Source organism: Lipophrys pholis (assembly GCF_963383615.2).
Source record: "Lipophrys pholis genome assembly, chromosome: 17".
NCBI classification, from domain to species: domain Eukaryota; kingdom Metazoa; phylum Chordata; class Actinopteri; order Blenniiformes; family Blenniidae; genus Lipophrys; species Lipophrys pholis.
The window spans coordinates 19,047,158-19,119,246 of NC_137643.1; the positions used below are offsets into that span (position 1 = coordinate 19,047,158).

General features: G+C 41.8%; 1 protein-coding gene across 1 annotated transcript; it reads right to left on the reverse strand.

Annotated features, from left to right (window-relative positions):
* Positions 1-34,662: 34,662 nt before the first annotated feature.
* On the reverse strand, positions 34,663-42,236 carry LOC308123199 (cbp/p300-interacting transactivator 3-like). Its single transcript, XM_080485547.1, has 2 exons — positions 42,020-42,236; positions 34,663-38,388 (listed from the first exon to the last, which is right to left on the reverse strand). Exon 2 carries the CDS (start codon positions 38,371-38,373, stop codon positions 37,606-37,608), a length of 768 nt encoding a protein of 255 aa, XP_080341673.1. The 5' UTR covers positions 38,374-38,388; positions 42,020-42,236; the 3' UTR covers positions 34,663-37,605.
* Between the last annotated feature and the right edge of the window lie 29,853 nt (positions 42,237-72,089).

The window sequence follows — 72,089 nt, forward strand, 5'->3', positions numbered from 1 at the left end:
CAGCATTTTTACTGTATTTTAAAAGAAAATCATTAATATTTGAGCAGTTTCAGCTGTTTTGTTTGTGCAACCCCAGCTATACTGTCTGTTTTAGCTGTTCTACTTTATTTAGCTGTTTTTAGCGGCGACTGAACCATTTTTTGAAAACCACAGCGGTCTGCAACTACAATAAAAAACGTGAGCAAACTGTTTATTCACAAATAATCTTCTGAAAAGGTCAGGGAGCCGCCACAGGGGGCGATAGAGAGCCGCAGGTTGAAGACCTCCGTATTAAAATATACAATTTCACCGTCAAAATGTGTAAATCTGTAATGGTCATTAACATAAAGGTCACTGTTGAAGAAAATAAAGGTAAGAGACGAGACGATTTCGGTCCAGTTTCATCTGGGCAACATTGTCACGGTAACAAAAAAAGGGCGCAATGCATCAAAAAAAAAAAAGATATGTGTTAAAGTTCATCTGCTGCTTCGACAGACACCTTCACAAATCACAAACACACACACACACACACACACACACACACACACACACACACACACACACACACACACACACACACACACACACACACACACACACACACACACACACAGTGGCGGGCTCCGTCTCCATCAGTGCGGCTCCCTCGCCATGCTCCCTGGCTTTGATTGATCACTGTTTTGATCGGCCCCGACTCAGCGATTTATCAAGCCTCCCCGCGTTCATTTATCTATTTAGCGCGCCGACGCCCCCTTATTATCGTTTCACACTGTGTATCTGGTGCTGAATCACACGCAATCAGCTTTCCAGACAGCCGGCCCGAGTGTGTGTGCAAACACTCGCGCCGACCTGTAAAAACACCACACACACACTCGCGTGAGCTTCTGTTCTGCTGCGGCGGAAAATGTGCATGAAACTTTATCCACTTTACTATTTACAATATTTCTACTATTTAATAAATTTAACTTTTCTGAATCGCCGTTACTGCACATGCGCACCATGAGTGTAGTTCTGCACGTGCTCAGTAGAGATAATCAGAAGATTCCTCCGAGGTGTCAGGACTCCCAGTCTATATTCTAATGGGGCTTTTATTTTGACAGTCACTGTAATAACGATCAAACTTTGTGGTCTGTTCACTAGAATGTCCGTGTTCTCCCGTTGTTAATGTTTAGAGCGTATTGTTCTCTGCTGCATGTGTGTGTGTGTGCTTTCACTACTAAAACTAACAACAGCACCAACTAGTGGACCAACAGGAGAACTACCTCTTAGAACAGGGGAATCAAACAAAAGGCCCCGCCCACATTTGGCTCCAATCCGGCCAAACCACTGAGAAAATAGAAAGAATTTCTAAGAATATATAGAGAAATTAGTGACGCTGACGTGAAAGCTCGTTGCTATCATACTCGCCTCACAGTGACGCTGTCAGGGTGTAAAATCACCCACAATGCAACAGCAGCAGGAGACATTTTGGGGACATTTAACTGGATTTTGCACCAGAAGGTCTCATTAGAATTGACTTTATGTTGAGATTGTCGTCATTTTCTATTTGGTTTTTGAAACCATTTTTATCATGTATACTCAAAAAACTTATTATAGATATATATTTAAGTTATACATTTATATTTAGCCGCTGATAGCCGCTTTTACTTGCTGTTCGCCGCTGTTAACCCCTGTTAGGTGTTGTTAGCCACTGTTAGCCGCTGCTACTTGCTGTTAGCCGCTGTTAGCAAATGTTAGCCGCTGTTACTTGCTGTTAGCCACTGTTAGCTGCTGCTACTTGCTGTTAGCCGCTGTTAGCAAATGTTAGCCGCTGTTACTTGCTGTTAACCGCTGTTAACCGCTGTTAGCTGCGCTTCTTGTTGGTGTCGATGTTACCATAACTATCAGACAGCAAGTCAAAGCCTAAACATGAAGATAAAACTGTTATATATTTCCCCTGAACCCAGAATACTACAGTTCATACATATGAACACTTACGCAGACGATGTTCATGTCTCTGTTGAAATAGCAGTGCTCCTTCTTCAGCAGTGCTGCAGCGCTGCATCTGATTGGTTTGAAGAGGTTGACACTTCTTTTATAAAAGGACAGAACACAGAAATATTGTGTTGCAGTACAGAAAGTGTTTTGATTACCTGGAAATCTCAAATGTACTGTTTGGCCCTGGTCAAAGACTTTCAAGTGATACTTATAGAAATGTGAGAATGGCCAACCTCTGAGTCTGGTTCTGCAGGATTTTATTTTTAAATTTTCTCAATATAATTCAATTTATTTAATAAGCTGCTACATAATTGAAAGAGGAGTAAAAAAAAAAGAAATGTTTTAATTCAAACGTGACAATACTTTTAGAAAACAACCTGAATTTCTTGGAAAAGTAAAGATTTTTGCAGTGTGTGCTTTTCAATAACAAGTATAGTAGATGGCATTATTAGGAATACAAACTGCAGTGCTCTCTCAATAATAGTCATAAGAATCTTTACATAATTACCTTTCTTTTTGCAGATGATACATTATCGGTCATTTAAATATGTCATTGATTGCTTCAGTGTCTCTCTAAAGTGTATTCATTAAAAAAAAAAGAAAAGCCTTTGTTCCAGGTCATGTGGCTCTGCTTGTAATAGCGGGTAGAAGCCAGCAGGGGGCAACAGCGCACCGGCCAGCGCTCTGCTTCGTCTCGTCTGGTGGAAGGTGGAGGCAGTGCCCACTCTCTGGTGAATAAGGTTCTGGTGATGAGTCACGAGGAGCGGGTGGGAGGGGGGCCCGCGTTGGGGGGGGGGGTTTAAAGAGTGAGAGAGAGAGAGAGAGAGAGAGAGAGAGAGAGAGAGAGAGAGAGAGAGAGAGAGAGTGATACAGGGAGGGGAGGGGTAGGAGGTGTGGGTTGGGGTGGGAGGCGGGGCTGCTTACATTACCTCCAGGTGTCCTCTCACGTTGCCAGGAGGCTGACAGATCTCTGCTGTCTGGCCATGAATCTGCCTGCTGTCCTGGCGGAGGTGTGTGTGTGTGTGTGTGTGTGGGGGGGGGGTCACGTCAACACACTCCGGCCACTGAATACCAATCTGCGTCTTTCAACAGTGCCTACTGGACGATCTCCATTCAAACTTTGTGCAAAACCCCGCCGCCGCCATCACGTCCTCTCTTTCATGCAAAGACTGGAGAGTTTCAACACCTGCACCCGACGTGTCGCGCTTCCTCATTTTGGTTTCATGTCACATATCCGGTTCTGTTTCTGCTACAAAAAAATTTTTTAAATTAAAAGAAAAAAAACATCTCAGGGAGGTTGTTGTCTTTTTTCTTTATGTTTTTTTTATTTTATATTTTTTAAATTTCATCTCACATGTTGGATCGGTGCGACTGAACTGGAGCGTAACATACAGCAGCTGTGAGTTTAGTGTCCATCAACTGAACCAAGTCTTCTTCCCCTCGCAGAAACTTTCCCCGCCTACACACACACACACACACACACACACACACACACACACACACACACACACACACACACACACACACACACACACACGCACACACACAGAGCGTCACGTTGCCTTGTTGTCGTCTTCTCGCAGCAGCGGTGGTAAACAGCACGCCTGCGGCCCGTGGACACTACGTCACACATGGAGGCTGATGTGCATCAGACACGGAAGCGGCTCATTTCCACCCCTTGAAACCCTCAGCTGTTGCCAGCAGCAGTCTTGGTGGAGCAAAGTCCTGTTGTTATTGTCAAATCAGCGGATTTCAGGCCGTTTCGCTGCGTGACCTTTGTGGATCTGCTTCATTTTTTACACAAATACTGTCACTATTATGCAAACATCTATTTTAGACACTGAGCATTTAGTTGAGACTTCAGTTCACCTCAGTTATGCTCAATAAAAGCATTATCTCTTGATTAAAATAATTTTTTTTATCAAGTTTCACTACCTACTGTTGTTCTGCTTTAGTTTTTCTCAGCGTCTTTCCCAGTCTTGGTCTTGTAATAGTGATTTTTTCTAAATTCTGAGTTCATTAAAGATGTAAATCAAGTGAATAGAGTAAATATTTCCACCGAATTTGCGAGGCAACAGTTGTTTGCTCTGCTGGTGAGGGACGGGAATCAAAAACCGCCATTTTCAGTGTTTCCATTTAAAATGGTAGAGCGGTTGCCTCCCAATCGGAAGGTTGCAGATTCGATTTCCATCTCTGCCTGTCTACGTGCCGAAGTGTCCTTGGGCAAAAAACTGAAGCCCAAACTGCTCCCATTGGAGAGACAGCGCCTTGCATGGCTGCAGCCTCCAATGGTGTGTGAATGTGTATGTCAATGGGTGAATGTGATGAGCTAGGTATAGCGCTTTGGGGCTATATGAGTGAAGTCCATTTCAGTTTAAGAGAGCAAAAAACCTTTTTACACACCATAGACCTCTGAACAGCAAGTTTTATAGAAATAATAATAAAAAAAATAAATTATAAAAAAAAGTTAATGAAAAGTAAATACTAAGATGATCAATGATGTACTTTTGATTATCTTAATTTTATTTTAATTTTTTTATTTGAATTTGGCAGTCTTCAGAAAACATAAGAGAAGAAACAACAGAAGAAAACTAAACAAGGCCCTCTCGATGAAGTCACACAATTTTTTTTTAACTAATATTACTATTTTTACAATACACATTCAATATTACTATACACAAGTTATATATGCACAGTTTATGCATGCACATCAAACATAGATACATGCGTACACACATATACACATATGCATGAATGTACATGACGTACATGAAATAAATAATGATATTATTAATGTACAATTTAAATTCCATCAATTACATTGTAAATACAAAATACAGCAATATTTAAATGTATAATATTCTCTATTACAATATATACCTTTGATTATGTTGATCAAGTATTAATATATTTTATACCATTATATATATATATATATATATATATATATATATATATATATATATATATATATATATATATATATATATATATATATATATATATATATATATATATATATATATATATATATATATATATATATATATATATATATAATATATTATTGCTGTCCTAAGTAAAATTGTTGCTCTTCTTTCTTATACTAACTGATGATATATGATTAAAAAACCTTTTTAAACTGTATCATGTTGGTTCTTTGTTTTATTTCATCCTTTCGGCAGTTCCATAATTTAAATATATGATAGACATATGGCTCTTTGCCTTAATTATACAATGATCCAAAGCAGTTTAATTTCAGGAATATAAAAGATGCTGTACTTCTCAACAATTGCTGCCATTTTGACACAACGAGCATAAGTAGTTAAAAAGATATGACTGAATATGTTTTGTTTCTTTGCAGACGACACCAAGGTTTACATGTCTGTATAAAGTGTCTCTAAATCGACAAAAACAGACGTGAGCATGTGTTTTGTGCAATCTGTATGAGCACTGGAGCTTCAGGAAGCCCGCAGGGCTTCGCTCACAGCAGCGTCGTGAATTTACACGCCTGAGTCAACGTGTGCATCATGCGTGTGTGAAACGAGAAACCCCTGTGTTCTGTGACTCACTGAGGCTCAAACCGCCACGTTCCTGTTCGAGCCCGATATGTAACGACGACCCAAAATGTTAAAACGACCTGAATCGTCATAAAATATAATGGAATTAAACCTGAAACGTAGTAACTGGTCAATAATGTAAAAACATTTAATAAGAATTTAAATGTGAGTTTAATATGTTTAATGTTTGTACATTATTTTGTACCGATGATTGGAGGAACAGATTATAGAGAACATATGGCAACAGCAATAATACATGATTACCATTAACTGTATACAGATATACGTAGAAACAAGTAGTCCAAACTGTTAGAACACATATATATATATATGAACACACACACACACACACACACACACACACACACACACACACACACACACACACATATATATCCATAGTAATAAATCGTAAAGTGAGTCAATGATTTATGGTTGGGATTTGAACTTGAACTGCTTCAATTTGAATAGTACTGAAAGAATGTGATATATATATCTATAGATATAGATATATATATGAGTAAGAAGTTTGAAGAGAAACAAATTGAGGGAAATATTCCACCTCCTTTGCTCATTTCTTATATTTTCTGTGGCCCAAAAGAAAGACATTGGACATAATAAATGAACAATATGTATATTCTTTTTCTTTAATTTTAGACTCAGAACTTTTGTTACATTATCAACCAGTTATTACATTTCAAGTTTGATTAAATTATATCTAAGTCGTTGTTATATATAACAGGCCCTACCGACGTCCTGCAGCCTTCAACAGGAGCAGAAAGGCTTTGGTTTGTCTTGCTGTTAGATAGGTCTTCTTGTGGCAACAGTGACTCAGCCAGGAACAAACTGGTTGTGTGTTTACGAGGTGCAGTGCTCAATAAAACTCAAGGCAGACTATGACCTCCGGCGGAGGAGCATCAGAAGGGAAAGTGTCAATAAACACCATGGATTTCTACAGGAAGGAGCTCAAAAGTCAAATTGAATTAACGTCCGGGCAGCACCATTCAGTCTGGGATTTTTCTCTCAAACCTTCCAATCAAGTGAATCCATTGACGGTCATCACATGTAACTGTAATCAACCGTAATCTTCTTCAAAAAGAACATATAGGCAGGAAGTGGAAAGTATGTAAAGTTAAACAGTATGTGTGCGTGTGTGTGTAAATGAGAAATGGTAACTTGTATAGCGTCTTACAGCCCCAAAGCGCTTTACACCGTTCATCACATTCACCCAGTCACACACACACTCACACACCAGTGGAGGCTGCAGGCATGCAAGGCGCTGTCACTCCAAATGGGGGGGGGGGGGGTTCAGTGTCTTGCCCCAAGGACACTTCAGCATGCAGGCAGGTGGAGATGGGATTTGAACCTGCAACCTTCCGATTGGGAGAAAGTCACCTGGCCGCATTTTAAATAGAAGAAAAGGTATAGCAAAGGCGTTTCTTCTTAAAACGACATATAGGAAGATTATCCACAATAAGGTTCTCCACAGAAGTGTGCTTTACAAGTATTCATTTTATTGTAATTCTATTATGTAAATAATGCTTTTCAAAAAAGAATTAAGCCTAAAATGCTCAGGCGATGCGAGAATTTATGACTTTAAAAAGCATGAAAATAGATCATGAATCCACGATGTTAAATATGTGAAATATGATGGGGGAAAAGCTAGCTCTACCTAATCTAGACGTGAGAGTCTCCCCAGTGCTTTTATTTTGAAGGTTTTAGTTCTTGTATGACTTTAGGTGAGGGTCACAATCAGATATAATTCCAAATGAGACACTTTCCTAACTTACCAAAATCTCCTGCTAATACTAATCAAAAACATTCTGTCTGCTTTGAGTACTTTTACCCAAGTTTTTTTTTTATTATTTTGCCCCCCAGATCAATTTTTCTGAGCTTTCACATGAGGAAGATCCCATGAGCTCATCATGTCACAGAGGCATTGCGCGTTATCATTTTAGTCTGAGCCTCCTGAGGCGCGCCGCTAGCTCAAACGCTGAAATCTGTGTGACTGGTGGGGTGAATGCCTTGCTACAGAGCTGAGAGACAATGACAGACAGCCTTTATTTCTGTTCTTTGTCATATGTAAGTATGAACCTAAATATGTCATTTGTTCTTCTTTCAGGAGGACGACATTGAACATAAACACTTATTTATTACCATTTAAAAAATCTCAATATATTTATTTCTACTCTAAGTTGGTCTGATTCAATATACTTGTTATTGTTACCTTCAACAACTTGGAGTTGGCCAAGAAAGTTATATTTTCTTCTGTGTGTGTTTATTTATTTATTTATTTATTGGTTTGTTTGTATTACCGAATTTTCCCATAAACTACTCACTCAAATTGCATGAAATTTTCAGAGATGATTTGTCATCATCCAAAGTCCAACTGATTAGATTTTGGACACAGGCGTCTGTTGCCATGGAGACGCTCCTTGCTCAGTGTTTCACACAGTGATGGATCTACCTGACCTTCCTAGTTAGCATTGATCAGAGCTAATGGCTAACATGCTAGCAGTGCCAACTCGGTTCCGAAAACAAATGTAGCGTTCGCGAAGGTGCGCTCTACCGAGGGTAGCTCTAGTTTATGAATTTAACAATTAATATAGCTATTTTTGATTTGTGTTATTTTACGATTGAACTCACTATTTTAGATTTGTCTTCCTGCTAATTTGGTTAGCTTTAGGCTATTTTATTATTTGATTTATGTTTTTTTTTTTAATTATTTGTATTTTCTCACTAATCACTTTCAAAATCGGCCTATTTTATTTTACATATGCGTCTTAATTTCTTTCATGACTTTATTATGAGTCTTACATTTCCTATGTAAATTAGTCATATATATATATATATATATATATATATATACATACAATACCAACTATTAACGTCTCTTATATACATAGCTAAGCCAATATCACCTGTTTTCTCTTCTCTGTCCTGGCATTTGTAGAATGGACAGTGGCGGATTTGGCTGGTTTTCAATTTATAATCTATCTGTTATTGGCCAATCTGAGAGTCTTAAGTTTGTCCTAAACAGTAGAGCTAGGTATAAATCAAAAGAAGTGCCTGAACCTTTGACTCAAAATGTCCCTGAGGTTGAAAAGCAGAGCAGAACCTATAGCGCTCTGCAAATAAAGAAACGTCTGGGCTTCTCTGGCTGTTACCTGGTCGACAAACGGCGCCCATTATTGCTCGGGCCAGGAGGTAAGCGTTATCGAAGAGGATAATAAGTGCTTCGGAGTCGTTGGCAGACGCCGCCATGCTTGTTAGCGAGAACTCGGGAAGGAAGACGGCCGAGACGGCTGCGTTCCAATCAAATCAAAATGACATGGATATATTTTTAGCCATTTCTGAAAAGAACGCTCTTTCCCCCCTGGTTCCCCAATTGTATTTATATTTTTATTTGTCTTGATGTTTTTTCTCCAGGTCTGGTGTCAAAGAAGAAGTTTTCCCTTCACATCGGGGGAAGAAGGAGAGTTTGAATGATTTATTAAGATGCTTTAAGGAATCTCATGTACTGAGATCTTGTATACATTCTGCTAACTTGCAACATGACCTGATCGGACTTTCAGTTTTCCCTCATTTTGTAGGATAAACAAACAATAATAGTTTATCATGATAATAGAGTTTATTACAATTATGGTAATGCATGCCACGAACGTTTCCACCTTCATTTACTTGTCAGCACAAAATGGAATGTAATTATATCGAGATTTAAAAAGTTATAGCTGTGGTAAACACAGAAGAGATTCCGAAAAGTTGGCAAGACCAAAAAAGTGGATCCACCCAAAAATCTGCAAGTAAAAATCCGAGATCATCAGATAATTTGTCTTGTTTTAAAAGTTATTTACTTATATATAGCCCTTGATTTTACAGTGTAATCTTAAATCTACATTTAAAAATCTTTCCTATATTTCATATCAAGTAAAATTGACTTGCTGCATTTAGTACGTAATTAAGTCTTTTCTTCTTCTCGATTTTCGTGTTTATACCTTATATTTGGGATACACTCTTTTTTGCAGTCCAACAAATTCGACCTTATGAATCATATCACACATTTTAACTTAGCATTTTTTTCCAGCGTGAGCCAAGCAGGCCGAGACTTTATGTCAAGGGCCAACTGGCTCGGTCACAAACGTTCTCTTTTGTTCCTAAAACAGTTCAGCGAAAAGTATCTCTGGAAACATTGGAGACGAGAAATAAGCTGCGCGGCTGCTGAATCTCTCCTCGTTTTGGTTCCAAAAGGTTCACGATGCGTCTGACCTCCGCATCCCGGCGCCTGCTTTGCATAAAGTTGGCTGGAAACAACTTTATTCCAGTGAGCCGAGGACAGATCAGGCGCGACGCAGAGTGAAACTCACCCGGGATGTTTTAGCAGTGCATCTCACATAGACAATGAATGGGAAGCAGGAAACTGAAGGATCCTGTGGACACATGACTTTGACGTGCAGATTGACTCTGGATTACATCGGTAATATTTTGTTTAAAATACATTGCTATAACTGGTGTTAGCACATATATAATATTGTGCATATAAAATAATGACTGTAGATAATAATAGAACAATTTCGTATCATCAAATTTGCCCCTCAATGAAAACAGTTTGACCACACCCCCTTCGCATAAACAGCGTCACATTAACGCCTCACTGTATTTTCCATTCGGTACACAAGTCTGATCTTCTAGATTCATGAGGGAAAAACTGCTAAATTGAATGTTTGTGTCATTTTGTGTCTGTCAGAAACAATCGGTGCGTCCAGTCAGTAGATCATATTAGAATCTTGTTTGCATCCTTATTTATACACAAACCGTACAGATCAGACCCCAAGACTCTAGATTGTTAAATAAAACTTTGTCGTGTAGTTGTCAGCGAAATGTTTAAAGTTTCATTGTAGAAATCTTTGCATTTGTAGAGAAAAAGTGTTGATTTGTCTGAAATTGCTGCTCCATTTTAACATACCTGTGTCTCCTTCAAGTATTGTTCTTGCTGTCGGTCAAATTTATATTCTGGTATTTAATGTCAATACTGCTGAACAACTTGGACTCCAGCACTCTTGATATTCATGTCTGCTTTAAATGCTAATTTGACATCAATTATATTGTAATTAAGCAGTAAACGTGTTTTTCTTTTGGTTTTTTTTATGCTCAGTAAGCAACTTGGGGTTCAGCGTTGCTTCAGCGTGGGGCCAGGTGGTGGGGGTTGGACAGATGAGCCACTCTACCTCCTCTTTAGCCAGCCGGCAGCACAAAGTCGCCCACTTGTACCCAGAATCCTATTCTTCCAGTGATATTCCAAAAGCTGGCGGGACCACAGGTGACGGTTTGGAGAGTCGGTCGACTGAGTGAGAACTTCTGCCTTCAGGCAGCCTCCCACATTGCTGCTGATGCTCCACCAACCGGCTCCATTCCTTCACACTCAGGAAAAAAAAACAACCATCCAGTTTCCCTCAAGGACCAAGAAGAGAATCAAGCTCCAGCAGTTCAGTTCAAAACCACGTTAAATATCCTGAACATTTGCATTGACTGCTGGAGGACATATGTTCTGCTTCATTTTCCTCAATGATAGACCTTAGTTACTCTTTTTAGCTGACGGAGTACACGACATTACTGTACTCTTAAGTATTGCCTCACTTTTGGCAGTGGTGAAATCAGTTACGTGGTTCCAGTTACTGACGTTTTCGTCCAGCTATCGAGCTGGTGTGTCTCTCTCCTGGTCCATTTAGCAATAAAACTAGCTGGTGTAGTTAAAGTGGTACTCTTTGATTAAATCCCTCCTTACTTGTATTGGAGTACCTCGTTGATACCGAACTGACGCCGTCCCTCCTTGCAGCCGCAGGAAAGTTGGGATTCGCCTTTATTCATGGCAGCTTTACTGCATTAGCAGCGTTAGATAAACATGAGCTTCCTTTCTCAAAAGCTCCTTTATAGCTGCTTCCTCTCATTGTTTCATTTCACTACATCAATTCCTTCAGAAGGTCCAAGTGTCTTCGGGGAAAAATGTAATTCAGAGAGTCTCCAGTTCGTCCGCCTGATGTGTCCTCGGCAGAAATGAACATCACTTTGAGAATTCGCCCAATCTGTGATGCTCCTTGAATTCCTCTCCTGACAACATAACCTTCCTCCGTTCAATTTAAGATGTTAGACTGCTAGTTTTCCCTCTCTGTATTGATGTCGAGTTGTCTGGAACGATGAGCTCTTGAGACAACAATAGCGTCCAAAAGAGCACTTGATGAGAACGCAACGCATCGGAAACTCGTCTCAGTGAAAGTCAAGTGTTATTTTGAATTATATATTAAGTTTTAATGATGGATTTTAAAGTGTTCAACACAAAACATATGGCGGATCACGTATTTTTTGCTCTTATTTATCACCAACGTGTCTCATTGTCATACGTTTGGTAAAGAGGCTGAAAACTAGAAACATAATAGAACCATAAGGCTGGACTACTAACAGAGTAACGGACTAGCAGAGGTCGGAAGATGTTGGCAGTGGAAAGGCTGAAGCTTTTAAAATAGCAGCACTGAATCTTCATTATGAGCATCAGTGAGTTTTGAAAGAGAAGCAATGAGGTGCTTGTTCTTATATCAGACTGTTGCAATCGAACATGGCTTTGAATTAAATCCACGCTGGTCTTTGTTGGATTATGGAACAAAATATAATAATTTGATATGTCTCAGGTGCTATGGGGACGTGTACAATAAAGTATTGGGTAAATGAAGTATGGTGAATAAATGGACACAGTTAATACTAAATTGGAATCACGAGTAACGTCTGGATATTGAGCGCGAGTCTTTTCAGGGTTTTCCTCAGGAGGCATTGTCACGGTTGTTAGGAGCAGAACTAAGATCTGATTGGCTGCTTTGTACTATGCAGTAAAGTGATGACAGAAACCCACTTCTTCTCATTGTTCCCTATTGCAGTTCTGCAAAGATTTGCACGTGTACGTGATGGTGTCGTCTGCATATAGGCGTTTCTGGCAGTCAGAAGAGGTCCTGAGAGAGAAAGTTAATCTCTGGTAATAAAGATCTAACTGGTAAGAACTAACTGGTGAGCTGTTTGCTGAGGGAGGTTTGAGTTCCTGTTCCCACAGAAGATGGCGCCAATATCTTTGGAGAGTGAGGTCTGTGTAAAAGGGCAGAGGGGACTGGAGCCCCGCCTCTCTGTAAATGGAGAGAGGGGACTCCAGCCTCAAAACTCTCTACGCCCAATCAGTGTGGTACTTCCTGGCTCATTGGCGCCTTGGAAATTGACCGAAGGATCCCAAAGTGACTGTTTGATCAGTGGTCGTGTGAAACACTCAGTAAAATACTTAAAGATCTACAGTTTAAGATCCTCCCTTTCTTTAATGTATTACTTTCATTTCTTTTAAAGCTTCCTTGTATTTCTTTCATTAATATACTTCTTTTATTTCTTTGTAAAGCTTTTCTGTATCTCTTCAATAAAACTACCAAGTCCCAGGAGAACATGGACTGGGATTCAGGGCACCACGGAGCAAAACGTTATTATTGTCCATTTATTGGCGCATGTGCATTTCCACGGAGACATAGTTGGAGGATTTTCAAAAAGATCCACCTTGAAAGCAAAAATGTTTCAAAATGTTTTCATTTTCAGTTACTTACCCAAAAGCAACGAAAATGTTCAGTTTTCACTTGAAAACTCTGTGTAACACCATCTGAACTATTCAGCTACAAACAGCACCGACTTCAAAGGTTCCTCTTTGATTCGGTGTGAAGTGAAACAAAGACAATCTGACCACTCACCACTTTAATAACATCTCTTTGTCAAACAGGAACTACCTCACCGTTTCGAAAGAATTGGTGCAAATGTGACATCAAGCCATTTTAAATGAAACCTCTCGAAGCACAACACACTGAAATGTCCAAAAAACCTCGTGCTCCGTTTCCGATTTGTATCTTCTCTTTGAATTTTGTTGCATCTGAAAAAATGCGACAAACGAGTCGACTTTCAGCTCAATTTGGCAAATCTGCCAAAATAAAACCTCTTGTCTGCCACAGTGTTTTTCTTCAAGCTACAAACTCTTTCTCAGGGCATGTGCAGTCGGGGGAGGAGTTAGAAAGTACAAAAACAAACCATAAAATTAATATATACCTGACAAAAGTGTTTCATGCTTGTCAACATATTCCGCCATGTCGATCTGACTTTAAACTACAACGAAAAAGTAGGACGTGGGCATCAGTACCTCTGCCTCACTGCAGGGGGCCGTGCTGAGCGACACAGATTTACAATAATTCCACTTAAAGACAAAAGATAACTGAAAATATTTTGCTGAAAATGTTATTATTTGTGCTTCTTTTAGTCACTGAAAACAGAACTTTTTGAAAACGCTTGGTCTCTCTGTCAACGTGGAACAGGCAACTTTTCTGACAACCGTCGCTGTAAAATAGTTCAGCGTGAGAAGGATTCATTCATAATAATGAAAGCAGAGAAGTGTGCTTTCCACTGTTTTAGATTTAACAGCAGTTCTTTCATAAAGGGAACATGTGGAGACGCTTTTTATTTCCTACAAAGACACTGAGCGGATCAAAACAATCGTTTAAAGAGATTCAATATTTATGGTGTACCGCTTTCTGCATGCATACATAGTTGGTTTTATTACATAAAAACAGCACCCACTAGTGGTCCTACAGGAAAACGACATCATTTTCATTGTTCCCATGTAAACGGGCATCGTTTTGAAAGACCTCTAAACGCAAATATTTTCTGAAATTCCTTTTCAAGGCTCAATTAAAAACAGCAGTTCCTTCTGTTTATTATCGTTAACAGTACTTTACGAAGGATTTTCTGTGACACACATACTTTTATATTGTGAGAGAAAGCAAAGAGCTTTATAAAAGTTCACATGTGGAAGATATTTCCAAATATTCAACGTTTTAGTTTAAAAGAGTATTCGTGTTGATGATCGTGTTGATAATTAATGCAACTGCTCCTCAAGTGAGTATTAGTGTCTCGTGCTTCAGCCACGATATGAAGTAGGATGCAACTACAATACAATGGAGCGTCTTATACTTCCTTAATTCACCCGGTTCATTGAACTTGTTGTAATGATGCTGTCGACCAGGACCCGGAACCAGGTTACATAATAAACTGTGGATCTGTCGCTCTACAGTCACTCTTATCTGCTTTGACGCTTCACTTTCGCAGCCGCCCGAGCTGATAATGAACACACGGGGACACATTGTTTAATCCAACGGGCGCGAGGCTGAACGGGCTGCTGACGTGAAGAAATGTCTCATAGCACACGCTGGTGGCGTGAGGAGCACCGCGGTTCCGCCGTGCTGGTACCAATCAAAAAAGGGGCCAGATGATGACAGAATAAAAATAAATGATTGTGTAACACTGGTATACGAGCGGAAACTGGAAGGTGAACCTGAGCTGGAGACGTTGTGATGTCAGCGTTATTTGGAGGGAGATAACTGGCGGCGATGTTAGCGGCGTGGACGTAAACACGGTGAATAAGAATGAAACGGCGAGCGCGGGTGGGGGGTGGGGGGGTGGGGGGCTGTAGTTAGCGAGTCCTCAAGGACACCGTGTGCCGTGGGAGCAGGGCTGAGGTGTTGCAGGGAGGCAGAGAGCGTGGATAAGAGCAGCAGAGGGAGGGAGCGACGGAGGGAGGGAGGGCTGCTGACGCATTTCGGAGCCGGCGGAGGGGTGAGGCGAGGGGAGGCGAGGGGAGGCTGCTGACGTCTGGACGGCCATGCAAATCTCGGAAACCAAGGAGATGGCCCCGGTCCAGAGTCTGCCCGGTGAACCGTGGCCATTCCTGACAATAGGTGAAACGAAGCACGGCTGAAGCTCGGACGACAAGTTTACGTTTCTCTCTCTCTCTCTCTCTCTCTCTCGCCCTCGTCGTCAGAGAGCGGTCCACTCAACGTGAAGAGCTCCGTCTTGACTTCGGAGTTCTGGGACTCTGGATAAGATTGTGTAATGAAAACATCGGCGGGTACAATGTGTGCAGCTTGTTTCCCAAAAACAAAAGAGATGTAACAGTACCTGATACCGGACTTCACAGTAACTCCAGACGTCGGAGGACAGACAGCTGATTAGCCACCGGCTGGACGCCGCCACACCGACGACACACGGCAACTTTGAAATATTCAACTTGAATCAGTTTGTTGTGTCAGATCCCCACGAGGAAGATCCTCAACTGTGTGACTGACGTCACTTGTACCAATTTTGTTTCAATATTTTCTTGTTTTGGCGAAATAAACCTGAAAACTCAGATTCAGCATCATTGTTTATCTACAGCAAACCTCTCAAGCCTTAAGGCCTCAGTACCAGACTGCAGCTCGCTCCGGGCAGAATGTAGCCTCTTCGTATGAACCGTGAAGTAGTTCACCGCCATGACACGAGGGGGCATAGGAGGACCGGTCAAAACTGCATGGAACTCCTTGGTAATCTATATTTTCTGATCATAAGGATCAATTTAGCACAAATATTGGGAGTGACGCTGGGAATTTTAGCTCCAATCCGGCCAAACCACTAAAACAAATGTTAACATTTGATCGAAAACATTGATTTAAAAAAACAAAACAAATTTCTTAAGAGTAGCCGAACACAACACAACAAGATATCGGTGACGCGGCCATGAACCGCAGCTATATTTTATGTACACCCATCATGCAACAGCTACAGGAAAAGTTTATTTTGGGGGATTTCATTGTATTTCGCGACCGAATGTTTCATTAAAATTGGCTTTACGTTGAGATTTTACTAAATACAGTTAGTAATTGTTTGGCTTTGTGGGGAAAAACATAGACATCTTCATCGCATACTTTAAAATTCATATATAAACTTTATCACGTTTCACCAGTGCGGTCCAATCAAGATGAAACTGGCCTGTATGTGCAAACGTCATTGTTTTCAGTGTTTCTGTCGTTGCTACGTAAACGGACATCATTTGCCATGTAAATGCAAAACATTTCTGAAACCAAAATGCAAAAACAATGTTCACCTGAAACGTCTTGTAAATGACGGCGTACGTTACATATTGTATACTCTTACAAGAAAATGAAGAAATGTAGTATACTCTTCAAATAACAGGAGTGAGGTCACTGATAGAAGAAAATCAAGTAGACGGATGGATTATATAAAAGAATTCACATGAATCCAGTATGAATCCGATAAGGAAATGAACAATTTCATTAAGTGACATTCCACATGTAGACATTTTCAGACAAACAAGAAGCAATTTACAGAATTACAACTGGCCATCAACGTTTAAAGAGTGTAGTTAACATTTGTATTCTTGAGAATTATTTTGTCCTCCAGCAGTCAATGCATGTGTTCAGGATATTTAACGTGGTTTTGAACTGAACTGCTGGAGCTTGATTCTCTGCTTGGTCCTTGAGGGAAACTGGATGGTTGTTTTTTTTTCCTGAGTGTGAAGGAATGGAGCCGGTTGGTGGAGCATCAGCAGCAATGTGGGAGGCTGCCTGAAGGCAGAAGTTCTCATTCAGTCGACCGAATCTCCAAACCGTCACCTGTGGTCCCGCCAGCTTTTGGATTATGACTGGAAGAATAGGATTCTGGGTAAAAGTGGGCGACTTTGTGCTGCCGGCTGGTTAAAGAGGAGGTAGAGTGGCTCTTCTGTCCAACCCCCCACCGCCTGGCCCCACGCTGAAGCAACGCTGAACCCCAAGTTGCTTACTGATCATTAGAAAGAATTAATTATAAGGTGTTATCTTTAGAATTTAGCTTGTCGATTCATAGCTTGTTGTCGTCATGTGCCTTGTGTCTTGCGTTTTCTTGGTGAGCAGGTCGTCTCTCAATAGGAAGGTTGATCGGTTTGAATCCCCCAAGAGTCCTTGAGCAAGAACTTGAACCCGACCGGGCTCCCAACTTCTCCCAATAGATGGGCTGAGCGTTGTGTATGGCAGCTGCCTCCATTGATGAACTGCTGGTTATGACAAACATTATAGAGTGATTTTAGGACTGTTTCTCATTATATTAGTGAAGCGTGGAGACATTTTCCATGTTAGATCTGCCAGGATGTCCTATACCTGACTTTAAATACATCACATTGTCATTTAGCACAACTTTCTTTTATGTTTTAAATTGAGCTTAGAAAATGATCTCTTGGAGCTTCCTATGAACATTAACGTCCTGCGTGATGCTTCATCTACGCATTATTGAAAAGCTTCTGCTACAAAAGAATCTAAACACAAGTCCAGAACATCCTGGAAAAGGTTCATTCATACTACCAAGGTAACCTTGATCTTAAGCTCATCTTCCCACCGCAGGTTCCCCTAATGAAGAGACACTCATTGGGCAGAATACGGACGATAGGCAGCGGCTGCGGCTTCACACAGTTCCCGTCTCAGCGCCGGGCTGCCGGAGCCACGCCACGTCAAATATTGACTCGCTTAACTATGCATGCAAGTGCTTCCTTAAGGTCAAGGCTCATGGAGCAAACAGAGCGTCTTGGCTGCTCCACGCCACGGCTGCAGGATGGGAAATGGGCCATAAATTACCATCTAATATTAAAATCGACCCCTGTTCTCCTTTAACCCAATTTAGTTTACTCTGCCGTCTGCATTTTCTGCCCTACATACGTCGTGTTATGTGCATGGATACCGATGATTCATCGCTGTTATGCGGCTTGTTGGGTAAAATGCAGATCCAAGCGACCCTGTTCTTGAACCTGCGGGGTCTGCCTGTGTGGAGAGAAATGATTTATACATTGAAGTTTGCCGCTTATGACCCTGGCTGGTGGCTGAAATCAAAGTGAAAGGAACTTCAAGCGCTAACAAATGATCAAAGTCATTATCGGGACAATTGCTATGTTTCAGCAGGTTGGTGACGACGTCGGCAGGTTTTTTCTCCCTGAACATCGTTAGATCTGGTCTTTTGGTTTCAGAGATTTCTCCTACAAAGTGTATTTGGTTTGGCATATTGATAATCTGAATACCAGCCGTACAAAGACAGCGTAAAAACGTGTCCAAACTAATTCTGAAACATTTAAAAATTTGTCAAATGTCCTGAAAATGTACGTTCAAACAAAAAAGGTGATAGATAAATAAATAAATAAATAAATAAATAAATAAATAAATAAATAAAATTGAAATCCTTATTTTAAAATTGAGGACTAAAATTATTATTTCAACTGATTTGTGCAAAACAAAAAAAAGAATTTTGTATTCTGCAAAAAAATAATGACGAAGTTGTGATGCAACCTCTTCATTCAGTGGATATCGAGGGTTTCAGATATCAGGGTGAAAACTCCAACGCGATAACGTCCATTCTGGCAAGAGAATGTCAGAATCACTTCCAAAGTGTAAAATATACACAGTAAACAAGTTTTTCCATAAATACTGTAAGTCACATGGTTCCAGGCACCATTGACACGACAACGCTTCAAGTGAAAACACATCGATGTTGCATTTTTTTGGGACAGAAAGGTTTTGTGTTTTCTGTCAGAAAACGAAGTCCGTTTACACGGAACTGGCAAAATGATGTTATTGATTGAGTCGCTGTCGCTGTTTTTGTAATGAAACCACACACTGGTTCGCAGAGAACAATATCATCTCATTGAGTTTGAAAACCGCAAAGTTGTTGCTTCTCAGGCGCGTCGCTTCTCCACATTTCATTGTGTTTTTGCACCAGGCATTAGAAACATGCCTAGAAATGCCTTTATTACCTTCGCCAACCAAAATTGGGCCGAGAAGGTTGTTTTTGGCTGCTTGTATGTATGTATGTATGTATGTATGTATGTATGTATGTATGTATTTATTTTGGGACGTTAAAGACGGCCAAACCGTTTCCGAATAAATCCCAAGAAACTGCGAAAAAAATGTTGCATACTAAGCGGATGGGAGAGGTACCTTATGGATCAGTGTCTGTTGCCATGGAGACGCTCCAGAGCTCGCGGCGAACATCTCGGTTCAGCGGGTATCCTGAAACAGCAGTGCGAGCGCAGTGACTCGGGTAGTGGCTTATCTGTGTGTGCGCTTTGCTGGAACAGAAGAAAGTCTCCTGCCCTCAGTGTTCAGGGCCACTGAACTGAAGTGAATTAAAGATATTTACTTTACTTAAGAAATCGTATTTCCTCACAACCACATCTTTTTTTTTTCATGGATCCCAGATATTTAATTTTTCAGTGCGGCAAGAATTGCGTCGCTCATCGACATGACGAGTACCTGTAGCATTTTAAGGTGGATCCTCCCTGAGGCCGAGGTTCACTCGCTCATCTGGATCCGCGGTGACGTTACCGTCTTCTGTTTGAGTTCCAGTAAATAAAATGACGAGTAACCACAACATATTTGATCTTTCACTCACTTCATATCCTGCAGCTTGATGCGTCTGGCTGACGCACGTTAACACTGCTGTTATCATTTGTCAGTTCATCTGCACCCTCAAACATGAATCTTCTGAATCTTTTGGAATTCAGTTTGGTCATTTTTGGTCACCAGTGGTGACATTTTTCTTTAGTGAGTCCAGGAGTGTTCAACCTGCGGTTCTTAACGTTCGATTCAAAAAAAAAAAAAAAAAAACAACAACTATGAATTTAAAATAATAATAATTAATTAATTAATTTGCTAAAACCAAGCGAGATGAGAAAAAACTGCTGAACCAGCAAAAAAAAAATTGAATGATTAGAATTCCTTAGTGGAAAAATAAGCAAAAAAATGTCTCAAAAAAGGCCTAAAAAAAATTAAAAAAAATTGGATGCACCCACTTAAATGAATTAAAAACAGTTCAAAATGTAAAGCTCCAGTTAAATCCAATTTGGTGGAAAGTCATTAAAATGTCTCTTTTGAGTCATAAAGGCTGCAAACCGCTGGACTATACCAGATGTGAGTGGGGAAAAAAGGCTTTATCAAAATGACAAGTCAAAATACAAATATCCTAACAAAAATCAAGTTTTTAATGTAAATTGCTTAACGATTTATCCACCAGGACAGTTTCTGTATTTACAACCCTGAAAGACTAAACGACGCTGAGTGTTGTTAAAGACTCGCCTCTGCGGTAGAACATCAGTCAGAGTTAACGGACACTATGGAAGATAATTGCAGGTTTCTTTGCCCACTAAACGACTTTCTCTTATCGATGGCGCTTAAATATGCAGAAGTTCTTTTAGTGACTCAGCGGATGCAGAGGTGAAGTCGTAATAAATCAGGCTAATGCGATGATCTTCCTTCCCCATTAACCTGGGAAGTGAACACGGTGAGAGCGCCGGAGCAGTTTGAACACAATCATACGGGGAATTCACTTCGACGGCTCTGAGGTTTTGGCAGCGAGTCCAGGCTCTCAGCCCGCTGCAGATAAATGAATAAACTGGATAATTCACAACAGTTATTCACTGGGACGCGTTTTCTCACAAAGAGGGAGCCCCGATACGAACGGCAAACAGAATTAACAATACGACTGGCTGCATTTCAAGGCACATTTACAGAGATAAACAAACCGATTCCACATGATGAGGAAGAAGACGAGACAGTGGAAAGGAAACACTCCCTTGTAGGGAGGCGAGGTTGGCCCGTGAGCATTTTCCACCTGTTTACACAGAGTTTGACGCGTTTTCAAAAAGCTTCCTCTTGGGAGTCCTTTTCAAAAAGTTGCGTTTTCATATGAACGGCACGCAACGGGCGCTCAGCGTCTTGCTCAACGGCAAACTTCTAACTTTCTGCCAACTGAGCGCCAGACGTGTGTTTCACCTCGGAAACACAGAGTGACAAGATGCATTATGGGAAGAGGTCCTGTTGCAGACTTTGATCATTGTTCTGCGAGGAAACATCCTGCCGGCCATGTTAGTCTCCATTTTCAAGTGAAAACAGAAAACCTGAGTTGCTTTTGGGGGTCTGTTTCCATGACAACGCTGCCACCGCGCATGTGCAACACCACTGTAATAAACAGTTATTCTGCACATGCTCAGTAGAGCCAATCAGAACAAGGTTTCCTCTGGGGTGTAATGGCTCCCAGTCCATATTCTCCTGGGACCTGGTACTTTTATTTTGACAGTCACCATAATAACAATCCAACTTTGTGGTCTCTCCATATAGATGTCTTTGTTGATGTTTACAGCGTACCACCTACCTGAGCGTTGTTGCGCTCCGTGTTCACCTTTTCTCCAAAACCTCCTCCTGACAGCAGTGATGTCTTTCGCCCGGATGATGCACCTCTCCCGACAACAGCTTCAGGAAGTGGTTTGAAGACCAATATTGCTTTGAGATCCTGATTAAGCTCAGATTTCACTCCAGTCCTGCATCGACATTTCACCTCGCAACTTCCAGAACTCTCAAAGCCAAAGGGAGGCCGGCACAGATCGGTGTTTAAATCTAAGAAATATAAAAAACTTAGACGTCTGACAACAGAAGTCTTGGTAAGTCAGTGTTTCTACGTGTGTCTCCGTAATATAAAACTACCTCTGTGTTATCTGGAACTATGTCAGATTGTAAAAGCCTGTGTGTCGGGATCCTCTTTATCTTTCCACAGGATTCTTTCCCTCTTTAGACAACGTGAGATTCATCCTGTCAGCCTGTACTTTGGCACATCTTCAGGCATTCACAGTGCCGTCTATAAATGCCATTTTTCCAACACCCTTTTGCGTCATACCACCTGATATCATCGCTGTCAGAACTACACATTCGCCGCGATCGTCCCGGTCGGATCAACGCCAGGTTTAGTGAAACACCTTTGAGCCAAGAAATTTATTTTGGTCCTTTTTTTGTGTAAAGAAAGTGGAGTTTGTTTCACTTTGTCAGGCAAAGTTGATTAACCTTCCAGTTTTGAGCTGTAAACAAGCAAGTGAAGCAGTAAAATCTGAACAGTGAGGTCGAGAATCCTTCTGTCTTCAGACGTTGGGAGTATTGGAAGGATGAGCCTCTTAAGGGAGCAGCGAGCATCATGGTCTTAGGCAGCGAGACGTCCAGCCGTCATTTGGATGGTCAATTTTTGGAAAAGACGGACAAAAGAAGAGCGGACGTGTTGCTCAAAGCCTCTACATCTGTGTATAATGGCCATCGCTATTTGTCTACTTTTGCTCAAATTCATCTTTTTTCGCCAAAATATAACAAATTATCGGCTCAAGTGCACAACGCACAACTGACTTCTGGTTTTGTACGCCCAGTAACGAGCAACGTGATTGGTCGATTGATACCATGTGGTCCACACCTTTTGAAAGGCGGCCTCTGATTGGTTCGTAATTCTCTGATTCATCCTAGTGCGTTCAAATACTAAAGCAGAGAAGAGGACTTTCCTTTCCAAGATGCTGAGGAATTCTATCTGCAGAATCCACACAGGTGGGATTAATTATATTTTTCATTGCCAAAATGAAATGACAAATGAAAGTATATTAACCCCCTCCGTACACCAAATACATTTTAGACACCCATAATTTGGGGATGGACCCCCAAAACAACAATTTCTGCCTAAAACCACGATGGGCATACATACATATGGAGGACTATGATGTTGGATGTTAGGATTTCTATTCTGTAAATAAGACAAAACTTCAGTCTGATAATGAAACAGATAAAAAAAATAAAGAGCATTTTTGCACATTGACTATTTAGCCAGTGACTTTCCTACATCTACCTTCAGATACCTCGACCTCACGCTGTGATGCGCTGAAGCACTGCAGTGAGTCATGTGGTGAGGACGAGGCAACGGCGATGAGATCAGCGCTCTCAGACGGCGAGACTTCGAAAAGCAGACGTGAGCAACCTGGAAGGGAACGCCGGAGCGAGTCCTGGAATGCGCCACTGTTGTTGCCTCGGGCCGCGCAGAGCAGACGAAAACTACCTTGACTTGTCAAGAGTGTTTACCGGGAAGCTGGCGGCCGATGACATCAGAGCCTGGGAAAGGGCGTGGATCGCGCCCTGGCATTCTTTGCCTCGTGCTGCCCTTTAGAAACGCTGCGATTTCGTTTTTAGACAAGCTTTTGGCAGTTAGTAGTCAACCTCTGAGTCGTGGCCATCAAGGAGGCAACGATGGATTTTCAATCATCTTTAATGAGCTCATTCTCTCACTGAAACAGGAAATGGTGTGATTCTAGTGCATCACTGTTGGGAATCACCACAATCATAACACTATGTTTATCTGTTCTGAAAACTATCCTCCAAGTTAATTTAATGTCTAACCGAGAGCATCCTGGAGTGGAGGAAACAGTCAAACGTTTGGAATTGGACGTTTGTGGTTTGAGCCTCCTGCTTCCTTCCGTCTGCAGCGAGTGGATTTATGTCTGTTGAATTGAATAGAGAATCTCCAAACCACTGCCTGCAGCAGAGTTTTATCTTGATCCCCTCACCTCAACCGGGCCACGAGAAAGTCTCCACCTCTGAGTCTGGTTCTGGAGGTTTCTTCCTCTTGAAGGGCACCGTCTCCTCTACTTACTCATGTTTAACCAGTGGTTTTTCTCTGTAAAAGTACCCTGAAATAACTGTTGAATTTGGCTCAGCACAAATAAAAATTAAATAGAACTGAACTTGTTTGCATTTGCCAAACAAAGCCGATAGTATCAATGTAAATCCATCATAATTTGCAATATGCTCAAACAGTCCTAGCATGAGCATCCGTATTCAGTAATAAATCAATATATGAAGTTATTAACCAGTAAAGTTTGAATTAAATTAGTTGAGCGTATGAAATGGTTATATGCTGGAGTCGCCTCAAAACAAATAGGTTGTACATTGAATGTATAATGATATTATCATTTATCATATATATATATATTCCATGACATCCTCCATCCTTTGAACCGGCTCCATCACAGTGGCTAAGTAAGTAAGTAAGTAAGTAAGTAAGTAAGTAAGTAAGACCCTGTTTATGTGTTTTCAAAGTACTAGTTCAAGTAACATTTTGAAAACACAGAGAGAGAGAGAGAGAGAGAGAGAGAGAGAGAGAGAGAGAAAGAGAGAGAGAGAGAGAGAGAGAGAGAGAGAGAGACTCTGGAGAAACAATCTGTGCTGTCATTGTTTATTGTGTGAAGTGTCAACGGTCTTTTTGTGCGACCTTTGTTCTTTGGTTATATTTAGTGGATTATTAAAGTTTTGCATCCCGAGAACTTTGACAGTTTTACGACTTAAGACGAGTTCCAGAGAGGCTGTGATTTGTGTCGGTTTTTGCTCAGGTGGGCAGGTTTCATCTTGTTCTTGGGCTGGAAACTGTCCCGAAAACTAAAGAAAATCCTTCCAAAAATTACAAGTTACTTTTGGTATTGTCGGCAGAGACCAAGGCCTCGTTCACACTGCAGGGAACTGAGACCCAGCTCTGATGTTCTGCTCACAGTGACTCCTGTGTTCTGTTCTGTGGCCGTGTTAACACTCCACCCAGGCCTCGTTCATATGCGGTACCAGTTCGATATTTTTCAAAATCAACTGCTTCGTCACTGACGTGTGACTGACGTCACTGATGAGCGTCGGAGGAAGCGGCTCCGCCAGAATAAAAGCTGTCATCTAATAGTTTTAGGGTTTTAACATGATTCCTACACAGGCTGAGATTTGAGCTGGTTTTTATTGAGGTGTGTGGGTCTTACCTTGTTTTGGCTGAATCTGGCAACCTTGTGCGGACCGGTGTGGCGTCCATATTTCCGTTTGTGCTCTGGGGCCCCCGAACCAGTCGGTCCGATCAGGTTCACACGGCAGTCTGATAGAGGTCGAGTTTAAAATGTGAATGATCACAAACAGAAATCAGATCCCTGCAAAAAAAGGGAATCAGGTGTGAGATTTTGTCTTTAAACAAAACGATCCAGTCTTGCTTCTAAATGCGGTGACGATTACCAAGCGAGGCACGCACACATCAATTTATGCAAATGACTCACAGGAATATAATTTCAGCCTCGATAAAAGTCTTTGAAGGCTCCACGAATAAGCACAAACTGGAGCCAGAGTGGAAGCCGCGGAGACGCTTATCTCTTCTAAGTATAAACAGGAAACTGTATCATGGAGTCACTTCCGAAGGCAGGCAGGGGTTGACATCCACTCTCAGAGTAGACCTTTTCGCTGGAAGCAAACCAAACACGAGAGCCTGCCGGGTCTCCCGGAAGCTCCAAGCCCCACTCAGACCAGCCCATTAGCTCCAGAGCACATTCAAGGGTGACTTTCTTTCTTTTAATTTTTTCATCCCTTCCCTCAGAGTGGAATACTTGGTTCAAGAAGTTATTCGATTGAGATCAAACTGGATGATTCAGAGTCTGGTCCTTCAAGTTACATGTGCGACACGTGGCCTCGGCACATGACTCTGGAAGGGGTCTGCATGCAGAGATCACTGAACTGTAACACTTATATTTGGAGGTTTAGTGCAAGTCTGTTAAATTCTTTAAATACACGAGTGTAGATTGTCATATAATACATTTTGATTCAGCGGGCCACATACGGCCCAACTTCATCCTGAGTGGATTAGACCGGTAAAAACTGCCATAATAACCTTTAATTAATTTTAAACTTGAAAGCTTTTCTTTGTTGTGGTGCAGCGTATAAGTAATGTAAATGTCTTTATTCTGTAAAGATTACAACCAGAAATTACTGAAAATGCAGTGAATCCTCCAAATGTCTTCTTCTATAGCTGTTGCATTATGCTTGTTTTTACAAACTCACTCTGACAGCATGGCTTCAAAGCTAATGCTAGTTTGCTGTGTGTGTGCGTGTGTGTGTGTGTGTGTGTGTGTGGGGGGGGGGTCGGCACACTCGTACTGAGATATGAAATGAATCTCGCAGAGTGCTAACGGTGTTGTGAGGGCAAGACAACCATTGTAAACATCCTGAATAACTGAGGTTGGCCACAGTAATCACCAGCACTCAACCATGCAGCTGCTCCCGCTGCCCCATTACAGCCACGGGAGGATGAATTGCACGGGGAGGCTATTTTTCAGTTTCCTGTGGCGCGGCGGCAGTTTGGAGGGAACACAGCCCCTCGCCCCCAATGGTGACTTCATAACACAGGTGACTGCCCGTCAAAATATAAAGTCTGTGCTGCAAACTGAGTGGTCAAAAATGTGCTCATATGTAACACTACACACTATAAGAGTCAGCCAATCACGGGGCAGCAAGTTCATGCATGTCGACATGGTGGGGATTCAATTTTGATTCAATTTTATTTCCATAGCGCAGTCAATTCACTGCACTTTTACTGAAAGAAAAACAAAAATTTCACATGAGCGAGTAGAGAAAGACCAACTTTTAGCAGGAAGACACTTGCAGAACCAGACTGATGGGCCTTTTACATTGGATAGTCCGCGATTCGGTTCACTTGGGAGGGGGCGGAGCCGAGAATTTGCACCCCTTCATTTTTTTCTTCCTGCATCTGCTTCTCCTGATTCGTGCGGTTAGATTTGTTTGTTTACTACCCAGAATGCATTGCGCTCTATGTCAGGTCTTCTCACCCCGCCCACTTGAAAGATCGTTAGTAAGCGATAAGCATTTCAGGAGGACCAGAGATCTCGTTAGCTCCGGGTCAGTTGGTGGGAGAGTTCATGTCGCCTGAAGAGACTCTGGTTCGGATCAAACTGGGGAATGTGAACAGGCTCTAAGAGCCTATTGAATCCCAAGATATCACATAGAAACACTCTTTTGCAAGGTGTGAGCCGTCTTTATAAACCTGTACAAAAAAACTAATCTATGATCCATTTACGGGCTAAACAATTAAGTTCCATTCAAAAATAAAGAAGATAATTGTGTCCTTGTGTCTGAACTGGTTCACTTCAGACGGCTTTGCCGGCCATCTCTTAACCTCAATCTCTTTGTCACGTCTGCCAGCTTGAGTGTAATCCAGGCCAGCGAGCTGGAACTGGCACCGAGCAGGGCGCCTGGCACCGCCACGTCCACCTGCCGGGACAGCAGGGCGGCTCCACGCCACATCTGCTCCGACACGGTCAGATGTTACAGCACTGCCGACATGCAGCCGCTCGGCTGAGTCCTGGAAGCACCGGTCGGTTCATTATGAGGGGAAACGTGGAGGGAAACATGATCAACTTACACGTGTCAGGTAAATAGCAGGCTGGTTGGCAGTTCTAGTAGCGACAATTAGCATGCAGCTACGCGTCTCAGCATGCCCGGGGTTTTCTGGTCTTGATTGGATGTGCACTAGAAGGTGCTTTAACCCTTTGCTGCCTTGTTTTACACAACCGTAATATCATATATTTATGAATGATTTGGATAATCTGTGAAGGATAACTGAAAAATACCCATGAAGGCAATGTTTTGGCAAAATGTTGCGTCTTTTTGTTGGTAGATCCATAAGTTAGCACTGAGCGCTAATGTCAGGCTAGCAGAACGCCACACCACCAAGTGTTTAAATCTTTGTGTGTGCTAACATGCGTACCTCTTCTAGAAAGGCATAATGTTTTAGCACAATATTCTCAATAGTCATGTGACACATCTAAAATTTGTATATTTATATCTGTGGTTTCTAACAGAGGGTCCGGGACCCCTCTGAGAGAACGCCGCAGATGAGAAAATTTCAGAGAAGTTTTATGTTCAGACAGGGACAGTTGGAAAATGGCAGAAATGCCAAAAGCGATGGAGTTCGCTTGCCAGGCCACGAGTTGGTGATGTTGGTTGTTTTAATAAATGAAGCCACACACACACACAATGGGATGACACAGACATTCTAGTGAACAGACGACCAAATTGGATTGTTATTATGGAGACTGTCAAAATAAAGCACCAAGTCCCATGAGAATATGAATTGGGAGTCAAGAGTGTTTTCAAAAAGTTGCATTTTCCCTCGTTCCCATCCGTCTGCAGAAAATGGATTGGTTCGATTGGGGGCGCAGTTACAACAGCGGCTCATTTGGGGGCGCTATCACCCAAAACAAACACTGACCAAAGAGGAAGAAAAGCGAAGGAGAAACCGAAAGAGGAAACCCCGCCCCTTTAGCCAGTTAGTGGCTAATGGTTAGCCACTAGCAAATGCAATACATAATCTTCAAACCATCAATTAATGAGCGTCTTCTTCTTCTCTTCTTCTTCCACGACACATTTTCCAACTTTTTGTTTCCGCTTAGTGTGTTTCTTCTTAGCTTTGTTTGTTTACTACCCAGAATGCAATGCGCTCTACATCACGTCCTCCTACACTGTCTGTGAACCGGACCTCAGTTCAATCATTAAGATCTTTTGCACATTTTTTTGTTTTAATCTTATTAACAGAATCTCCTCCTCCCACATTTTTCTGTCTTGTTCCCTTTGCTAATGTTCAGAGTTCATTCATTTTCTCTGTTTCCTGACTTGAAAGTGCATCTGCCCTTGAAGCTTGTGGCTTTGAGGTGAACTAACTTTGCTGCTGCTCAGGAGAAATTGGTGCATTTCTCTCACAGCAGGAAACAGGTGCCGGGCAACATCGCAGCGCTTCATTCTTGTTTGCTGTGGGAATCATATCGTGATACTTCAAATATCAACATGCTGCTGAAGGCACTTCAGCCACAACCAGTGCTTTACGTGGAAAAAAGAATAACTGCCGGTACTCCCCTGGGTGACCTGCTGTCAGTCTCTCATACAAATATGGGACAAAAACACAATATGCAGCGGCGTGCGCAGACATTTTGTACGGCAGGTGGTCAGTGTAAAATAAAGGCACCTTGTGCAGCGTGTGGATCCACCGGATGCCTTATTATAGTGTGAGATTAAAAAAAAAAAAAAAAAAGTAAATGTTATAAGTTATTTTATATTTATTTACATATTGGCAGACTTTTAAAAATTCCTTAAAAAAATGAAAGAAAAGAATGAGAGAAAGAGAGAGATGAGTACTCTCACTACACACCATCCTGAATAAGTTAAGATATACTTTTATTGTCCCTGTAAGGATTTTTTATTTTTTTTTAATCAGCCAGTTACATGTATTTATTATTAATTATTAATTTAAGCGTGTAATTGTGAAAAAAAGCTGCAGTGAATCCATTTCAAAATTGACACAGAGGAACCTGGGGTCATGTAGAACAAGAATGTGGTGCAGTTTACTGAAAACAATTAGATTATTTTTTAAGAATTTCAAAAAAATCTGCCTTGACAGCAATATTTCGATTCGGTGTGATTTTAGTGTTATTGTGAAAAAAAGCTGCAGTGAATCCATTTGAAAAGTGACACCGAGGAACCTGGGGTCATGTAGGAATGGACAGGACAGGAACCTGGTGCAGTTTGCGGAAACCAATTTGATTAGAATTTTTAGGAAATGTTCTGAGTGTACAGTAATATAACGTATTGCGTGATTTAAGTGTGTAATTGTGAAAAATGTTGATGTGGTCGAAGATCACGTCAATATGGGCCACAGACAGTACATTGTAGACAATTTTTATAAAAAGGAACATAAGCTGCACCCACAAAAATTTAACAAATAAGAAATGAATTTGTACATATACAGTTATCTATAAGCACGTGTGTCCACGCTGTAACAGGGCATGAATTTCACTGTGGAGTTTGCATTTTATTTTTCCTTCTCTCATTTTTTAAAGAAAAAAAAGAGTTTTAAACACTTCTTCCATGGTGGGGCGGCGGCCTGGACTGGAGGGGATGAGAGGGAGGGAGAGAGGGCATACGAACTACTGTAAAAATACACAAACACACAGAGTTTTATCTCTGTTCATAAAGTATTTGCTGATTGTGGTTCTGAGGAGGGATTTTCCTCTGAGGACGACTGGTCAGCCCTGGAGTTCAGCCACGGAGTGCAGAGTTACGTGATGCACCTGAACGCATCACTCGTGTATTATTGACATGAAGCTCGTTAACCCATAAAAAATCCATAAATTAGCGTCATTGTTAACCTGCTGGGTTCAAAGTGTGTAAAAAAAGTATTGGCCGATAGTCCGGACATTACGAAAAGTTCCAGTACGCTGAGGGGTAAAATTTAAAAGGGCCAGTACTGCGTACTGTTGCATATCGGCACACTTAAAGCACTTGGCCACAACAATGAAAACTCAGCTACGAGACATTAAAAGTTCTCTGGGAAACTTCAGTGGGAGACTTTCCAGGATTTCCAAAACTATTCACTGACACAGTAGAGTGTATCTCAGGTCCAAAATCTGTTGATTATTTCTTGATAGGCCTTTGGTAACCAGGCCTCGGACATCATTTCTAGGCACCGAATGAACAAAATGTTCCAAAATACTCCATGAAACGTGGATTACAATGTTGTGGACATCTGTCAGTGATTCACAGCAACTTTGATTCGTTAATATAAATGTTTTTGTGCGAGGCTGAACTTTCTAAAACACTGACATTTCCCACCCTGCTTATGTAAAATACACATCTAGAAACCAAAGTTATAGTTATATACATTTATTTGTGTTCATCAATTGCATTTGAATTGTAAATAGGTCATAAGCCATAATTATAAATAATTTTCACCTTTTCCGTGTTTTGTTGTTTTTCTTTTTAAATATAATACCGTCAAATGTAGTCCTTGTTTTTAAGATTGATCCGTAATAAAGCTTTAAAAAAAAGTGACTGTGATGTCCAGTAGAGCAGATTTCCTCTCAATTCATATGAGTGAGGAGACTTTTGTTTGTTTGTTTGTTTGTTTTCATTCTGTGAATGTTTTTGTCATGAAGTGTGGAACCTCATCTGAATCAACCCGTAAAAATGGAAAGTTTTTTTTCCTCCCAAAATCTTCTAAAAATGGGTCAATGGGCCAATCTGGCACCGCCGACGAAACTTTATTGATTATTCTAAATGTAAAATAGCTTGTAACTGGATTAAAAAATAAAAAATAAAACAAAAGCTAATGCAAGTGGATCAAAAACCATGCCACAGTGTATGGCAACGGAGTACATAGCATTCAAGCTTAAAAAAAACAAACAATTGGACACACATGAGCGATAACGAAGAACCTTACAGAGATCTTCATTTCTGCATATTAGAAATCCGTCTTTCTGTCCCCTCTGACTCTGGTTCTGCAGGTCTCTTAATGTTTAAAAGTAGTTTTCGTCCCTGAACGTCTCCTCTGCCTGCTCATGAGGAATTGTTGGGTTTTTCTGTGAAAGGGCCTTGAGATTACTGTGTCGTATTTGGCGCTGTAGAAGTAAAAATTGAATTGACCTGAATGTACACGCCACTAATTCCGCTCCAAGCAGTATTTGCACTAATTTTCTTTAGCTTCATCGTTCCTCGTGGCTAAAAGGGGTCAAAGAGCCGTATGCGGTCCATACGCTGCCTCGCTCTGTTAGTGGGTATGGCCACGTTTGCCTTTGTATAAATGATTAGTTTATTTCTTCTTTTTTCATTTTTGTCTCACATGTTTGAGGCCCTGCACAACCTGCATCCAATCTCCTGGACATTTTCCCCAACGTTAGATCCTGCCAACTGTCTGCCCCGCCGCACACTCGCTCTCCCGCCTTCTTTCACAAACCCATTAGAAAAGAAAAAAAAAAAAAACAGCTCAAGGACAAAATCCTGCCTTGACGAGCGTCATGTAGAGCGGCGGGGTCTCGTAGTGCGACTTTACCGTGCAGCTAATTAGAATTTCAATTAGACTATTTTTATATTTGTTCCATAAGTCCCCGCAGTGCTGCTCCGCTAATGGCGGCGGTACGGCGAAACAAAACCCAGAGCGCCTCGTTCAGCTGGTGCAGGGGCGAGCTGAAACCAAGGCATGTCATTTTGAATGATTGATTACAGCAGTCACTGTGGGAGGATGTCTCTGCGAGCTGTTTGGAAAAGGTTTTTTTTTTTTTTTTTTAAAAACAGGCCTCCTAAAGTAGAACAGCAAGTGTGCTTCATCACACTAAACGGTTTGCAAAAGAGCAGCTGTCCAATTCTCCTGATAAAGTTTAACATTCACCAAATTACGTAACGGAAGGCCTTGTTGGTTTTAGCCTGGAGTCGACGGGGCGTTGACACACGACTGTTTAGGAAACGCAGCTTGTACTTCGCTCCTGTTTGCTCGCCGCTTGCCGTGGGCAGAGAAGCGTTTAATAAAAAAAAAATTAAAAAAACCAACAGAGAGGAACGTTGGCGAATAAGTCTAAGCAACGTCTGCAGACTGCCGTGACGAGCGACGGCTTGTTCGGCGACGACCGTCCTTTACTCCGCCAACGGATCCCGAATGCACATTCCCCGACTCAGCATTTACTACAACAACACAGGTTTCAGGCACCTGGCACAGCTTCTAGAAACAGTTAGGTTAAGTAACTCCGAGAAGCTCCGATTGGCCGAACCACCAAGCAAATCGTAAAAAAACTTCACAAAGCCAAGCTGCCAGGGTGAGTTTGTAAAAACACCCACAATGCAACAGCGAGAGGGGAAGTTTTGGGGATATTTCACCATATTTTGCACCAGAAGGTTTCCTTAAAATTGGCTTCAACAGAGAAAAACTTTCAAATTAAAGGTTATTATGGCTCTATTTTACCGGTCGAGATGAAACTGTCTGTATGTGGCTCCTGAACTAAAATACGTTTAACACCTCTGAGCTTTATAAAAACTCCACATCATGATCTAAAGGTATTTTTACTCTTATTTAGATTGAATAACTGAGAAAATGTGTGTTTTGGATGCATTTGCATATTCAGTGATTTCAGTGATTTCAGTGATTTCAGTGATAGAATTTGTCAAACAAACAGTTAAAGATCCCCTCCCAGAATCCTGAGGGAATAAAGACATTTAGGATCCAGTTGTAGTTGTTGACGTCCGTCTCTAATACGTCGTCAGAACCTTTCTGAAGGAAGTTCCTCATCAGACTCAGACAAACTCATATTTCCAGCATTTTAATTTGGTGGGACATCCCCCCCCGGTTTGTTGACGTCTCAGCGTAACAGAAACTCGAACCCGAAAATTCCCCTTCGTTCACTGGATCCCTCCAGATCTGGATTCTCACTGGAAAAACCATCAGTTTCACTACATGTCAGACTCTTCTCGTGGCTTCAAGACTCTTTCATTGAGAAACTCTGGATTTTTTGTTTTCACTCTGAATCAGTCAAATGTTGATATTTTGGCTGGAGCTGCCACAACGCCTTCTTTGATATCCCAGAAACCCTTGCAGCAGGATTCCCAAGATGGCGTCAGTCAGGAAACATAAACAGTTTGATGGAAACAGATTCTGGTTCGTCTGTAAACATCTGGACTTTGGTGTGACGGATTTGGGAAACCGCAGGTTGAAATGAGAGGAAACGGGTGTTGATGGTCTAGTTTTGGTGTGTTGCTTTATCCTCTGGGCAGAATCACGTCTTTATGGGAAGGAGAGTTTAAAGTTTGTTCTTTAAAATACACAGCTGGAGGTTTCTCATGTAACCCATAAATATTAAATGTTTCAGAAATGCACACAGTTGTTAATTAACAACTGGGCCTGTTCACACGCCAACAATTCCAAACGAAAACACAAAACTTTTGTGGGTTCGAGCTTCCATTTACACCACAACGTTGCTGGGAGACACTTAAAACACAACTTTTTTGACAACGGCTTCCCAGGTGGACATTTAGTAAGAATAGTAATTAGTTCTTCTGCACGTGCTCAGTAGAGACGATCAGAACAAACTTTCCTCCGTGTGGTGTCATGACTCCCAGTAAATATCCTCCTGGCACTTGGTACTTTTATTTTGACAGTCACCGTAATAACAATCCAAATTGGTGGTCTGTCCACGAGAATGTCCGTGTTCTCACATTGTTAATGTTTATAGCCCGTTGTTCTCTGTAAGTATGTGTGTGGGCTTTCAGTATAAAAACGGAACAACAAATTTTTTTAACAAATCACTGACAAACGGCATAAAGATTTCTTTAAATAAATATTTTATTTGAAAATAAATACATTTTCTTAAAATAGAATCAATAACATTACAAAAGCTTTGGGGGGTGGGGGGGGGGGGGGGGCGGGGCAGGAGGAGGAAAGAGGACAGGAACAGGTTGGGGTCGGGGGGGGTGGGGGTTACCCAAATGAATGATGTGTAATTTGGAACAAGGAGTACAATCTCACACGTTTATCTACCATCGTGACGACGGCTCCCACAAAGCGTTGTACTGTACATTCTCAGCGGCTTCGTGGGAGGAAGTGGCGGCGTCCCTCACGCTCAACATGCAGTCTACTTGGTCTTTAAAGCTTCGGGCCCTGCACCCAAACACATCAGGACACTGTATCTACACACTCGTCTGTAGAAAAACAAAACATAAGGTAGGATATAATCTCTTGTCAACACATCAAGATCTGCCACTGATTTACATTTACATCTGACAATGTTGTAATTTATTTTTTTTTGTTTGTTTTTCTTTTTATCTGCGAGTACCCAACATGTGTCTAGATCAACTCTAAGTCTACAGTACAAAGATACGATACACAAGAAGGCTGAGCTCATTGATATAGCAGTAAATCAGAGGCCACTGTCTTGCTAAGGCCAGAAGTGTGTTTCGGTTGTGAGTCCGTCGGGACGCCGGAAGCTTTTATCCCCCCCCCCGCAGCGCCTTCAACGACGGCAGAAACGGTGGCGGCGCCTTCGTATCGGAGCAGATTAACGCCGTGCAACCAGCGCGGCCCCGACGCTCCAGCGCCGCCACATTCCCACAAATAGCATCATGAGAGTTCTTCCTCACTCGGGCGGCGAAGCAGCAACCTTGACCAAAAAAAAAAAACCTAATTACCAACCGTGGCCAAGACCAAAAAAAAAAAAAAAAGCGTCACAGAACATGTCCGTTTTATAATTATTGAGTCATTGGAGAATGTGCAAGCCGACCTCAATTAAGACAAGCGTGTGAGAACATGTAATTTAAATCTAATCAGCAGGAAAGCAGCAGAGTCGGCTAATCTATGTCGAAAAACGGCAACTTTGCTCCTCGTGAAATCAATGCCACAGGTAGTGGCAGCTTTAAATAATGATTAAACTAAGAGCTGCTGGGTTGTGCTGCGTCCACACCATGTGTGCACACACAACACAATCTCTCTCTCTCTCTCTCTCTCTCTCACTCTCTCTCTCTCCGGTTCAGAGAAGAAGAATGACATTCGATGGGATTTGTAAAAGTCTCGCGGCACAGACGTACGCAAATAACACACACTGTCTGCTGCCAATCACACCTGTTTTTTCCTCTTTCCTTTTTTTAAACAAACATGCTTTCAGACAAAAAAAAAAAAAAAAAAAAAAAGAAGTCACACTTCCGAACGACGTCTGATTGCTGCTATTTTTGTTTGATTGACTTTGACTGGCAGGAGGCCACGTTTCTTTCAGTTTGCGGTGTTCGTGGTGAACTATGTAAGATTTTACAAATACTACCTTTGTGTTTTGGGTGGCGACTATAAGCAGCAGTAACATCCAGTCTGTCCGGTGTGTTCTTGAAGCTGTCCCTATTGCTTGTACTGATGTGACCCAAAATAAAAGTCAACAAGGTTTCAGTTTCTTGAAATACCGGCAGTCTGAAAGGCCTTTGTGTTTTCATGTTGATGATGAGCCACTGTAACATTCGGTCTGTCCAATTCTCTGGCGTGTTGGTTTTACCAATATCACATTAAATTAACTACAAAAATGATACCTGCAGGAAACAAATACCCTTAAGTCACGCTCTTTCGATTTTGAATCTAAATCCATCAAACTGATCTACCTGTGTCAAAACACTGAGAGCAGAATTTGGCTTTTATTTTTCATTTGGAGGTTCATTGGCAATTAGCAAGCTTCAAATCGGTGCGTTAGCACTAACGACTCCCGCAACAACTGAAATATACTGAGAATTACACGGTGGAACAAAAGTTCCCACGAGAGTTTGAGAGCCATAGTCAGACAGTGTGGGAGGATAAATTATTGTTGCAGGTAATAACACCACTTAAACGAGTGCTTTTCTTTGGGAGAGTCGTCAAACCCGGATTCATAGCAGGTGAGTGTTCATCATGTTATTGTTTTAATTCATGTTACCTAATCCTGTCTGTCATAGAATGAAATACATTTTACGACTCAATACAACCACAAAACCTAACTTGGTACTGCGTTTGTCCAAAGTCTGTAGTAGATGGAGTCGAATGTAGGCAGGCCACCTCCATTATCACCGGCTGCTTTGTTGGACTGTAGACCGACTGAACATTAAAGTGACTCAAAACACCATCTGGTGGTAGGAAGTAGCATTACATGACTATCCAGGCTCGGACTAGGTGCTTAGCTTTATACCTTCACAAGAAGCAGGGGTCTTTGACTGTTGTTATTTTTGCTTATAATGAGTACTCTTGATTTTTTTTGTCAATCCTCCGATCAAAATGTGACGTCTTGTACACAATTCATCCAGGATTTGTTTGCAACGAAACACATCAATGCTGTAGAGTTGTGAGACTTTGACACACAAAAGCTTTTCTTTTTTTCTTTTCTTTGTATTTTTTAAAAGCCAAGAAAAAAACTTAACTTCCAGCGATTCTTTCACAGCTAATTAACACGGTTCAGATGTGAGACATTGAACAATAGTGGGTTTAATCAGAGCCGGGTTAACGGCGCCGAAAGCAAAAATAATCGATGGAGCACATTTCAAACAGTCCCAGGTTAAAACAAAAAACAGACAAAATAAAACATGATGCCACCCAGGAATGCTGCACAACCTCCTGCTCGTCATGGAAAAGTCGTCCTTTGTAGGAGAGTCATTTTTGAAGAGCCAGCCTTCAATATGCAAACAGCAAAAAAAGAATCATTCTCCACTCCCTTAATCCCTTCATCCTTGTTTTAACAAATTAAGAGGACCACTTTTCTGGAAATTGTAAGACGTCTGCTACTAGTCAGAAGTGTGATCAGAGATAAAATACCCTAAAGAGAATCTGGCAGACCTGAATGGGCAGTCCTATCAGGTCGTCTCCCCCCCATTGTGTTTGCTAAATTTACAATTTCTCCGAAAGCCTTGGCACCGTAGGCACATGTGCTGAGGGCCAGACGGCTGCAGACAGAACCCGCTTGCATCAGGACGCCTCAATTTGGCCAAAGGCGACAGATCTGACTGGCGCCGGCTCAAAGGAAAAAGAACCTGGTGCCCCTATCCGTGTTTTCGCTCGTTACAATTCTCTCTGAACGACTTGCAGGCAGGTCAGTGTGAAGGCGCACAAGAAACTGTCATAAACACAGACACAGAAACACCAACAGAACAGAAAGATTGTCTCCTGTCGCTGTGCTACGGTCGCCACTCAAGTCATTCTTTGGGGGAGGGGAGGCGTTTCCAGTCCAAACCAATAAAAACCCCGAAACAGCTGGCGTCCGAGCGGCTCAGCAGCTCACCGTGCTCGGCTGTTGTTTACACACAAAGTCTGATATGAAGTCGAACTCGTTCTGTCCCAGGAAGAGTTCCGGCAGCTCCTGAACGCGATCCAGCCCGAGCTCCAGGACCAGCGACGTCAGAACCTCCTCGTCGATCAGGTCCATGTCCATGCCGTTTAACCCCAGGGGGCCGCCGATGTGCTGCATGCCCGAAAGCTGGGCCGGGCCCACGCGGTACTGAGCTCCATTTGGCAAGTGGTGGCCGATGGACGAGCACATCGGGTGTCCCTGGTACTGGGTGTTCAGTTTCTGCAGGTGCATGCTGGCCATGAGCTGCTGGGAGGTGAGGTTACCGTGGTGGTACTGCTGCGGGTGTCCGCCCTGCTGCTGCTGCTGCTGCTGCTGCTGCTGCTGCTGCTGCTGCTGTTGCTGTTGCTGCTGTTGCTGCTGCTGCTGCTGCTGCTGCTGCTGGGGGTGCATGTGGTGGTGCTGCTGTTGCTGGGGGCCCTGGCCGTTGTACATCATGTTCCCAGACATCATCTGGTGGTGGTGGTTTCCCATGGGCGCCCCGTTAACGGGGCCGGCCATCCCCCCGGGCCCCACCATGCCCTGTCTCTGTCTCATGGCCGCCTCCATGTTGCTCTGCGGGTTCCTGCCGTAGTGCATCACCTGGCCGTTGGGCAGACTGCGCAGGCCCGGCTGGCCGCTGTGCTGCGGAGGTCCGTTCATTCCCATCCGGAAGCCGTGGCTCATGGGCATCATCATGTGTTCAGCCATGGCTGCTGAGTCGCCCTGGAAACATGGAGCCAAACACAATTAATATGACATATATTTAATACGACCAATCTTTACCTTCGCCAACCAGAGCAGAGCGAGAAGGTTATGTTTTCATCTGCGTGTATTTATTTATGTATCTATTTGTATGGATTTTACCACCTTTTCACAAAAACTACTCATCCAAATTGCATGAAATCTTCAGAGATGATTTGTCATCATCTACGGACCAATCGTTTGATTTTGGGATGTTAACAGCCAACCATTTCTGTATATATCCCAAAAACCTGTGAAAATTTTTTTCCCCATACAAAACAGATGGGAGAGGCACCCCATGGAGGAGATCAGGGTCTGTTGCCATGGAGACGCTCCCTCCTCAGTGTTTCACACAGTGATGTAGCTACCTGACAGGCTAGTTAGCGACGATGTGAGCTAACGGCTATCATGCTGGCAATGCTAACTCGGTTCCGCAAACAAACGTGGTGTTGGCGAAGGACTGCGCTCTACCGAGTGTAGCTCTAGTTACAAATTCATCCACACAACAGCCTGGGTTCATAGACAGTCGGTGGAAACGTTGGAAGTAAATTATATAATGACTCTGAAAGATGAATAAAGTAATATAAGTTCAAAGTAATGGACCCTAAAACACCTGAAACGAATAAATTCAAAGTTGTAGCGAGCATAGGTCACTTTCCAAAGTCATTTTTGAATTGCCCTTGCTTTTCTATAAATGAACTAAAATCAGGTGATTCGAGCAAAAGTTCCTTCATATTTTACAACCAAAGACGACACAATTTTGTTGATTTAAGTGGTGATTCAATGCATTAAGAATCAAATTCTGATTGAACTCAGGAATATCAGACTCAATAATACACTAGTAATCTTGTTCCACTTCAAAATGCCTTGAATACAAACATGAAGGTGAAATCTCTTTAAGTGGCCGTTTTAGATTTTGCCCATTTGAATTACTTTGCGACAAACTAGCCGAAGCTGGCTCGCAACTTAAAGCTCCTATGAGTTTTAACTCCCCATATGTTGTTTAACTAAGTATTCAGCTTTCTTCTTTTAGGTCAAGTAGGATTTTATAAACATTATTGTGAGCCGTGGTTAATTACATGTCAGGTTTGTTCATTATAGCCAATCGAGGAGCATTGTCATGTTAATCATGTGAGGTCATAATTGTCATTTGAGTTATTGTGAATCCAGCTAAACAAATAGTCTGAATAGAAAGCAGAAACCAAGGCAGTTAGAGATGCCAACACACACGTATGTACATAATCTCATTTATCCAGATACAAAGCATCTCAAAGCAAATTAATCAATTGCATTAAAGTCAACCTCATTCAAATTGCTTTGTTAACATCATTTCAGTGTGATTACAGTGTGTAATCAGATTGTTCATAAATGTTCCTACTTGGAGCTGGACCAGTAAATAAATGCAATATAATCTATAAATAACTAGAAATCTAAATCTTTGTTTTAGTGCAACAACGTATTAATCTATCATTAAGAAGCTCACATTTAACGATGTAACCTTTTATAATACGTGAAATTTGAATAACACTACTGCAAATTTAACAATATTATACCTCTGTTTACCAAGTGCTTTACAACATAAAGATCACAGTGGATTTTTATTCCACTTCTCACATCACCAAAGGTATGAAACATCTGGCCACATGGAGCTGGAACTCAAAAATATAGTCAGCAAGTTCTTAATGTGATCTTAACTCAACACATTCTAGAAAGGATCTTTAGTGTTGACACATTTCTACAAGTGTAGTGATCCTGATCACCTGAACTGACTATACAGACTCAACTGCACCCCTAGTGGTCAAATAAATATATTGAGGTTTGACTGGACTCTTTCTGGCCTGCAGGCTGAACGTTTATCGTTAGAGAAACAACAGTTGTAGACTATATATAAAGGCTCAGTAGAAAAACTTTTATTACTTATAGATCTGAATAGTACATTTATATCCTGTATTAAAAACATTATGAACTTCAGCTCTCACACCCAGACAACCCCTGAATAAGTCAATGTCTGCTGTTCTTCTGCACATGCTCAGTAGAGCCAATCAGAACCAACTTTCCTCCATGGTGTCATGACTCCCAGTCCATAGTCTCCTGGAACTTGGTACTTTTATTTTGACAGTCAGACCAACCCAACTTGGTCATCTATCCACAATAACGTCCGTGTTCACCTGTTCTTAACATTTATAGCCCATTGTTCTCTGTAAGCATGTGTGTGTGGTTTCATTACAAAAACAAACAAGAGCACGCACTAGTGGCCTGGCCTGCTAACTACATCATTTTCAGCATTTCTACAAAACTTTTCTCAAACAAAAACGATGCGTCGTCACTTGAAATGAGGCCTGAGTTCAACATTCAGAAGGCACACTGCCTTTTCAAATGTTTCCTTCAGGTAGCCTTCATTTATTAAAGCCACTGGTGCTGATTCAGCAAAGAAGTTGCAATTTCTTCGTGACAGTGCAAATCTTATTGTTCTTAGTTATCCAGGACAGCTGGAAAGTCCAGTGATTAGTGGGAAACATACTGGCAGCTGCACAGTGCCAGTGAAAAACAGCAAAACCGGCACAGATCGATTGCATTATGGGAAATGTAGGAGCCAGCTTTTTTTTGTTTGTTTGACTTAGAAGCATGTCCCAGAAGAGACACCAAGAAGTCAGGATGTCTCCATTTCTGCTGCTTTAATGTTGATGGTTCCTGTTTTAACGGGCCTCCTCAGAGCAGATAACACTAAACCACAAAACAGACTTTGTATGTGACTGATGAGCATGAGCACGCTTCGCACTTTGTAGTGTCATTATTTATGGTCACATGTGAAGCACGCATGTAGAAAGAATAAACAAAATGACACCATGAGTCAATCAGCCAGTATCACACCAACGAGGGAGGGCAGTAATACCCTTGCAGCCAAAAGGACGCAGAGGAATGCTTCTCCAGACCACACACACACACACACACACACCTCTTCTTCCCCCTTTAATACACGCAACATACACACATTGCCTCGTGTCTTTTAAAGATCGAAAAAAATAAATAAAACACCCACCAGCTCACAGTGGATCGTGTAGGAATTGCGAGATTGGCTTGTTAAAACTGATGACATTGTGCGCATTAACGCAGGAGGGGGACGGGTCGTGCAAAACGCGCATCCTGAAGGGATCCGTGAAAAAGACACATTTTCACAATGAGGCATGACAAACCAAAAAAAAAAAAAAAAAAAGCTGGAGGTGTTAATTTAAAGCTTCACCAGTCTGGAATAAACTCCTGTTCGATGAGAAGCAGATTGTGGCGATCGGAGCCTTTTTTTCCCCCCGTGCGTTCTTTTTCAGGACGCACACTTTCCTCAATAACCTCCTTAGAATAATCGCTCTCCTGTGTTGTCTGTGCAGATCCGGACTGTTCAAGCAAACCTCTAAAGACAATAAACCCAACAAATGATTGCACTACTAAAGAAACATCGATGTTTTTTTTTTCATTTCTGATCTGCGTAAAATTGGGAGAAATGCGATAAATAAGCGCAAAATATTCCGTCCGGATCTGGTTATTATGGAGAGAAAGGGACAAAAGGGAAAGTGCTGCTTGTCTACCTGTTTGAGAGTGAAGAGGAAAATACACTTACCCGATATGAGAATGTTAAAAAAAAAAAAGAAGAAAGAAAGAATTAAAAAAAAAAAAGAAATCCGTGCGGAGAAGTTGGGTCGGTGCCGCGCGTCGGTCCAGCTGATGCTCCGGCTACATGCAGCCCTGCGACGGATCCAAACTCTGCGGCGCCTCAGCTCTCAGTCACTGGAGTTTGTTTTCTGGGTCAACTCGGGGATTATATACATCTATAAAGCACACACACGGAGGGAGAGAGAGAGAGAGAGAGAGAGAGAGAGAGCGAGAGAGGAGGAGCCACCGTCCTCTTCGTCTCCTTTGTTGCCATTGGTCCTCCCCCTTAATCACCGAGCAAAGAAACACTGACCGACCAGCAAGGCTTGATCCGCCGGGGAGAGAGAGAGATAGAGAGAGAGAGAGAGAGAGAGAGAGAGAGAGAGAGAGAGAGAGAGAGAGAGAGAGAGAGAGAGAGAGAGATCGCCACCGCCTGCCTTCATTACTGCAACACTATTATTAGGAATGATCCTCTCTCTCTTAACTGAAAGCTTTCTGTTTAAAGAGGAAGAGGAGGAAGAAGAGGGGGGGGGGGGGGGGGGGGGGGGGGGGTGTCGGTCTCTCTGCAGAAGCTGGCCAGAGAAAAAAATATCACTTTTTTTTTTTTTTTTTTTTTACTGCATCTACCCTAGAAATGATGTGTGCCATTGAATAACGCTCAGTATAGTGAGAAGTAAAACAAGTTCAATGGCAACAAGCAAACAAAGAGATTAACAGAGCGGAGGACATTATGGCCACAAGTGAAAGAATCAGAGGAGAAAATGTTCTTTTTCTTTTGCACAAAATGTCACAGTACAGAATGACAGTAAGTAAAACCCAGGATGAAAGAAGCCCAAGTGGTATATTTGAATCCCTACACCCCCAGAAAGACTGCCGGTTTCTTTTATTTTCTTTCATTTAAATTTTCAATTTTTTTTTCTTGCTGTCAAACTACCTTGAAATGGTTTGCATTCGGTGCTATAGGAATAAAACAGAATTTGAATTAAAATCCTCTCCATCAGGGAAACATCACTGTACTGATACAAGTTAAACAAAAAAGAAAACAACAGCGCAGAGAAAACAAAGAAAGGAGTCGATAAAAACACGTGAACTCCACAACGTATCAACTCAGAATCTGTGGGAAGAGGAAAGTCTTGTGAAATCCGTCTTGTGTTTATACACAAATGTGCATAGACATCGTAGAACACAATAAAGGCAGTGGATTTAAATACTCCACCGTACGACGGGTACAGATTCTCACCCATGCTTTACCGCAAACCTTTCATGGACCTCCTGAAGGCTTTTGATGATCATCAAAAAGTCTTCCTCAGTTCTCCAGAATGGGACGAGACTGGTCACGTTGCCAGATCGGGCAACTGCCAAATGGGGGATTCTTGGCTTGGCCTGAAACACCTGAAACTCGCTTGGGATCGAGTCCAACAATAACAGTAGTGGAAGATAAATGGAAGAATATGAACAGAAAACAGGAAATTCTTTCATTAAGACGGTCGTTTGTTGTATCAGACTACTCATCCGCAAAGACCGTTGAAGATAAAAAACCAAGAGTAGCAACAGAAATCAGCATAAGACTTGATGAAACAAGGGTATCTCATAGAGACTCGTTTAGGAAACTGCAAAAACACATTTAAGAAGCTGTTGCAGACAGCGAGGATTCTCAATCATGGTGCATTTTGCACCGTCTCGAAGGCACACAGACATTCCTGAACCTCTTGAAGGCTTTTTGACTCATCCTGAATCAGTGAAAACACATTTTAGTTCAGGGGCCACAAGCGGCCCAATCTCCTCCTGAGTGGTCGGATCGGAAACATGGTGCCAATGGTTTTGTTGAAATGTTTGTGAAAATGTCTATATTTTCACAAAACCAAACAATTATGATTTAGAGTTACAACAATCTCAACATGAAGCCAATTTGATTGAAACCTTCTGGTGCAAAATACAGAAATCCAGCGAATCCCTTTTAGCTGTTGCATTATGGGTATTTTTTATAAACGTGACAGTGTGGCTTTAAGGCTAATGCTCATTGACCATCGTTCATGGCATCACCGGTATCTCAGCTCAGGTCTCGGTGTTGTGTTGTATCCTCTGTTCTTAAAAGAGCTCATGTTATCCAGCGTTTCTACTCTTCCTCATGGTCTCGTTGGTCCAGAAACTTTGTATTCAAAGTTTCTAGCTTTTCCTTGATTTTCCTCCATTTGAATATTGGCTCATAGGAGCTGCATTCAGAATCTGCTGTGTCTGTGTGAGCTGGGCTGGCTCCGCCCACATATGCCCATCTTGGGAAGAGGAGGAAGTACTTCCTGTCGTGGTGCCATGTGCCAGAGCAGAGCTGCGTAACTGTGGGAGGAGTCAAAGGGAGGGCCTACCTTGATTGTGATTGGCTAAACCCCCGATGACACTATATAGGGTTTGATTTCTGATTGGCTGGTTGGAGCAACACACTTTTTAGAAACTGAAACAAGCCAGGGAGAGAGAGGACAGACTTTCTTCACTTCTGGGGCGTCATTCCAGGTATGGGGACGATTATTACTGTTGGAAAACCTTTAGAAAGTGAATTTTGCATAATATGACCCCTTTAAGAAATCAGCCTGAAAACAAAATCTGTGTTTTCTTACAAATTTTAACAATTTGCTCGGTGGTTTGGTCTGATCGGAGCCTCTTGCGGACCAGTTTTGGCCCACAAGCTTTATGCTTGAAACCTGTGTCCTAAACTCTTTTTCGGTTTTTGTGTCATGAAATCAGTTTTGTTGCCATATCAGGAGATTGATGAGTGAATAAATAATAAATCCAATAAAAACAGGTGTTTTCCTTCCTTGGAATGGATTCGTATAGTATAGTGAAGATCGTTGTAACAGAAAGACAACTAGAAAATTCATAGATTCAGCACCGTTCTCAAGACAGAAACTTCTTTATAAAGTCAGAATTAGTCTGGTGGTTCCCATGGCCAGATCAGGCGACTGCCGAGTCATCAACTCTTGGCTGGAGACACTCGACAGACTCCACAGTCGGTACCGGACCAGTCGAGACTATGGGAGGACATTTACTAGAGAACAGGATCAATCGACTCCACACACTGTGGGTTTCCCACAAGCCCACTTTACTACCTGCTGCTACTTGCTGTTGAGGCTCAATCTGCTCGAGAGCCTTTATTATTAGAGCGAAGACCGGATCACTTGACGTTACACCCCTTCGGTTACAGAAATGCTGACTTGACTCAAACTCAGGCTTTAGTCAGTGTCTTCACTCTGCTTGGTGTTGCTTTAGAACATCCAAACAGCAAATAGCCTGAGACTGTGTGAGCCGTCGTGACGAAGCATTTCTTTGAGCTTGGTCTCCATGTTTGAGTTTGGGATAACCTGACGTTCACCGTAATCACCCTCAAAACAGATTAACTTCACTTCCTAGAAGTTGTCGGGTCACTTGTGTCTTTGAGCAGCAAGTTTCTTGAAAAATACTGTTGAGACAGAAGTTATGAAAACATATTGCACAGAAATATAAGCAGACGATGAAGCCACACCAAACTAATGAATAGACTCTTTTTTTTTTAATTTATGATTCGCTTTTCTTGCGTGTGACTAAGGCCACATTCACACAACAGTTCAAGTGAAAATGCATCTTTTTCGGGTTTTTATTGTCAGAAAAGGTGTCATGATTGTAGGGCGGCATTTTGATAATAATGTCCGTCTGCGCGGCAACGGCAGAAACTCTGAAAACGATGTCGTTTTCATGTTGGGCCACAAGTGGGTGCTGTTGTTACCTTCACCAACGAAGGTTCTGTTTTTGGCTACGTGTATTTATTTATTTATTGGTTTGTATGTATGTATTCTACCAACCTTTCGCAAATACTACTCACCTGAATTGCATGAAATTTCCTGGATGATTTGTCATCATCCAAGGACCAAGCGATTAGAGTTTGGGATGTTAACGGCGAAACCGTTTCTGAATAAATCCCCCCAAAAAATGCGAAAAAAAATTGTCCCGTGCAAAGCGGATGAGAGAGGCACCTCATGGAGGAGATCACAGGAGATGTGTTGCCATGGAGACGCTCCCTGCTCAACGTTTCACAAGGCGATGTAGCTACCTGACAGGCGAGCTAGCATCGATGTGGCGTTGGCGAAGGTCTGCGTTCTACCGAGTGTAGCTCTAGTTTTAATAATGAAGACCACGCACACATGCAGCTCTAAACATTAACAACAGGAGAGAAAAACATGCTAGTGGCCAGACCACCAAGTTGGATTGTTGTTACAGTGACTGTCAAAATAAAAGTACCAACTTGGATTGTTATTACGGTGACCTTCAAAATAAAAGTAAGACGTCCAGGAGAATATGAACTGGGAGTCATGACACCATGGAAGAAACGTTTAGTTAAGAAAAGATTTAAGAAACATTTAGTGCGCAAGCACAGGATACAGCCGGACTGTTTTCAAAGTGAATTCTAATTATTCAGTTTGTAATAGTACACATATTTATGACAAATAAACTCAAAACACACATTTTCTAAAGCTCTAAACAGGCTCTTTTTAGAAACGAGGACAGTAAACTTTGTCTCATTCATTCCTTCTGTTTTTAAATTATAAATTCCCTAAATTCTGTTCTCACGGTTTCTGACATGTAAATATTCTAGTCTGTTCTTTGGATGCTAAATTTTTGAATTTTGGATTCAAAAATAAGTAAATTCCTGTGAAATGTAAAACTGTATTGTTACTATACATGTAATCCTAAATAATCCAAACAAGCTGTGCAGGAATCAAACTCCTTTAGTGACTCAAAGATGTTATTTTCATGAAACGTGGTCCGAAACCACAATCAGCCAAAACTGAAGATACGATGACGCGTTCAGAGTCTCCTCTACGTGAATCTTCCCTGTGAAGATTCTCGTCACATCCTGGTGAGTACGAGGGAAACCACAGTGTGTGTGTGTGTGTGGGCTGAAAAGCCACAAACACAAAGGGAGAACATGTAAACACCACATAGAAATTTCCTATAAAGCTGAGGCTCGAGCGAAGGAACGTCGTCCCCGGGAGATGAGAGGGCGAGCCACTGCCCCACCGCGCCGCCGCGGTCGGCCTCCATCACTTCGCCATCTCGCCTTCATGAGTAGAAATCCTCCCCGCTCATGAGCAGCTTCGCTTTTTCTTGACTGTGCATGTTTTCTTTTGAATTCCCGCTTCCCTAAACTGTGAGTTGTGGTTCCTGCTGCGTCGTGAGCGAAGCCAAACGTGAGTTAAAGACCAGACGCCTCGCTTCTCCCTGATGGAAATGAAGCCGCCACCGCCGCCGCTGCCGCCGCCGCCGCCGGACGGTCCTTTTGTTTTGGCCGGCCTCCCCGTGTGGAGAAAGTCAAGCCCCCTCAACAGGAATGTGTTCCTGTTGACACACACAGACACACGCGCACACACACACACACACACACACACACACACACACACACACACACACACACACACACACACACACACACACACACACACACACACACACACACACACACTTCAGTGTGGAGGAATGTGTCCTATTTTGGGGGGCCTTAAGTCAGTCACTCTCTCTCTCTCTCTCTCTCTCTCTCTCTCTCTCTCTCTCTCTCTCTCTCTCTCTCTCTCTCTCTCTCTCTCATTCACTCGACCGTTTTGTTTTCTCGTCTCGGGATGTTTGGATGTGCCGCCTATGTTTATTTGTCGAGAGTTGTTGTTCTCACACTCTGCTGCAAACACATGAAGAGTTTCTCTTTAGAGATTCATTAAAAGCCATCATTCCGAGGGAAAAAAAAACCCCAATATCAGAATCTTATTCTATCTGCACATCAGATTCTACTTCAAAATGGTCCAATTTACTTAAAAAAAGAAAAAAAGAAGCTAAAACATCAAAACGTCTTGAATAAAAATAATACCCCCCCCCCCCCCCCCCCCCCCCGCCATAAAAAAGCTGCTACAATCGCTAAAACTGATAAAGCAGGCAAAACTAGATAAAATAGCTTCAATAGCTAAGAAACATGAACTAAAACAAATAACCCTGCTAGGAATGGCTCGTAAATATAAAACAGCTTGATTAACTCTGAAAGAAATATGAAATATGTAACGTTTTTAAAACAAGAAAAACAAAACACTAAAATGGGTCAAACAGTTGAGTTGAGAGAAAAGGTGAAAAGGAACGCAAACAACAAAAACAGCTTAAATCAGTGAAAATATTTTAAAGAAGTTCACAACAGCTCCAAAAAAATATCCACCATGTTAAAATTGTGAACGTGAAACTTCATGAACTTAACCTAATATATAGTTTTTGTGTGTATCACGATACTTTATGAGCTGCGTTACCTAAGTATGTCTTGCAAGATCAAATAAATTGTCATAAAAACTTCACACGTCAGGTGAAGTGTTGTGTTGCTCTTTCGCTGCAGGTTAATGGCGCTCGAGCTTCCAAACAGAACAGAAGGTAAAATATTAATTTATTATAATTTGTGAAATAAAAGCTTCAGTGAAAATGGTTTACTCACGTCTACAGCACAATATCTATTCTATTGGTGCTGGCTATATTACTACACTGGTACTGGGTATATTACTACATGAGTTCCGGGTATATTACTACATTGGTACTTGGTATATCACTACACTGGTACTGGGTATATTACTACACTGGTTCTGGGTATATTACTACATTGGTATTTGGTATATCACTACACTGGTATTGGGTATATTACTACATTGGTACTGGGGATGTTAGTACACTGGTTCTGGGTATATTACTAGATTGGTACTTGGTATATCACGACACTGGAACTGGGTATATTACTACACTGGTTCTGGGTATATTACTAGATTGGTACTTGGTATATCACGACACTGGAACTGGGTATATTACTACACTGCCACTGAGTATATTATTGGTACTGGGTATATTACTACACTTGTACTGGGTATATTACTACACTGGTTCCGGGTATATTACTACATTGGTATTTGGTATATTACTACACTGGTACTGGGTATATTACTACACGAGTTCTGGGTATATTACTACATTGGTACTGGATATATTACTACACTGCAACTGAGTATATTATTGGTACTGGGTATATTCCTACACTTGTACTGGGTATATTATTACACTTGTACTGGGTATATTACTACACTGGTACTGGGCATATTACTACATTGGTACTGGGGATGTTAGTACACTGGTTCTGAGTATATTACTACATTGGTACTTGGTATATCACGACACTGGAACTGGGTATATTACTACACTGCTACTGAGTATATTATTGGTACTGGGCATATTACCACAGTGGTACTGTATCAGTCAGTTTTTACGTGGGTACTTTTGGTTGAGAAGTTGTGAGATGAAAATACAGAAAATGTACTGGGGTTTTTTGTGTGTGTGTTTTTATTACAGAAGCTTTTATAGGACAAATGACCATATATGGTAACTTCTTCATTTCTTCCAAACTAACAGCGATGAGTTAAGCGCAATTTCAAAAGAGGTGAAGAAATACTTGTGCAACATGTGAAATCTAAGCTGCATGTCTGGGACGTTAAAAAATGTGTGTAAACAGACAAATCGTAACACTTTTAACGTCTCAAATTGACGTAAACATCGATGGTGTTTCGCCTCTTTGCTTTGGAAAATCTTTCACTCCTCATTCGTCCACCAGGTCACTTGAGTGCTACTTTTAATAAAACACGAGATTTAATTAGAATATTAATATTCCGGCCCATTTACACCAAAACGTTTCAAGTGAAAAGTTGCTTTTTCCCTCCCGTTTCCATGGCGACGGAGTCAAGAGCGTTTACGGAAAATTGCGTTATCATATCAACAACATTTTCTGTTTTCACTTGAAAACATCGTCCTGTAAATGGGGCTTTAGATGTATCAGGATATACTTTGCACATTTGTTGCAGATAATAAAGTACAGTGTGGTACATGGTACTGAGATGTGAATATATCCTGTTTAGACACACTTAATAAAAAATACATAAAAAAGTTATTTATGTTAACTAGCACTCAAAATTCTAAAAGTCTAAAAGGTGTTTTAAGCAATGCGCTATAGAGGAATAAATAATGAAATACCTGTATTTATTCATCATATTTTGAATATTATCCTTCCATAATCATGATTTTATTTATATTTATTGGATATATTTCATTATAATTTTTTTTAAATATATGTAATTCCGTTTTCAACAAATAATTAGTCTAAACATAATAGTTCTACCATGATTAAATTAATTGATTATTTAATTAGTGGAAACTACAAAAAATGGCTTTTTTTTATTTTTATCTATCACTTATGGAGAAGGGGTGGGATTTAATAAGTACTCCTTCTTCCCTCTCTTTTTTAAACAAGTTACTGGATTATATTGGTCTGATGTTTGGTTGGTTAAATATCTGCTTGTTTGGTGCACACTGTTGATTTTGATGTTCGATCATGGGCGCACAGAACATTTCTGTTTTCTTACATAATACGCCAATTCAACACTCTAATAAATCATTTTTCAGCTTTTTCCATTTAATCATCTACATTGTTCTTGTTGTACCCACTGTGGCCACTAGAGGGCTTATTCCACGCGTCCAACCAAATTAATGAAATCCTACCTACTGGCATTGCCACTTCCACACAATTCTCAGGGAAACGGTCTTTCACCTCTGCGGGTTTTCAGATTAAAGGCCCGACTTGGAGCGACACGACCACTCGGATAGCCCGTCGCGTCGGCGGGAGCGCGATCCGGGGATAAAGTGTCTTTTCCGAGACGACGCGGAACCGTGACAGTTCCTCACGTCACTCGGCTTATTTGACCTCTTCCGCTTGTCTCACAGTTACTGGCCGGTTACTTGGGAGACGGGAAATGCGTTCCGACAGTTTGGCCAATGAAACAGTGACTTATTGATCACCGGTCGCGTAGATATTACTCTTCTGCAGCCTTGAGTCAGTCAGCCGGCGCTGTGGAGAGAATATTATTGTTTTTGGACCGTGTGCAGGATTATGTAACGACCACAGCTCCTGTTCAAAGGTGGGAGGCTGCATTGGATGTAATTTGTTTACGTGCAACTGCTTGGACAAAGACGGGAAGAGCACTTATCCACCGTCTCTCGGCTCGTTTGCGCCCTATCTTGCAAACACTTCTGCTTGTCACCCCCCCCCCCCCCCCCTTTCGTTTGCGTATTCCAATCAGAGCTTTATGCTTTGTCACAACATGATTAATGCAGTTTTGCTTTTTTCTCTCAGCAAAAAGCTACTTTTGTCATCAATGAGGACGTAGCCACACTCCTACTCTGCCGCTCGCCCTCATCCAGGCACCGAGAGAGAGCAATATATATATATATAGAGAGAGAGAGAGAGAGAGAGAGAAGTCCAGCCGCACAGATTTGTATAAAGGTCAATGGAATAAATTGCCTCTTAGGTACAGTAAAAATATGTCTCTGTGTGCCCCGCGGCGAGTGGGGAAACAGCCGCCGGATCGGCTGAGCCGTGTGCGCGGCGCATTCATTAGACTGCCTGTTTGTGACACTCATGGTAAATAAGAAGATGGTGGCTGTTTTTTCACATTTGTAAAAGATGAGCCGCTTTAAGTGCGGCCGCGCTTCTCTCGAAGAAAAACCCCGCCGGCGGACGTCGAAATTTGCTTCACCGCTAATTATCCATGCGCGTCGGCTCGGGTTCAGCCGAAATGTCCCAGCGTTCGGCTAATATATCGAAAAAATGGGAAACTTGGAAATGCAGTAGCCTGAAAATGAGTCTCAAAAACTTTCCGAGTTTTAAATAGCACCTGGGCAAACTCACACGCAGGTCCAGATAATAAGATGATAAGATTGGTTCGACACAGGTCTGAAGGCAATTTCAAAGAAAAAGAAAAATCTATAAAAAAAAACAGTCAATATAGGATTTAGTGCAGGTGTCTTATTGGAGACTCCCCCATAGTGCAAAAAATAACTTTAACAAGTGCTGGCAATAGTGAACATGCATGCAACTCTCACTACATGTTAAGGAGCGCAACAGCCTCCGTGGTTTTACGGGAAGAAGTCAATACATCTTTGACAGATTTCACTGTGGTAAACACCCCCACAGTGCAAACGAGGCTTCATAAAGCACAGGACATGATTTGCCAAATGGTAAGAAAGTAGGTACCGAAGGTAGACCACAGCCAGTGGTTTTACGGGAAGAAGTGTCTGTTTTCATCACAAAACCAACCAGCGCTTAAGTCTTTATAGCCTGACAACCCCAGAGTGCAAACCCCATGCCACAAAACAGAAAGCAAGTTTTAATGTGCTTCACTTGGAGAATCCCAAAAGAGCTCATCGTCCTAACATATTGAAGAGAAGAAGGTGGGGTAGTCCAAAAAGAACAGCGAACAATGGCTCTGACAGACTCCCCCATAGTGCAAACAAGAACTTTATCAAGCGCTGAGCATCTAGAAAAACATATCAATATATCATATACTGCATATATTTACTCCATGGTAACAAAACAACATCCTGAGGTAGCTCACAATTCCGGTAGTTTTAAAGTGAAAAACATTCATAGTTGTCACAATAACCCTTGCACAGCAGTTACTCTGGCAGACATCCCCACAGGACAAAGTTGTTTTTTTTTTTTTTTTTAAGAAACTTGTGTTTGACATTGTGCATCAAATAGAGAGTCCAGATCAAATTTGTCATCTCAATCATTGTGGGAGAAATTGGCACAGAAAAATAGCAAACACATTGACTTCCTCTGACCGACTCCCCCACAGTGAAGAGAATATTATTTGAACACAGATTTCTAATGTTTTACTTCATAGTCAGGAGGCTGAATCCCAAACAGCTTATCTTCCAAGTGTCCATTCATCAAAAATGCAAAACAGTCTCTCTGGCAAACACCCCCACAGTGCAAACCATATTTCAAAAATGCAAAGCGCATCGCTGCATGATAAGAAGGTAAGCTACCTAAGGTATTTCATTGTTCCTCTGGTTCTCTGGGGAAAAAGTCACTATATTCAAATTAAAACTGAGCAGTAGATTTTACTCCGGCAGACACCCCCACGGTACCAACAATTTTCCACCAAAAATCAGCTGTGTGTTTGATTTCTTCATCTGTATTAATTGTCATCCTCATATTTCATGTATCTAAGAAAGTCATGTCTCAGAAAGTATGTAAAAACAAGAAAAACAATGGAATCCCCCCAGTGCACACTATAAAACAAATTGCCGAGAAACAAAGGTTTTGGCTGCTTTGCCCTGTGGTGAGGAATACAAAGTTGCCAGTTTAGGGCGAATAAACTGCATCACTATCCGGTAGAAAGCTACAAACATAATAGAAATAATACTCTAAGCAGTAGTCCATAGTCAAAAATTATTTCCCAGTGAAGAAGCAGGCGGCAGTAGAAAGCTTGCAGCGTTGAGCTGAGCTGAACGTCTGAATGTGTTTTAACTTCCTCTTGGTTTTTTTTGCTGAAAACTGAAACAACCAACCACAATGTGCATTTAAGAGCCAGTTTGAATAAACGTATAGAAATTAATTGACAAAAGCTGATTCTGTCAAAAAGTTGCCCCCACCAAAAATGCAAAGCGTTTCCAGCAGACGTTAGGAGAGCCAACCAGCCACGGGCTGGATTACAGTGAAGCGTATCTACCAGCGAGAACACAGAAGCGCGATGCCCACCGGTCGCACCCCCGTTGTGCCGCCATTACTGAAACGCGTCCAACAAAACATCAACAACCTTCACAACAGGAAATTAGCAGCGTTTTCGGTGCGGTGCAGCGGCTACATGAGAACCAGCTGTCCCAGTCGGGAGCAGAGGCAGGAAATCATGTGCGTGGCACATCTCACCCACAGTGCCAACACATTTACGAGCGGTTAGAAACCGAACATGACTGTTGAGCTGTGGAGGAGAAGAAGAAAAAGTGCCAGGCAAGCAGCTCTGAGGTTATACGTAGGAACAGCGGCGCTCTAAGTGGAACGCTTAAAGTCACAGTCCACTAGGTATTGTGTTCTTACAGGGTTACCGGCGTTTCTCAATGGTTTACTTTTGAAAAGAGTGTAAATACAACTGTGTGTCTTTACTCATATAGTTTTAACAGTCGAATCTTAAAGTGACAGTGTCATCCAACATTTTAATAGAAATAAATAATTGTTAATACATTCACTGTACACGCATTCTGAACATTTTGGGTGTTTTTTTTTCATCCTTTACAACTGAATCAATGTTTTCTTTTAAATTCTTACAATTTTCTTGGTGGTTTGGCCGAATTGGAACCTCGAGTTCTGGCCTAATTTTTGACACCCCTGATCTAGAACATTTACGACACCATCATCTGGATCAGACACATTTTATTTAGTTTTTTTAATCTATATTTATATATTGTATATTATTTATTTATTCATTTTATATGTAGTTGTCTGTGTTCATACGTAGTTGGTTTTATTATTTTGATATCTTGTCAGATGATAATTTACTGTCAGTCTCACTTTTGTCCTTGTCATTAATGATAAAGAATCTCCAAACCCACCGGCATTGCTCGCGCTCTCTTCAGTACCTGGTCGATCTTACTGACGCCACTTAGTACTCGCCGCGTCGTATCGGAGGATCTTCTTCCCAGTACCAGTACTTCATGCAGTATCGAACCCGATACCCGATACCTGATACCCGATACTCGAATCAATATGACTGGAAGTTGTCTTATTGAAATTATTTCAAGTAATTGAAAAACTCAACAAAGCAATAAATTATGTACCAAAACAGGTTTTTACACATCTTTTTCTGGAAATTATGTTTTTTTTTCCCCCCAATTGAGTTTAGTTCACAGAATGTTAAAGGCAGAATTGTGTTAAACTCCTGTTCTGGGCTTTTTGCACATCAGCCGTGGAACAAAGTGAAACTATCAGCTTTCTTTGTCTGTTGTATCCCCCCCCCCCCCCCCCCCCCCGGGGGAGGGGCCTCCCACCTGCTGCTCCAGGTAGCACAAGCGGTAGCATATGTTGTTTTATGAGCCTGAGTTGCACAAGGTGCTACGTCTCAGCTCCTGCAGTGTTTGCATGGGGGGTTAATGTGTACGTAAGCAGGGTTGGGGGGGTGTTCTCAGATTCCTTGGTGTCGCAGTGTGAGCAGCGCTCCATTTGCCCCCCCCCCCCCACACCCCCACCCCCCACACCACCATCCCCCTCAGTGCTCCAGTCTTGGCTGGCGGGATCAGGTCTGATCCTGTTAACTCTTTGCTTGTTATCTCCTGACACTCTGACGCTGCAGATTAACCAGTTTGAGCTGCTGGTGATTCTCGCACACGGCTTCTCCTTTCGCCGTGAGTCACCCCGACCGATCTCCAGCTCAAGTTGTTTTAGCAGATTGTGTTACATAACTGGCATTTAAATGGGGAAATTTGCTTTGAATTTCTTCAACCTGCGTCCTCATTTGATGCGTCTGGCCTTGTTCCTGCCAACAAACACTACACCCAACGTCTTTCTATAGCAAAACAGTGTTACCTCTTCTTATCTCTTTGTTGAGAAGAAACTTTGCTTTCCCTGGAAATTTCCCCCAAACTTTCCTTTTTATTGGGGCATTTCTAGCAAAGATTATCTGCAAATGATTAAACTTTATTTATTAAGCATTTTAATATAGTTTATAGTTCTACTACTACTACTACTACTACTACTACTAATAATAATAATAATTTAATTATCAAACTCATATACTTATATTTTTAATATTATTATAAGTATACAACCATAAATAGGAATTATTATTATTATTATTATCATTATTATATTTAGTTGTTCTTTTTTAAAATAAATAATTCATTTTTAAGTGTTAATATTCAGGTAGAATTTAAAAAGTATACTGATACAGATTCTTAAACAAAAGTGAATGGAGCTGATTTTCAATCTTACGTTTGAAAACTTTACTATTTTTAGGAAGAAAAATAAGTGGTTGAACTAAAATAAAAGTTAAAGTATGAAAAAAAAACCATATGAAATAGAATTTAAACAGAAATATTAATGAAAAGAACATTATTCTGCAATCAAATACAGTGAAATAGAGTTTTTTTTTTAAACTGAACTTTAGCAGGTTTTAAGGATTCTCATCTGTAGAAAAGCTGTGATTCAGCCTGATTAAATATTGGCTAACATATTATTTAACTGGCCTGTGAATGGGGAGCTCCAAAGTTTTTAAAAGTACAATTTTTTTTTGTTTAGTTTAGTTTTGAGTCTAAAATGTCACGTTTAATTTAAGCAGATTAACCTTCAGATAACCAGACCATGTCCGGACATCACAAGATCATCGTCACGTTGCAGAAAACAGTCTTACAACATAGAGACAACCACAAAGGCTCAGGCGAGGCAATAGCAGTGATTAATACTGTTCATGGGAGTGGGAGAGCATTGTAAGAGTTTTGTCTTTATAATCTAGCCTCAAGAACGTAAATGAAAAATCACGGGGAATTCACAGATTCGTTAGAGAATAATGAGCGCGACGAACAAGCTCAGGAATTTCCTGTCAAGTGTTTTTCAGGTTTCGCCAGGTTCGTATCTTCTAGAATCTCAATCAAATCCAAACAATCATGAAGCTCATTCCTTTCGGGTTGGAGTTCGGTCGTTTAAGAAGAGTTTAGAATTGAAAGAAATTTTAATATCACTCGAAATTCATCTTAACGCCAAAAACAAGCACATCTACCTAGAGGTCCCTTGTACGTGACAAGTGAAAAGTCATTGTTTTTGCGTTTCTATGGCAAAGTTTTGAAAACAACGTTTGTTTACACAAAGACGTTAGCATGCCAGGCCACTTGTTGGTGCTGTTGGTTATTATTGTAGTAAAGTCAGTTGCACAGGAGCAGCATTTAAAAAGCCTTTCACGTTGGATAGTCCGCGACTCGGTTCACCAGGGAGGGGGCGGAGCCGAGAATTTTCACCCCTTCATTTGGTTCGGTGGCGTTCACATTCACTCTAGAATCCGGATCAAACCTCCTGGAAAATGTCACGCAATTACACCAGCTGCTGGTTTTGGGGGCGCTGTGGCCTGAAACAAACACTGAGCAGAGAGGAAGTAAAGAAGAAACACGGCTCATTGATTGGTCCGGATCAAAAGAGGAAGTCCCGCCCCTTTATCCCGTGGTGGCTGGGCTAGTTAGCTCATGGCTAATGGGTATCTAAAAAAACAACCACGATATACAGTATACTCTTCAGACCAGATATCAATGAGTCTTCCTCTCTACTTCTTCTTCTACTTCTTCCTCTCTACTTCTACCTCTATTTCTTCCTCTCTATATCTTCTTCCTCTCATCTTCCTCTCTATTTCTTCTTCTCCACTCCATGTCTGCCCGCAAGATATTTTCCAACTTTTTCTTTCTGCGTCTGCTTCTTGATTCGTACAGTGAGCTTTGTTTGTTTACTACCCAGAATGCATTGCGCTCTACGTCGCATCCTCTCTCCCCGTCCACTAGAAAGTAAATGTTAGTAAACGAAGCGAGACCCAGCATTTCAAGAGAACCAGAGATCTGGTTGTTTCTGTATTAATTCAGAAACGTTGTCAGGTAACCGGGGTCCTAGTTAACACGCTGACGTGTAAAGAGACCAATCAACTGAAATGTTAGTAATTCTTTAGCTACTTTCATCGTTTTGGAATTGGTGTTAGAGTTCGCTTGCTTGGAGAAGCAGACTTGGGATTGGAAGTCCGCAGGTTCGATTCCCAATGTGAAGAAGTCACCGCTGAGCATGACCCTTGACCCCCATCGGCCCCCATCAGAACTGTTTGCCTGCGACAAGATCCAAGGTGAATAAAAGAGGACTGAATTCTGCAGAAGTTGAAATGTGGATCCACAAGGAATCAGGATGAATCTGGAGCAGCACAGAACCTGGTATCCATGAAAGGTTAACGTGGACTGTGTTATCCGTCCTCCTCGTGGCTGTAGGTGAATAACACAGTGGACGATTTGGAGCGGTGGAAGTCGTCCACTTACGTATCGTGTTTTCGTAGCTTCCTGTTGGACTCGGTTCGGATTAAGAGCCTCCCGGAAAGTCGGACTCCTTACCGTGAAATGGGCGGACTGCAGGTGCTCGATTATTAAAGTTTTTTTTGGCATAGTTAGAAAGGTGTGCCAGAGAACTGCTAAGCCAGCTGCTTTTGGGTTTCCATCGCAATGTGGGGCGAAATCGGTTTCCCTCTAACGAGCTTTTTAATCAGCTCACTGAAAACACGTGCAATACATCCGACTGCAGGACATTCACACGTGGAGAGTGAGAGTCGTGTTATTCACTTGAAGGTATAAGGCCTGTTTATGTTTAATTTTCAGAAAAACGTCACGTTTACAGGACAATGTTTTAAAAACGATGGTTGGATTGTTCTTCCTGGTGACTGCTAAAATAAAACTACCAAGTCCCAGGACGATATGGACTGGGAGTCATGAAACGACGCTACTGAGCATGTGCAGAATAACTATTTCGCTGTTTAGCGCACCTGCATAAAAAATGCACCCACCAAATTTAAAAATACAGAAAAAAGAAAGGCCAGAGTTACGTGATGCACCTGAACGCATCACCCATGTATAGGTGGCATGAAGCTTGTTACCCATTAAAATCCATAAATTAGCCGTGTCACTGTTTAAGCGCCAGGTTTCAAAGTGTGTGGGTAAAAAAAAAAAGAAAGTAGTGGCTTTCCGTTTTCTCTCGTACGGTTCCACAGCCGTCTGCTGACTGGTCAGTGACGAGCGTCACTCTGGACAAGCGGCAATATTTAAATATCTCATCGGATGTATTAACCCTCTGCATTGTGTTCACTGGTTGTTTAGTGAACTGGTTTATTGAAATGTGGGCGCTACACTGCCCCCTGATGTTCCAACGAAGTGCAGACACTCCTCTCAGTAACAGGAGAGGCGGAGCTTCAGCAGGAGCTGGACGCTGCAGTTTACGATGAGAAAGTTTCCACTGTGTCACAGAGGCTCACGGCTGCAGCTCCGCCTCCTGAGCTGCAGCGCAAGAAACTGTAACGTGTTTACTGTCGTGTACTGATGTCACGATTTCATGGCCATTTACAACTCCGCCTACATTTTAACCGTTATCTCTACGGTGGAACCACACAACAGATTAGGTTCTGTGTACGTGTTACCATACCGTTCCATGTCATACTGCTTTGGTGTGAGTCACAACAACAAGCAGGGCATGCTGGGAAAACCGAGCAGCACACGTTTTGGTTTCTTCACAAATTCCACCCTGCAAATAACTGTTATTTCACCTCCATCATGGAAACGACGAATGAGACTCCCTCGTCTTTCTGTTGCGCAATACGTTTTGTCTTCAGCTCCCGCTTTGACGTTTCAGAAAGAAAGCGCGGTGAGTTTTTCCTAAAATGTCTGATTATTTTTCTTCTAAAGGCTTTCCCCGCCAAAATCACCATCCGGCCTAAGCTCAGTCACTGCAGAACCACAAGCCGCCGCCGTTCCGAGCTCCTTCTGTAACGGTCCCAAGGGACATTTTGGGAAATGACCTATTTTGTCACGTTGGTGTTGAGGGACTCGTGGAGAGTGATCACATTCCTCCTGGCACGCTTTTCACTTGTGCTTGGGGAAAAAAAACGCCATTCAGAACCCAGGATAAGCGCCTGCAGCCGGGTCGACGGCGTGAGGCAGGCCTTCAGTGATTTTACTGATTCTTTTGGATGACGGTTTAAATCTATTCTGGGACACGGCCCATATCTGATACCGATCCGAGCTGACATCAAGGTCGAGCGGACCTTGCTGTCAGCGTCCGAGTGAGAATAAAAGATGTCACTTTTGTTTTCTGTACCTAAACTCAGCCGCTCCCACACACTCAAACGCAGCGATCACAAAGGATTTGGTTAAACGTCGTCACTCGATTTGACGGCTTTAAGACGTCGGCTCTCACACAAGTCACAAGTCTGCTTTGAATCAGGTTCTGATGATTTCCACTCAGCCGGGCGGGGGAACCGAAGGACGATTTATCTACGGCCATGGCAGCGCCTTCCTCTTCTAAATATCCTGCCTCGGGAGCTCACGGGCTGAATTACACAATCGTTTATATAAGACGAGGGTGGAGTCATGAAAGTGTGAGATCTGTTTAAAGGCCTTGTGGTGAAGGCACCTTTGTGTATTTTTAGGAGCAGCGGGACTTTGCACACAGGGCTAGTTAGCTCACCGCTAACGTGCCAATCTGAGTGAGGACGCGCTCCCAGTGGTAATTATTCAGCATTTACGTCATTTAGATTTTTGGTGGCATGGGGAAAATGAATCTCTCCGAACTAATGAGTCAGTCAGTTCGCATGAAAAACCTCACCATCCATCGTATGATACCCATTTAACCAACAAGCTTCTATTGCATCATGAAACGGTAAATGGAGTTCACTAAAATTGTGTGGTTTCTTTTACACATTGTGTTTTCACATTTTACAGCCTTCAAAGTACTTTATAGCCAAATTCACCCATTCATATACACACACACACACACACACACACACCAATTCAATTGGAAGCAGTTCAGGGTTCAGTGTCTTGCTCAAGGACACTTCAACATGTGGACAGATAATCAAGTTTCTTTAATGGTGCCTGTCAAACTGTTGCTTTTTCCTCGGTACCTTAATCATCATCGGTTCAATGAGTTAAATGTGGATCAACTTTATTGATAAAAAAGTAACAAAAAAAAACGACTTTCTTCAACAATCAACCAATGAAGCAGTGAATCCAAACCTTTTTCCCATGACGCGCCACAGGTTGCCCTCCAACCCTTATAAAGATTCAATTATTGTCCCCAGGCTTTTCAAAGTTCAATACTTCCCATTGGGAGATGAGGGTTTCACACTGCTGCTCCACGTCGACCTCCATTGAAATGAAGATCCGTGGACAAACGACACCGGCAGCATTAGACCTCGACATTCAAGGGTAATGTGTAAATAACGCTCCCGCTGCCAAAGCTCAACACGTTTTCTCTTTTGTCAGATCGGCCTCCACACATTTATGAAAATGTAAACAAAAGATTTTTTTGTCCTTTGTTTATGAAAAAGGTTAACGTCACCCTGTTAGAGCTCGACCAAAAAGAGCTTCAAGATCTTTAAAGGTCAGTGCTGCGAAATCCTATTTAACCTTTACACAATCAAAATAGCAAGGTTTTGCCTACACAACAGGTGGAGACAGACAAATTCTACAGTGTAGTGACTAACAGTGGCACAATGCGGCTGTTTGCGCGAAGCCTTCAAGACTGCTGGAGTTGTGTTAACGCGCCATGAGTCACCGCTGCATGTTCTCCTCTGTTGAAATACTTGTTTTCAACAGAGGCTTGACGATCCATGTGAAATGCGCACAAACGCACAGAGCAGGAGATGATGCAGCCGGCGACACACACACACACACGTCACGGCTTGACGTAGGTCCCGTGAATGTCGGTTAACCTTGTTTTTGGCTCTGAGATCCACCTCCAGACGCTTCAGTCCACTAAAACAGTTTAGTTTTTCATAACTGTTCAAAAAGTCACATGGAATAAGAAATGACATGCTTCCTGCTCTTATTTTGCAAATGTGATTATTTGACAGTGGAGATCTCCTCTCTCTGTTGGTTCTGAAATGAAAACTGTGTCGATCATCTTTTTAAAAGAATTTTACTTAGATAGAGGTTTAGTACCCTCGGAAACACTGGCGTCGAACATGCAGCTCAAGTACAAAACCTGGTGCACCAGATGGTCCAAACCGATCCATTGATTGGCTTTTATTGTGTAAATATTACATTGAAAATATATTTTCAAACTAGAACGGGCACTGAATGAAGAAATTCGGGGCTTGAAAACGTCAATGAAAACAACAAAAATGTGCTGAATTACATTTATCTATTTGTTTAAAAATCATTATGTATTGACACCCCCCCCACCCCCCACCCCCCACCCGCCCGTCATTCTACCGATTCCTCAAGGATGATGTTTGGAGGCTGTTCTCAACAAGTCTCTATTTTATATGCACATTCTAACCCATATACAGGGAAATTAGTGGACTCTATCATATTTCATCTCAAACATTAATCGTGACGCGTGTACTTTCAAGAATGTGAATTATTCTTGGCTCCCTCCATTATTCATTGGACTGAAAAGACATGAATACAGATTCGGTTGTGAGACCTTCGGTTTGGTTTAAAGACACCAGTAACGACGTTTGACTGACTTGAGAGAACTCACTTTACAGTGTGACGAGAGAACGTGCGATCTGAAAATCATATTACAAATAAAGATGATGAAGAATAACACAAGGCAGCTGGTTTGTTACCGTGTGTATTCTTACTAGTCTAGAGGAGTTAAGCCCAATGATTCACACATTTTGTTCAGTAGTCGTACAAAACGTTACAAGTAAAAATATTTTTTGTTTTGTTTTTAAAAAAAAAATAAAAATAATCCAGCTTGGATAAAACCAACTCTCACACAAGCACCTGCTTCTTTTATTAGGTTTTGGTCCAAAGTGGCAGACACACACACACAAGTAAGGCATTACATAACGTCGACACTTGGACGTGAGTACTGGCTATAAACAATTTGCACAAAGGCACACTTGAATTCCCACGACGGCGGGCCGGCCAAGGAAGAGGCGTCTGCATAGCAATAACCAGAGTTCAATAATACAGCGTACAGTGGCTGCCCAAGGCTGGGAATTCATGTGTTCTTCTCAGGATACACACAGGAGAGAATCTGTGGGTTTCAGAGGAACATCTGCAACGGTCGGAACAAAAGTATCATGTAGAAAATATACTATAAGTATTTTTGCTTTCTCCTTTTTGGCAAAGTTGGTTTTTGTAACATACTGTCGCCATGTTTGGCCAGCGTTCAGAAACGTGGTGGTAAGACTTAAGAAAACTACTGACTCAAGATGAGGCAGGAGAAAAGATAAAACCTTTTATCTCTTAATAATTCATATGACTCTCACTAAAATACTTAATCATGGAAAATTCTTACCCATCAGGACCTTTTGAAGAGTATTTCACCAAACTTAAAATGTATGTATATATTCTTTTAAATAATTAAATTATTTAAAAGTGTTAAACTGATCTGAATTACTTATATATATATATATATATATATACTGTATAAATAAATAAATAGATAGATAGATAAATAAAATCTGAATTGCTTGTATGTCATGATCCAAATTTAAAATGGTGTCTAAATTAGATGTGTTTCTCGATGGTATCTGTTCGGGCTTCATGCTCTATTTACAGGTTTCAGGTCAAACGCAGAGGTTTTGTGTTTGTGAAGAGAAGAAAACTCCAGACGACCAAGTCGGATTGTTGTTAATGAAAATTGCTTACGTGACTCATCAGTGGTGAGGTGTTTTTCTTCCGCACTGTGCAGGAAGGCCGTTGGACATTCACAGATGAGACAGAATCAGAGGAATTTTGGGAGGATCCAGAACTTCATGACCGGCTTGTCTTTTGCCTGCGTACAGACTCAGTGGTTTGTTTCCCTCCCTTAATACGGACTGCTGGAAAATAATTACATTTAACTCCAAACAAGCTCACGGAGGAGGCTGTATAAACTGTTATTACAGTGACTGTCAAAATAAAAGTACCAGGTCCCAGGAGAATATTGACTGGGAGTCATGGCACCACTAAGGAAACTATGTTCTGATCGTCTCTACTGAGCATGTGCAGAAGAAGTAATTACTATGGCGGTGGTTTATAAGTGGAGTGGAGGTGCTTCAGAAAAGTTTTTTTGTTTTCCTAATTAACACAGAGATAAAGTCGCATCATTGTCAAAAAGTTTCACCTTGGAATCCGTGTGTTCAGTGGCTCTGACCACCGTGGCCGTATAAACATACACACAGAAATTCACAGTAAAAGTTTCGCATTTTCACTTGAAGTCGTTGCGGTGTAAACGGAACACCAGAGTCTTTGAACTGGATCTCGTGGAGAAAACACATCGACTCTTTAAAAAAATCAATCGGAATCCCTTGAGCCCTGAACCTTCAATTTATTTCGTCTCGATTTTTTTTTTTTTTTTTGAATATGCTACAGTGGCAGTTTTTCCTGTTGAGATCTCGTTGACTCTACATTCCCGCCACGTAAAGCTTCGCCTCCACAGTTTGCTCAACGTGTCTCTCTCTCGTCACTTATTTTCTAGTGTGGAAATGTTCCATAGTTAGAAATCAGACCATCGACCAGGTGACCTTCAGCACTGATTATGAGTAAGAGGAGCTTTTTCCAGTCAAAAGGGGGCGAAACAGTGTTTGTCACTATTGTGGGAAGCAGAAGTGTCATGCTTGGTCATTATTTACACTGATTCTGGAAACCCGACGAAATCAGTACCACTTTCCAATCTCCCATGTCCTTTGGGATTCTCATTAAATCACTGTCACTGTTTGGAAACGTTCTCATCTCTGCCCGTTTCCTTCAATCGTGGCCACGGTGAGAGGTTAAAGTCTCCAGCAGAACCAGACAGACCTGGCAACCATCCGTTTGTTCCCAGGATGGCCGAGAGAGGACAGAACGGGAGAGTAAACAGCAAATGGTGAACAAAGTGCAAAAAAAACACAGATTATGAACTTTGAGCTCCACGGGCGGATTTTTTTGCAGGAGGGTGAAGTGAGAGAGAGGAGAGAGGGAAATACGAACCGAATGGATATTGTGGGGCATGAATGCAGAGAAGAGAGGATAGAAACTATGAAAGAGAAAGAGAATCCAGGCAGCTTTATCAAATAGGGGAAAGTTTAAGCCTGATCTGAAAATCCCAGACTGTATTAGACGGTTAAACTGAAACTGAGCTGGTTCCACAACAATGAGTTTGCTTACTTTGCATTTTTTCCAGTTCAGTTCATTTTTATTTATAAAGTGCGAGTAAAAACAAAACCATCTCATGGCACTTTTAAAAAGAAAGAAGAAAGAAACCTGCAGAACCAGAGGCTTTCCTCTGTTCCAGTTACAACCAGAACTGAAGTTTTAAAACCTTTCACAACCCGCGTACACAACAGCATGTTACAGGGTCATGATTTGTAGTGTTTTGCTGGAAATTTTTTTTAAATAAATTGAAAGATCTGTTACAAACCACAAACGGACTGGAATCACATTCAAAGACGGACTCGCCTGAAAATCATTTCAGTTTCCAGTCAAGTCGACCACAGTGAGATTAGTGAGAAAGAACTCGGTACTACCTCCTGAAAACTTCTCGCAACGTCAAAAACTTACCAGTGAAATTGAACGAAATCGTAAGAAAAACACTGAGAAGCTGAAAAAGAAAAATGTGACTCGATCCCATGATGGCATCGCTGTTGTCGCCTGCTCCCACAGAGTGAGTCCTTCACCTCAAACCAAACCATCATCATCATCACATGTATGTGGCAGGTGAAACCGGTGTTCGGTCACGTGAGCCGCATTTCAACAACAAGGCCTTGCAGTATTAATTCCCAGGTACTTTTCTTCCAGTTCATGTTCCCATTAGCTCCTGCAGCTCCACGATATTCTACCGACAGGCTGAAGATGTGGGAAAGGATTAATGGAGGTTTATGCAATTTATCTCCAATTAGGTAAGAAAGAGACCAAAGTGACGAGACGAGACATTCTGCTGTGCAACGTAAAACAAAAACATTTAAAAAAACATTAAAAAAAATGGCTCACGTCCAACCATTTAATTGAAGTATATCCCCAATAATTGAATACTAACGTGTAGCTGCAGTGTTTTGTTTAAAATAAGGTTGCTGAAATGCGATACGTTATCCAATCATATCACCACAGAGATGGAGTGTTTTAAAAAAAAAAGAAGCTGCATTTCGCCCCGATTTCCACGCAGACACGGTTGAAGCGTTTCCATGGAGACGGACTTGGAACATTTTCCAAAAACGTGCGTTTTCAGTGGTTTCGAGCACCGTTGTCATGGAAACAGACACTCGAAACGCAGCAAACGTTTTCCGCTTTCGCTTGAAAATGTTGTTGCCCAAATTCCAACCCCGCATTTAGAATTCCTCGTGCTAAAAAGTCATTTTCGGCTGATTGTTGGACTTCCTGTATTTTCACAACACAAGACGGGAGAGTAGAAAATAGCTGGTGAATTAAAAAAAAATAGGATCGTGCAAAAGTATTGTGATTGTTAAATTCACGTTTTCATCTTGATGAATATGTCATAAGCAGGATTCGTCTTCATATGCATTGGAATCACTTCTCACAGATGTAACTTATAGAGTTACTATCATGACACCTCCCATGTCATTGTGGGTAATTTGCACAGCATTAGAATGAAAAGCCAGTTTTGAGACGCCGGCTGTGGAGAAGCTCTGTTTGCTCTCCGCTGTGTGACGAACACCCAGCCCAGGATGGAAGCAGAAAATCAATAAAGGCAGTTTACGGGACATAAATAGTTTATCTTTCACCTCCAAGCATCTGTTTTCTAAATGACGGCACGGACGCCGCTCGCGGCTCCGTGTGAATTCTCTCATTATAGATTGGTCGCTCATGAACCTGCAACGTCCCGAAGCCTTCAGTTCAGCACGTCCGCATCGACCTGGCAAAGTTTTGGCAACGTGCTCAGAGTCAGTCCGCCTGTTGCCCAAGACTCCATGTGAACTTAGCGCCGGGAGCACAGGGTCCACTTTGCTATTCTTAGCACTCTTGGAATGCCGTTTCTCCGCCCTGTTATTTTGTTTGCTCTCTCTCTCTCTCTCTCTCTCTCTCTCTCTCTCTCTCTCTCTCTCTCTCTCTCTCTCTCTCTCTCTCTCTCTCTCTCTCTCTCTCTCTCTCTCTCTCTCTCTCTCTCTCTCTCTCTCTCTCTCTCTCTCTCTCTCTCTCTCTCTCTCTCTCCTCTCTCTCTCTCCTCCTCTCTCTCTCTCTCTGCTTTGGTCATGTTAGGAAACTTGTGTTTGGACTGGCTGCTCTTCGCCGGGATAACAACCGACCCTGCAGGGCAGTTGTTATCCTGCTGGTGGAGAAGAAGAGTCATGATAAATGTGAACAACAAGCATCCCTGCTGTTGGAAAAAAAAAAAAAAAAGCTCATGAGCAACAAGTTGTGTCATCTCAAGACGCCGTCTCATAAAATTAACCCCCCCCCCCTTTTTTTTTTTTATAAAGGGTAACACTGATTTCAAATCAGAGGAATAAATGTCAAGTTAATGTTAATTTCTGGAGGAAATACCTCCCGAAGACCGACGTTGTAAAAGCTGCAGAAGCACGTGTGGAGTCAATGATTACCTGCCCTGCAGTCTGGAAGGCGGAGGAACCAAACGTGCAAACAGGTGATTAGGCGTTTTGGGATAAGGCGTGAGGTAAAGAGAGTGAGTTCCTCTGTTAGTGAGGCCTCGGGGTAGAAAGCTCACCTCCCATAGAGGCTTCAAGTACATGAGTGAAACTTCATGTTCCTGGGAAAAGGTTCACTGTTTGTGGAGTTTTGATGTGATGTTCTATACCAAGACCAAAGTTCTTATAACATTCGTCAACATTTTTCATATAGCATTTGATTTAATTTAATATTTTACCCTTGAAGAGTAACTAAACATTTGTAGGATTCTGATCGTATTATTCATAACTCCTACTTATCCTGTGTATTTGTGCTATTTAACTTTAGGTTATTCCACCTGAAGCAGGTTGAGTAAATCATATTATTTCACGAAATCTTCGATCTCTTACGCCCTGTTTACACAAGAGTGCTTAAGTGGAAATACCGTTTTCGTTTCAGGGAACTGAACATGGCAACATTTTAAAACTGATGTTCGTTTTACGTGAAAACGGCAGGAAAACATTAACAATGGGAGAACACGGACATTCCAGTGGACAGACGACCAAGTTGGATTGTTATTACGGTGACCGTCAAATTAAAAGCCCCAGGAGGTTGTGAGCATGTGCAGGAGAACTATTTACTCTGGCCGTGGCGAGCATGTGCAGTAGCAGCGTTTCAGAAAAGTTGTGTTTTCCCCGTTTCCACTGAGGTGGAGTTTTTGAAAAAGTTGTGTTTTCAGTGGCTCCGTGCTTCGTTGTCACGGAAACGAAGCCCCAGAACGATCTGAAAGTTTCCTGTATTCACTTGAAAACGTGTAAAATGAAGGACAAAATTTTTTTTAATTTGTGTTTCATGTCCAAATATGTTAATTTGACCTGATTTCAGTGGGTTATCTCAAACTAAGGAGCATGTAAAAGTAATTATTAGCACAAGAACATGGGGAATCGAACCTGCGACCTTCCGAATGAGAGATGACCACTGTACCAACGGAGCCAGAGCCGTCCCAGTTCATCGTCCCCATCGGACACATTGTTTGCAGCAGTTTGGAACCTTCGGCTTCATTCTTGGTGACATAAATTCAACAAGGTGCCAGAAACACTGCTCAACGTGTTTCTTTCACTTTCTGTTGTCTTCGCCGTTTGAACAGCTCCTGGATGATTTTGAAATCCAATAGTTGAAATCAAAGCAGGATATTACGGCGGGTTGAAGTGCGATCAATCCGTGAATGGATCATTTCTTTGCACAGGGAACAAAAGTGGCCTTTTCTCCTACAGAAGTCTTTTCCTCAGGATGTGAATCATTTCTACCTCCATATGTCAGTGGAGACGACTGACAAGAAAATGAACTCCCTTTTTGATTCCCTTTTGTCTATCGTAAGGAATCCAGGCATCGGCCAGTTTTAGGCCAAATTGTTTTCCGACTCGGAGCTGATCGACTTCCGGAGTTGATTGGACTGTAATCAATGCCTGATGTGAGGAAGCGGTCTACTGGATATTGACTCTTCCCACCAGAGGTGATTGTCATGAACCAGTGGCGTCTGTGATGAGTCGCTGTGATAAACACAAATAACATGGCTGACCAAACCAGAAGCACAACCTGCTGATCAAACGAAAAAAACAGATATAGTATTATCATTGATTAGCGAAGATTATACATAAAGGCACGCTAAGTAAACATTGTTTTGCTTTACATTCATTTTGCTGATCAACTCAGGCCTCGTCTCCACTCCAGCGTTTTAAGTGAAAACGCACCATTTCCGAAAAGTCTCCTGGTTACACGGCAGCGTTCTGAAAACGATGTCCGTTACCATAGAAACGACAGAAATGCTGAAAACAATGTAGTTGGCATGCCAGGCCACTAGTGGGTGCCGTTGTTTGCTTTTGTCAAGAAACCACACACACACACACACACACACACACACACACACACACACACACACACACACACAGAACAAAAGGGCTATAAACATTAACAAAGGCAAGTACACGGACACAAAATAGAAAAGAAAAGAATAGAAATACTTTACTAATCCCTGGGGAAAAGTCCTGTAGCATTAGTTTCAAAAATAGAGAATAAACAGCATAAAAGTTAAACTATTAATCCGACAGAATAATGTTAAATAAGTAATATTAAATATTAATATATACTGAGCTAAGCAGTGACTGCATCAGCATGGAAGATTGATGAAACCAGGAAAACACAACAAACACTATTTCCAGAGATGAGTTATAGTCTTATTTCCACAGGAAGGAAGGATCTCCTGTGGCGGTTGTAAATTAACACGTTAGTCTTCAGTATTTCTCTCCTTGCACTTGACTTTCTGGGCCTTGGGAGTGTTTGGGGGGTAAAAAGAGAATTTGCAGCAAATGAAATGGAGTGTTTGTCCTCAGAGGGAACACAGGATGAGAGTCAGCAGTTGTTTCTGTCCTTGAATGACTTTCTTTCTTTTCAATCAAATTCTGTGAGCGTCGTCCCGCTTCCACACTGCATGAAAGTTATAGGAAGACTGTGGTCTGCTCACACTGCTCACACTGCTCATTCTGCTCACACTCCTCACTCTGCTCACACTCCTCACTGTGCTCACTCTCCTCACACTGCTCACTTCATACTGCTGAACCTCCATAAAAACAGTCACACCAAACCTGAGCAGCGAGGTTTATAGTTCATACATGATTGATGGCAATCTACCATCACTACCACCACCACCACCACCATCATCATCATCACGATCATCATCATCACAACCACCACCAACACCCTCAACACTACCATCATCACCACCACCATCATCACGATCATCATCATCACCACCACCATCATCACCACCACCATCATCACCACCACCATCATCACCACCACAACCACCAACACCGCCATCATCATCAAGCTCACCATCATCACCACCACCACCATCATCATCATCACGATCATCATCATCACAACCACCACCAACACCCTCAACACTACCATCATCATCACCACCACCACCACCACCATCATCATCATCAAGCTCACCATCATCACCACCTCATCATCATTTAACATATGTTATCAATTCAGCATATCTCTGTTAATGAATATCGACTGTCACGTTAAGTGTTTCAAATGATTGCAAAGAGACTCATAACATTTGTAACCATCAGTGTGTTTTTAATTATGGTAGAAGTCAGTTCTTAAACTGCCTCCCCACGACTTTCCTTTACTGACTTTATCATAAGAAGTTTTCTGTGTTGAACCTCTTTTTTTATTATATATATATATATATATATATATATATATATATAGTATTGCAATCTTTTTCTGAATCTCTTCTCTTGCTCTTTTTTCCCCCTCGCAGCTTTGACCATTAGTTTCATCATCACCTGCATAGAATTTTCCTTTTTCATATTTTAATTAATGTGGCACCACAGTATGTGCAGATATGTTTGTATCACATTTAATTTTACGCATCACTCCAAACAAACAAACAAACAAACAAACACGGACACACGCACACAACAGATCATTCTCATGTAAACAAGAACTTGTGCAAACCAAACCTCCATCTGGATTCTCCTGTTTGAATGTGAAGTCGCTTATAATATAAAGACCGACTTTACGCAGCAATGTTTTCTCGTGAAAACACTAAACTTATTTGCATTTTGGGTTCCTGTTTACACAACTACAGTGTGTAGTAACTGAAAATGCAACTTCTTGAAAATGTGTTCCGAAGTGTCCGTACGAATGTCGGTGTTCTCCTATTGTTATTGTTTAAATTATTCTATGTAATGTATTCTCATTACAAAAACAACCAACAGCGCCACCTCATGGCCCGACATGAAAACTTACATAGTTCTGACATTTCCATGTAAACCGACACGGTTTTCAAAACGCTGCCGTATAACAGCAAAAACTTTTCTGGAACGAAAATGCAAAAACCATCAGTTGGCTCTTTAAAACATCGTCATGACAACGGGGCCTTGGTGAGTCCCGCTGGTCGGTCGTCTTCCTCCTCATCGTTCCCGCAAACCTTTACTGCAGTAGTGAGGCCATAGTTACATTTACAGGACGTTGAGCTTTAACGATTACACTGAAGAACACAGAGAAAATAAATCTAAATAACCATAAAAGAACTATATTGTTCAGTTTTTCAGGACGAGCTCAGTGACGATGGGTATTACTGCTGAGCATCTCAAACCTGTGCGAGCACAGACCGTCCTCACTGAGGTCAAACCAATGAAGGCGCTGCCTGCTGACGTCATTTGACGCCAGCCTGGGCCACAAAGTGTTTTATTTTTAAAGTAGGAGTAGTATTTAGGTGAAACGTGACTCAGCAGAATCACACACTGTACTATCTATCGCCCGTTCGGCGAAGTGAGCAGCGTCTTCTTGTAGGACTGACATGTTCTCCGGGCGCACAGAATGTCCTGATAGTCGACTGCTTGTGTCAGATTGTTTTCCTGGTTTCTTCCTCCTCCTCCTCCTCCTCCTCCTCCTCCTCCTCCCTCCTCTGAAAACACTGGCTGCCTGGAGTTCTCGGTATCCAGCAGAGTGATCACATGTCTCCCAGGCTCGAGTAAATCACACAGCGTGGAGCGAAAGATGGGCCGGACAATGAAAAAGACAAAAAAAACAACAACCGGCTGATAGTGAGAGAGGAGCGAGGAGCGAGGTGGCGGCGGCGGGGGAGGAGCGAGGTGGCGTACCGCACGTGTTAGAAGTAGTCCTGCTCAAACCAGCCCAGATGAGCGGGAGCACGTGGACGAGGACGGAGGGAGGGAGGGAAGGAGGGAGGGAGGGAGGGAGGGAGGGAAGGAGGCTGTCCGAGGGGAAAACAGGCACCTACTGCAACATGAGACAACAACACGGCGCCGGGGCGCATGTGACAGAGCCCGCCGCTCCTCACAAATAACTTTGCG

Excerpts from the sequence above, each read along its gene's own strand:
- LOC308123199 (XM_080485547.1), bottom strand. The coding sequence starts at position 38,373 with ATGGCTGAACACATGATGATGCCCATGAGCCACGGCTTCCGGATGGGA.